General features: G+C 40.4%; 1 long non-coding RNA gene across 3 annotated transcripts; it reads right to left on the bottom strand.

Annotated features, from left to right (window-relative positions):
- Nucleotides 1–14,845: 14,845 nt before the first annotated feature.
- Nucleotides 14,846–52,533, bottom strand: LOC130152828 (uncharacterized). 3 transcript variants are annotated; one of them, XR_008823116.1, is made up of 6 exons: nucleotides 51,827–52,533; nucleotides 49,666–49,766; nucleotides 31,300–31,361; nucleotides 26,773–26,976; nucleotides 21,731–21,829; nucleotides 14,846–15,301 (listed from the first exon to the last, which is right to left on the bottom strand). It is a non-coding gene; the product is annotated as an uncharacterized LOC130152828 (long non-coding RNA). The 3 variants fall into 3 exon arrangements; XR_008823115.1 differs by lacking the exon at nucleotides 26,773–26,976 and adding an exon at nucleotides 19,983–20,083 and having other exon boundaries at nucleotides 51,827–52,528; XR_008823114.1 differs by lacking the exon at nucleotides 26,773–26,976 and having other exon boundaries at nucleotides 51,827–52,177.
- Between the last annotated feature and the right edge of the window lie 15,371 nt (nucleotides 52,534–67,904).

Raw genomic sequence — 67,904 nt, 5'->3', positions numbered from 1 at the left:
GCAGCAAGTTGCCCACGAGCCAGCAGTGAGCCCTGGTGGCCAAGAAGGCCAGTGGGACCCTGGGGGGCATTAGGGGGACCGTGGCCAGCAGGTCGAGGGAGGTGATCCTGCCCCTCTGCTCTGCCCTGGGGAGGTGCATCTGGAGTGCTGTGTGTCCAGTGCTGGGCTCCCCAGTTCAACAGGGACAGGGAGCTGCTGGGGAGGGTCCAGCAGAGGCTACAGAGATGCTGAGGGGACTGGAGCATCTCCCTGATGAGGAAAGGCTGGGAGAGCTGGGCCTGTTCAGCCTGGAGAAGACGGAGAGGGGATCTTGTCACTGCCTACCAATATCTTAAGGGCGAGGGCCAAGAGGATGGAGCCAGGCTGGTTTCAGTGGTGCCCAGTGATGGACAAGGGGCAACGGGCACAAACTGCAACTCAGGAGGTTCCATCTGAATATGAGGAAAAGCTTCTCTGAGGGTGACTGTGCCCCGGGACAGGCTGCCCAGAGAGGCTGTGGGGTCTCCTTCTCTGGGGACATTCAAAACCTGCTTGGATGTGATTCCGTGCAGCCTGCTCTGGGTGCACCTGCTTTAGCAGGGGCTGGGCTAGATGATCACCAGAGGTGCCTTCCAACCCTGACCATGCTGTGCAACCCATCTCAAGCCTCCTTAAGTGCTGGAATTTCCTCAGGCATGTGAATTTTCTTCAGTGGTTTTCATTTTCTTTCCTTCTGTCTCATATGAATGATTTGAAAATGAATCAAAGCCTTGCAGGCCTGACAGAGGAAGGTGTCTGCCTTGTTCAGAAGTAACATGTTTTGTGGAGATGGTTACTTCCCTGCTGCCACATGCTTACCACCTACTATGAGCACAGCAATGGAAATCCATTGCCAAAGTTATGAGTTGTTAATTAGAGCAGAAACTGTGCCTCAGATGTGATTTAAAATTCACTTTGTATAGATGTTGCATTCAGAATCATTAGGAGTCCTGTTTTATTGTGTCCTGTTTTTTCTCCAAAAGTTAGAGGTGAGCATTGTGCTCAAGTGGTAAGAAAAGATGTTCATGTTCATCGTGGATGTGACTTCAACCATATTTTGATTTAATTACATTTTTTGAAAGAAATAAAAATAACTTAATGAGCCCTCTAAGAATTAATGAAACGGCGTAATAATGTGTCCTGTACTGTTGTGAATACCAAAACAGCCTCCTTTCTTGCTTGCAAGGTCCATTCATGTAGCTCAGAAAAAGTAAAGGAAATTATTTATGTGTACCTTAAAACCTAAGTTTTCTGCTTCCCGCGAAATGAGACTTTAACATTGCCTACAGCTGGTCTGAATAGTAAAAGAAACAGGAAACAAAAAAGTCCTTTGGAACTCGGTTCAAGGGGGTCTGACACACTACAAGAGATCCACATGACATCTGCACATTTTTCTGTACGTTAGCGCTGGAAAGAGGATAGAATTACCAGGAAATGTTGCCCTGTGATTTCTGTATTGAAGTGGCTGCATCTGTGCCACCTGTTGATGACATGATTGGAGCATTAGTTCTTGCTCTGCCTTAGCACTATTGATAACTCTGCTTAACATCACCACAGGGGAGGCTTTGTTGGAGGCTGCAGTCACTTCGCCTGAGCAATGGTGTACATTGGCTCCTACATTCAACTCTTTTTTTCTGACATTAGCGCATTTGAATGGGCCACCAGTGAAGCCATTCAGTGAGAACATGCAGCAGGGCTCCTGGGTGGCCCGGCGCTGAGCTGAGAACCCCCGTTAATGGACTGCCAGCCGCGGCCCATTGAGCTCCATGAACTCGGTGACCAAAGAAAAGTGAGACAAAGATGTCCCCCAGCGCAGCGCGTAGGTCAGCGCCGGACAAAGGCAGACAGGGACCAATCAAACCTGGTTCATTACTCCGCTGAAAGGGGACGCCTACCGCGACGGGAGCAAGGCTGCCGCCGGGCTGCGCCACTCCTGCGCTGCGCCCTGAGCCCTGCGCTGCGCCCGGCGCTGCGCTCCTCCCTACGTTGCGCGCCGAGCCCTGTGCTGCACCCTGATCTCTGCGCACCTCCCTGCGCTGCACCCTGATCTCTGCGCACCTCCCTGCGCTGCACCCTGCCCGGGGGTCCTCCCTGCGCCGCGCTCTGCACCCACCACCTGGGCTTCGGGAGCGCGCCGGCCCTAGGACTTGGCCCTCGCCCTAATCCTGGTGGGATCTGCATTCCCTTTAAGCTTGCAATCGGTGTAATTATCGCTGCAGGCTGCTTATAAAGCTGTGTGTAACCCTCTGGTAGAGTGTTCACCTATATAACGCACACGTATTTGTGCACAGACATTTTCACTTAGTTGCAGCTAAGCTAATTAAGCGCAGAATTAAATTTCTCTCATCTGGCTGTTCGTGCCTATTATTCTGATAAAGGTAACAATCTTTTTCAAACACTGACCAAAGACTGGTGAGTGCAAGACAGAAAGTGGCGGATACTATGTTGTGTCACTTTTCTAAATAACAAATATATTCAATACTAAAATCCCCTTCTGTTGAAAGAGGGTTTTAATTGCATTTGGTCAGTGATCCTAAAATACATGTTTCAATTTTTGTTTTGTTTTGCTTCTAACTTACACCTGCTGGAACTAGCAGCTGCTCTTTGCAATCATTAAAACTACTCTGTTGAGACACTTGGACGCCAGGTAGTGCGAGCTTTTTGTTTCACAGGTAAGGATAAAAGGGGCTGTGTGTATATGATTATGTGTGCTGTCTGCTCCAGCTTTTTGGCTAGGCTACAGCTAAGGTGGGCTCATTTGGATCAGTGGCTTGAAAGCTGTTGGTTGGCTTGGAACAGGAACAGCATAGAAGGCTACCCCTGTCCTTGCATCTTTCTTTGCTCTCCCTGAAGTCCTTTGGGGAAGAGATTATGGTTTTCCAAGAAGACTAGCAGAAGAGCTTTGAGAAACATCCTGAACCCCAATTTGGTGCTGTGAGCTCAGTTGTTGAATTTGCTCATTTGATGAACTGATAGGGTTATGCCTCTACTATTTATCTGTGTGGATCTTTGCTTTCAACCTTGTGGAAATATCCCTCAAAAATCTGTATGGTTGATAAAGTCCCTGCAGCTAGGGGGAACCATGTACGTGCGACTGTATTATTTCCTCATTCCTCACTTCCTTCAGGAAAACCCCTTGGGACTGAGCTGTCTGGCACTCAAAAGATGTGAACTTGCTTTACAATCAACCCCCCAAAGAGCTAACCCTGCCTTTTCTAGATCAATTCTCCTGTCTTCAAGATGCATGTGAGCTTTCTGCAGCAGAAGACAATATGACAAGCTCTCAGCTTCTTGTAAATAACAAATTTCCATTTTGATTGAAGATGAAGGAGGGAAATGAATAATTTTCTTTCCTTGGCATTTTCATACCTTACAGCAAATACTCTGTACCATGGTTTTTGTTTAGGTTTGTGTTTTTAACAACATTAAGACACAGTGGACCTAGCCTCAGAGACCTCAGAGAGAAAACAGGAGGTATGTGGATGTAGAGGTGGGGAGAGGATGCTAAAGCAGTAAGAGTGGAAAAGTACTGTGGGCTTCTCAACTCCACACTTTATTAATTTTGAATAGACTGTGCTTTCAGGATTGTGAAGCATACAGTTGAAATCGACATTATGAGGAGAGAATTCTAAGAAGAAAAGACATGAAGCAGAAGGAAGTCATTTGGGAATGCTCGGGTTGGTTAAAAAGACAAGGGGAAAAGGGGAGCAAAATAAAGAAAGAGGGAGCCAGGTAAAACAGAGGACCAGGAAGGAGGAGATACTTGAGACTGATATGCTCAGAGAAGGTTAGAGAGAGCTCATGAAAAACCAAATCTGTGTAGAGTGGCAGGCATGACTGAGCCAGCAAGTCAGCTGTCAGTGTTTGAGCCCAGAGGTCTTACTTCCCAAGGCTTGTTTTTTTAATGATAAAACTGATATTCCCTCCATTACACAATCATCCATGGCTTTGTATAGCTTTTGGTGCCATTGCAGTTGTGATATTTTACAGCTGTTCCAAGACAAAACAAGAACTCGGGTAGCTAGACAGGCTTTGGAAGGATGAGTGGGAATCTGTCCTCACCTTGGTACGTTTTGATGGCTGCTAAGCAGGTAAGATAAGATGCAGTCAAATCTCTCATGTTATTTTCTTAAACACAAAGAAGCAGTATGTGGGGACATGCGATTCTGTATGAGCAAACAGTAAATATCCAAATTTATACTGCAGGTCAAGGAGAACCTCCAGATGCACAATAATGGAAAGCATAAGACACTGCACCTACCTATTGCCTTTAGAATCAGAGTTCAGCTGATTCAGTTCGTTTCCCTCACATGGCTACTGAAGCCTACAACAGCTCAGAACTGACTGCATCGGAGCTGTTTGGACCTCGGGCAAAGCGAGGACGCAGGAATTTACTGCTAATATTAAGAGTGTTAAGAGAAGCAATCAGTGCAGTCTCTGGGGGGCAGCACACCACCACCTCCTGTGCCTGGATGTAACAGCCACTTCACATATCACCTTAGAAGAATAATTGCTGCTACTGCTAAGTCTTCAGAAAACTTGGGTTTGATTTCACCAGGCTGCTTACAATAGGTACCTTGCATTTATTTTTATACACTGATTGTAGGACTACGTTACTTAAAATCTTGCAACTTTGCAAATATTCCCAGCTTTGCGTGTGCTCGGTAGTATCAGTTTAATTCTGTTATGCTCTTCTCTCCTGTGGTTACCCTCTGGTATAAAATTTGCTAAAATTACCTTGACCAAAAATGGTTCTGGTCATTTCTCCACTGCTCCTGCCAGATCGTTTCCATCACAGTAAAGGGTCCTGACATATGGAAAAGCAGTCTTTTAGAAAGGATGTTCTTTTTTTTGCTTTTTGCCAAGTGATTTCTGTATTGGGTGTTATAGGATCTCTTGTGCACACCTTACTGGAATCCCAGAGGGGCAGCTTATCTGCTTGACACCCCATAAACCCAGTTAGACTCAAATGGGTCTATGGGATTCCCAGCATGTATTTCTTCCTATGGTATTATCAATATTCTAGAACCATGCAATGAATGTGGAAGAATCCAAGGGCTAACTTAAGTCATAATTTTTTTTGGTTATTAACTGTCTTCAAACATGTGCACTGTAACTGAAAATGAAAGGACAGTAAGGAAAATTTCCCTTTGTCCTTCCATAGCTTCTATGGTAAAACATCCTGCTACAAAGTAGTAAGCATGACACTCTTTTTACCTGGCACGTGTTTCTTCAATTATTAATTGTGGTTCTCAAAACTGAAAATGAACACATGTGAGTGCCCTCTTTGCCTGATTGATACCTCATATGCCCAATAGGATAGTTTTTTTTCAGGAGACAGTTTCAAGAGAAAGGAAAAACTTTGCAAATTCCAGCAGAATTTGAGAAATTGGTTTTGATTGAATACAAAAAAAAAGGTGTTAGGGAGCATCCACAGGAAAAGCAAGGAGAACTCCTGGATCTGTTTGTAATCGGTAACCAAGACTGCCACCAAGAATGTATAAAAGTACATTCAGGTCTCCTTGTTTTTTTATGCAGTAAAGAGGTTGCAACACAGGTGTCCTGCATCCCAGTAGAATACTTTAACAAGGAGGCTGGGAATGTGTGTTTTAGAATAGAAATCTGTGCCCTATGCCCTGCTTAATCTTGGGGTTTTTGTGTGTTATGAAGTATTTTAGATACCTGTTGGGCACAGAAGAGATTGGCAGTTCAACCACAATGCTGGGAGACCTGTGTTTCAGTCTCTGTTCTTGAATATTGAGGTTTTTATTTTTTAATATGAAGCAAGGTAGCTCCAGCTGGAATGTCCAGAGCATCAGATGGGTTCTTTGAGAACTTCTTTAAGGGACTGCTTTTGTGAAACAGGTAAATCTTAGTTCTAAAGTTGTGCTCTGGATCACATAGGGAAAAACTGAATCCTGTGTGTGACTGTCCTTGTCAGTGCTGGAGCACTACCATGGTCTCCTTTTCAGGTTTCTGGAACGTTCTGAAATGTTGGCGTTAATCCAACACATGCATACAAATTTAAAAGTGTGTGCAAGTACCAAGTGATAGGTATACAAATAGCAGCTTAATTTTTCAAACTGATACGGAATGAACTGTTTGCTTACTCTTACTGGCGACTGTGGTGTGGTCTAAACTACATATTAAAAAAAAAAAATCCAAACAAAATGGAAGAGGAATTGCTGAAACTTGATTCATCATTTCTAGACTCAGAGGGATGCTGTGAACTTCCTTGGGATGCTGGAAAGCCTTGATGGCTTTTGTAAGTTTGCGAAGGGCACACCACTTATTAACTGCTGTTGTCAGAAAGTGAGAAAGATAGAGAGATGCAAGACACCATCATTGTGAACAAATGGAAGACAATAATTCTTTGCATAATGCTTTATTAGAACTCTGGAGGTCAAGAGAACAGCATCTATTTTAGGTGTGTGTGACATGGTTGAGTAAGGCCTTACTTTTCAAGCCCTTCATTTCTGCAAGCTCAGACAATACTGACGGGGTTAATTTACAAGCATAATCTGGGAAAACAGACAACAGATCATGTTAACTAACAGTTAAGATGGAAAGACTGTTAGTGCCACTAACTAAGATAGCTTCTGCATAATACTTAGGCCTTCTGCTAGCCAGTACTGCAAGTCTCAGGAGTGCCCCCACACTTATTCTTCAAATCTGTTATTTTCGGTAGGGAAATCTTTCTCTTTAAACATCTGCAGCACCCACCTCCCTGGCTTCCTGGACACATCATTGTGTCTCTCTAGTCCGTAATAAGTTCTTCTAAGTCATCTTTCACGTCAAATTGTGAAATTCTTTCCAAGGTTAACACTTGAATGCTGGAAATCACCCAATATCAATATATTAAAGTATTTGCACACACAGCTCAGATGTTGAATATGGTTGCCTAGAATTGCACCTATCCTTACCATTTTTGTATGAGACAAGAACAATGTCTAGGATATGTATCTTCAGCATAACCATTTAATATGCTGTACTGCACTGAACACGGTGTTCTGGTTTGTGCAAGAGGAAAAGTCCCTCTGATACATGAAAGCTACAGAAATATTCTTCAGAAAAGGTGATGGACTCAGAATTATTATTTTCTTTTAAAAAATAGTGCATTTCAATGTGAAAAAGTAATTTGGAAATAATTAAAAAATGGGTCATGTAAAAAGCTTCTACATCTTTTCATTAGCTGCAAATGACTGTAAGAACATCCTTTCTGTCATGAGGTCAAGAAAACATAAAAAATGAAGTATGCTTTTGAAAGTGGATCTTACCTGGGAGTACAAGCACTAAAATCCTCCATCATCTAAAAGCCCTTTTTCAGTTGTGGAATTTTTCAGTTCCTCATGGTCTGCTATAGCACCTATTACTGTATTTTTAAGAACAAATTCTCTAAAGGCTATGCTAAAACTGTAAGCTTCAATACAGCTCCATGGAACAGCTGCAGGTCTCTTAACTTGGCCTCAACAACCGTATTTGCCTAATCAGAATCTCATGATTATTAGCTCATGTTATTCCAGGCCAGTAGGTAAGAGCTTTGAATGTGGAAAAAAAAAAAAAGGCAAAAAAGTGCATATAACGATACCCTAGATATCTTCATATATTTGGATTTATTTCAAGTGTGACTTACCCTGATTTTCCAAGGGTTTACAAAGCCTGAATTTTTGAATGGTTGCAATTCAGCCCTGTAATGGTTTTACCCCAAGTCATCGCTGCATGCATCTTAACTTCAGCTCCATCTTTCTGTAGTTTTTATCTGACAATAAGCACTGATCTCTGTTTCGGAAGGAAGTCCAATGCATGTAGGTTCACTTATAATTTGTAGTGTGAAATCCTGTGTTTAAACACAACAGTGAAGTGGGGACATATGCGGTAAAAATAAGGCTTTTATAAATCTAGACTATGACATCTCTTTGTTGCTCAGAACCAATCTTGAGTACAGAACTGTTTTTATCCAGGAGTAATTTGTACATGTATGTCTATGGTTACAAACCAAGCCTTCATCTTTAAGAGCACGTTAAAAGGGGACTTAGAATTGTGAAAGCAGACATACGGTGAAGAAGATGTTTGTAGGACATGCCAGAGAAGAGAAGAAGGATGTATAAGGGATCAAAAGTTAGACTAGCAGTGTGAGGGAAGCATGAAAATGGGGCTAGAGAGGGTTTGAGAGGAGAGACAGGCAGCTGAGAACCCAGGGGCGACAAGCGACATTTGTACAGCAGGTAATCCGCAGGGGGTAGGTAGGTATCTCTCCTGGGAAGGAGTTTATGATGCCAGGTTCAGTTGCAGTGGAAATCAGAGCAAGCAGGGTAAACCAAAGGTAGTAATCTTGGTTAAAGAAGGAAGGTGACAAATACATTTGGTACTGAATTAGCAGCTTTTCAAATACTAAATGCCACTATACATGAAACAAAAATTCTTCTGAATGCTAAATAGCCAATAAAGGTAATTATTTTTTGCAAACAAACCCACAAAACAAGATTTCTGATCACCTCAAACTGCTGTTTTGTGTAATCCACAAAAGCTGGTTTGAATAAGGGGCCTGCCAGCAGGGAGAGCCCCAGGAAATGGGTGTAAAAGACACAGGCAGGTACACGTGGTAGCTGCAAGGGTTTTTCCAACTCAAGGCTTTGCTAACCTGGCTAGTTGGGGTTCCAGCTCGGCTCCGGCTCACAGCCACAGCTTGGCCCGGGTTTGGGGGGTGCAAATCATTAAAAACTGCATAGGATATTTTGGGGCGTCTGCCTATGTACCATCTATTAATTGTATTTAGTATTGCATGCCTTGTATCAGACTAAGACCTTTATTTTAATCAGGGGGTTGGTTGCTTTCCCTGCCTTGCTGACATGTCTCCTGCTGAGAAGATACTGCTGGAAGCCCCCCACCCGACAGGATTCCTGCGAAGGACAGCCGACAAAAGAAACCATTGGCAAAACGTAAGCCCAGGGTGCCCACAGCTTTGAGCTCTGGGAAAGGTGTGCTAAACCAGTGAGGAGGGTCTAGAAGGAACTGGTGCTTCGTGTTTCAATGGAGAGATAAGCGTCTTTGTGTCCGGTGTAACCCATGCCTGAATTCAACATTACCAGTCAGTCATAACCAATACACAGCCAAAATCTGGGGTCTGCCGCGGACTGGAGATGAGCTTCCAAGAGAAGGCTTAAGGAGAATTTTGCTTTGGGTGCCCTTGGTGCCAGCAGTACATCTATGTGCGGTGCGGCTGAGTGCAGCACTCCTGCCCTGGCAGTGTCGCATGTGTCGTTTCTTGTTGCTAAATCCTTCAGAAAAAGACTGTGACATCAAATGCCATGAAGGCAGACAGCTTGGGTTCCAGGCAACACGGTTTGCCCTCTTGTTTCTCCTGGTTTCTTATAAGCAACGAAGCCATATCCTAAAGACTCTTTCTACGGACTGTTTTTGTGGGTCACACAAAAAGTTCCCAGCAAGGAACTTCCAGCAGGCTTTGTGGCACTTTCATCACGTAAGGAAAGAAGGTTAATGTATTTTTTTCACAAACTCTTCTGTGGTAATACTTCCTCATGTGCCTGCCTGTGGGTGTAAAAAAGGAGAAAGACCAGTGCTTCTCTGAGAAGCCCGAGTTCAGAGCTCTCCAGTCCCTCTGACAGCCTCTTTTGGAAAGCAATGGCTGAAAGGGGCTGCTGGGTTAGGGAAAAGCAACCTGCCCCTCTTGGCAGCTTCTGAAGTTTTCAAGGGACATAAAATAAAGCTGTAAAACCAGGGAGAACAGAACTGTTGTAATTAAGTTGGGAAAAGCTCAAACAGCCTAGCTGTTTCCTGGGATGGGGGAGCCACCATAATCAAATTCTGCTGTTCAGGCTTTGAGCAGGGGAGAAAAAAAAAGAGGAGTCAAAGCTCCTTTGGGACAAAGGCTCTGGGTGGATGTGGCGTGTCACCGCCCCAGCGGCAGAGCAGCACCAGCAGACCGGGTCCTCTGGAGGAGCATGGGATCAGGAGTGCCTGGAGGAGGACAGGGTCAGGACAATTGCTAGGTACCCTGCCAGGCTGGTGGTGTTGCTTGTGGCAAATGTTTGGCATATGGTTTTTCTTTTCCTTCTTTTCCAGTTAAGCAAAGATTGTTTAAGCCTGTGTGTCCCGCTCCCTCCCTGATAGCGGAGGTGGATGGTCCAGAATCCAAACGGTCCAGGTCAGGATGATATTTGACGCATATTCCTTTGTTTCCTCAGCTGCACTCTGCTCCTACAGTCGTTTTAGCAACTCTTTGTGGGTTGGTAAATCCAGTGAGATTTGGAAACTAAAGAAGGGTTTTGTGAGCTGAAGGACAGCTATATTCTTGAGCCTGGCCCCAGCAGACTTGCACCAGTGCAGCGGCGTAGGAGGGGGTCCACCTGGCGCGCGCTGCTCCTCTCTCTTGAGCAGTGGCCTTCTTGTGCCAGATTTCTGCAGAAAGGAGTGTGAGGTGGGCTTGTTTAAAGCGTTTCAGTGATTTAGCGGTTGAATCTGGCCCTTGCGCTTGCCAGGCAGTGGTGCCAGAAGGATTACGCGGGACACTGAATCACCCCATGGATCACCTCCTGCCAGGCTGTGGTCCTCCTGCCAGTGCGGTGGGAGCGAGGCTGCCAGTGTCTGCCCTAAACCCAGCACGGGAGGTGTTTCTTCCAACTGCGTGGTGCTTTGAGGGTGAAAAGTCTGGGCTTCCTCACTGATTTACTGCTCTGCAGTAGTGATGGGGGATGTTTTGCCCGTGTTACCCTCCTTGAGCTGTTCTGAGTCATTTAGTGCTGCCTGCTGAATCACCAGTATAAATTTCTTTTTTATGACTGTAACCCTAAATTTTTCCATCTAACTCTTTATTTGATTTAACTTGTTGAACCATTATTGAATTTGTACTGTGTAAACATCTATCTGTGGGACAGAAGAGAAATCAATTAGGGTAGGAACAAAAACCATACTTGAGAAGTCTTGAAGGACACTCAACTATATTTAATATCCATTGTGGGCATGGAAGCTTCTATAAGGTGACTGTTCCCTGACATTGGGAGTGTATTTACCATTAAATCATAATTGGAATACGAGATTGCATTTTATTATCCAGAACTGTTAAAATGTAAAAAAGGTTTTATTTCTACTGCAGGTCGGAAAGGTGTGAGAGTAGGTTGTACACATTTGAAAATTTATATCTTGAAAACAGTAGATAACGAGTATATCTTAAATGCTTTTTTCTGAATAATATATTGAAGCCAAACAGTACTATACTAGGTTCATCTGTATTCACAAAAGGGCTGTATGTTTACTTGAAGCTTTGAATTTGCATGGCATATATCCTACGCAGTCTTATAGAAGAAATATTTCCATTTTAGAATTCAACTTTTGTAACCTTTGGCAACATGTAGTATCAATGGCTCTTTGTTGTTTAAAAAAAGTGAAACTGTAAGCTATCCACAAGGATATGCAGGGCATTGCTATAGCAACACAGCCTCCCTTCCAGCACCAAGAGAGAAGTCATGAATAAAAGATGGGGTTCTAAAGACAACAAAATAGAAAACGTTGTTTCAACCCTTCTAATACCTGACATTTGCAGTTATTTTGTTAAATGCAAACCAAAAAAAAAAAAAAAATGTTGGGAAAGGGCATGCCTTTGCTGAAAGTATGCATTTATATATTGGGAAGGTCACCAAGCAGATATACACTTTTTGCATTTGCATTTATCAGCTTACAGAAGGGGAATAAAAATCAATAGCAGGAGCTGACAGCATGCAATTTCTTAAAATGTGTATATATACATAAAAGAAATAATCATCTTAAATATCTATCTGACCCAAAAAAATAGTTGCTGCCTGAATTAACATAATGAAAATGTAATGTTGGAAAAGCACCACCCATTTTCTGGTCTATACTTGAATTTAAAAAAAAAATTGAGATGGAAATTTTCTTTCAGAAAAGGAAAGATTCTCAGACTCAACAAATTCATATTTTCCTTTATCTGTAGAAAGATTATAATGACTGTCAAGCTCAATCTCATTTTCCTCCGTGCTGTACTCCACTTTCTGGCCCTTAGTATTTTTCGTGGAAACGCCTTAATTAATGAATTAACTGTGAGGCATAAGAACAGCAGTATGGTTTGAAAGGTTCCTTTTAAAAATGCATGTTATTTGTTACTGCATTTGAATTCAGATTAAATCCAGGGAGGACTACCGGACCATTTCCTGGCTACGATCTTGTTTACTAAAAGATTGTTCTAAAAAGTACTGTTAGTTTAGAGAAAACTGTGTTATTTGTAAAGCACTGTATTTGAAAAGGGAGGAACATGCACATATGATAATCTTGTCTCATTGACTCTTTGGAATAATTTGCTGTGTGTATCTACACTTGGACTTATTCTATTTGAAACTAAAACATCGTGATAGATGACTGTCAGTTATGCTGGCAAATTTTCACTGAGTAACTGTAAATGTGATGTAGGAAGCAATGTGAACCAGCAGTGGTGTCAAAACCCCCTTGTCTGTCAGTCTATAACTTGGCTTCAAAGCTGGGAAACTCCCTTCTTTCAGATCGTAAGTTTTGGTTGCTCTGGGGACACATTTTGCTTATAATTACATCTTTGTCTCCAGTGAGCTGCACAAGAATGAAGAAAGATTGTAGAACAGCATTGCTCCTCACCATCAGAAAACCCAATTAATTGTTCTTTTTTTTTTTCTGCTCATTCTAATCCAGTCACTTTCCTGTGTACTTTGAGGTACAGCAAGCAGACGAGATCTCATCCCAGAGAATCCTAAGAAATACGTTGAGCAATTTTATAGCCTTAAATGTGGTGTGAATTGTCCTTGGGTTTGCAAAAAAAGAAATAACTTTTTTTGGGGGAGGGGGGCTTGTTACTTTGCTGCGGTAAGTCCCCTTTCGAATTTGAGCTGCTGCAGGGCGGCTGGTCATTGCCATTGCTCACGATCCTCTTTATTCTGCCTGGCAGTTCTGCAGTGCGTCACACACATTGGCACCTTCCCTTGGGAAGACTCATGGCTCTTTCACAGCCCTGGACACAGGAGGGCTGAGGCTGTTCTTGAAGACTCACAACTTAGTGGTGATGAGCAATGGTGTTAAGCTTTTCAGGTGAAGTTTTGAGAGGCAGGGTTCTCCTTACTGACTTCAGTTGTTACATTAGAGTCATCAAAGCGATGAGCGGTGCTTAGATCATGCATTAGTCAACTGCCACTACACAGCCCGCTTCCCTACAACAGATGCCTTGTCTGAAATCTCATTGACTTTTGTTTCCTGCTGTTTTGACATTTCCTGACCCTGGTCACTGATTGGAGTTTTAGTTCATTTATCAGTGTCCACAGGAAACAGATAACACGAGCAGAATTCAGTTTTCTGTCTCCCTGCAGAATTCTGGTTTGCTGCAAGAGATCTGCTGTAAGGCAATCTGGAACAGAAAAAGCATGCATCTGTATTTAATAATTTTGGAAAAATCCAGCCAATAAATTTGTTTCTGTTTTGACATCGCAGGATATTTCCTGTTATCATAAAACTTCTAAAAGCTGTGTTTTTCCAAAGAAATATCTCACTGTCTTCTATCACAGTTAGCCTTCACTTTGGCTATTGAAGTTTTTCTAAATGAAGAGAGCTACCTCCCATCCAGCTCTGTTCAGCAATACTGTTATGTGACAGTATTACCCTGCAAGATGAGGGGAACAGGAAAGGCAAAATATCACTGACAGGGTTGGGAGGGAAATTAAATTCTGCAATTGTTAGCATAATATTATTCTGATCAGCAAAATTGTAGAGTACCACTGCCATAACATGTTCCTATGTCAGTTGTTATGGGTATTTTAATACCCTTGGTAGTGTAATTTCATAATGATTCTTTTTTCCAGTCCTTCAGGTGACAAGCATGCTCAGGCAAAGAGCAACCATTTCATGTTGTCTTGGCCACTTTGAGCAAAGTAGTATTTAACTGTAGTTATTTAACCCCACTGTGCCATGTTAGAAGAACTCTTTGGTTTCTGGACAGCAACTTTAAGTTCCCCACAAAGATAATTCCTTGCTATAAATGTCAAAATTAGCCCATTTTGACTATGCTGTCAAGATTTAGGTTTGTTTCAGGCAGTTGTCTGTCTAACACACATCAAAAATGATCTGTTAATTTGTTTTTTTCTGTGGCGATAATGAGAATGTTTTTGTGCTGATCTGTTGTTCCATTATAACTGCAACTAAAGTTGCCCATGCCTTTTTTATGACTTGTTATAAAGGAGATATATCTTTTTCGCTTGCTATCTCCTTCCTTCTGTCCTGCCAACTCAAGCTCACTTTACCATTAGAATGGCCACTGCTCTGGTCCTGCTGTCGGTGTACCTGAACACTAGGAAAAGACAAAACAAACTACCTGTAGGCATTGAGGTGGTCTGACTGATCCTCTAGATTGCTCTTGCAACTCTCTTTGTGGGAGGAATGGTTAATATTCATTAAACCACTCTTCGCTGCTACTGAGCAAGCTGTTTTTGTATGTTCCAGTAGAGCTCCTTAGCCCCTGGATCCCTCTCCTGTTTTTCAGTAGCCTGCTATTGAAGGCCCTTATAGGATGCTCTACAATTTACCTTTGTCTTATTCCTCATGCTCTCTCATTTAACACTGAGCCGCCTCTTCACGCAGTGCATGGAGAAGCCGCCTCCTGCCCTGGGTAGCAGAGCTGTGTGTGCCCTGGCATCCATGACCAGGACAACTTTCTTCCTGCCTCCAGATGGACTTCCAGGTACACCATTGCTTTATTAGCCGGTTGGATGCAATAAGCACATAGCCATCCAAATCTGCTTGCATACAGGTAATAATACGCTAAAGAAATTAAAGATTTTGTCATAAAAGTTTTATTAGTGTCTCGGAAATTGTGTTGCCATATTCCATGGGTAGCTTCTGCTTTCAAGGCCTAATAATTTTCATTTTAAACATGAAACACAAAATAAATCTAGAATTAAAGTCTCTGTAGGAAGCATGATGTGCTTTTTTTTTTTTTTCCTTTATGGTGCCAGACTGCATCTGAACAGAGGATGGTCACTGTTTCTTTGTCATGGCACGTGGCTCTACTTGAAGACTCTGCACAGAGAACATGCTGTTGTAAGTAGCAGAGTAGCCAAAAATACTGCAACTCAAATTTGCAAATAGACCACATTTGATGTTCAGGCTAGGTGGAATGATGAGGTATAACATGCAATGTGGCAAATATGTACAGATGCATATTGCAAAGGTAAATGTGGTGGGATTGTTTTCTTCTGTGTCAGGAGGACAGTTCTTTACCCAAAGCATTCCAGAATATCTGCAAAAAAGCATCCTGTCAACATGAAAATGAAACTGTTTTGACAACTTAACATGGGCTCTAAAAAGAAACACTGTGATTGTTTAATCAATTAGTAAAGCACTTTACTGCTTTATAAATAAAAGGTAATAAAGGCCGTGCAGTGCATAGCATTGCCTTAACTCCTAATGGCAAGGAGATTACGGTCTAAACAGGCTGGATAAATGTGCAGGGAAGGCTGAAGAGAGAACCTGCTTGGCCACAAAAACCCATCGAGAAGGGAATCAGTGGCAAGCTAACACTTTAACCAAAAAATAGGCATAGAAAAGGAAGAAATCTATTCAAGGAGAGTATCCACACATCCCTCAAATGTCTAGCAACCAATATTGTTATGGCTTTTGCTGTTTAGGATTCAGTTATAACTTTGATATTTAGGAAGGTTACAATTCTATTAACAAATTAATGGGCCAGTTATTCTATTTTTATGGATGCATTGGATGGCTCAATTTAATAGTAAATGACAAGCAATTCCCAGCAGAATTCACTGTCATTTTTGTTATTCAATAAAATATTTCTGAAGAAGAAATCCCTTTTTTACAGTAATTTCATTTTAGTCTTTCACTTTCAGGAATTTAATTTATTCCTTTGAAAAAATTATTAAAACCTATATAAACTGGCAGCAGTACTATTCTGTTAATTTCAGGGGGGAAAAGACCAAAAGGTACATTTTAATGTGTTTCTTGATCCAGGGATTTTTTTTCTCCTTTTCGGCCAAGAGGAACATTTTTGCCTAAATGTGGGCAAATCCAGAGTTTCTCAAGCTCATGTACTTCTGGGATACAGGACTTGTCACAAGCTAAGGCAGACTTTTTTTCAAGAGCATGTTGGTAAAAGCATTGGCAGAGTATGATACAGAAGGCTTAATGAATTCCTTGCTAGCCCTCTGTTAGAAAAACCTCCTCTCCTTACTGATACGTTTTAATATGTGGAGATTAAACATATCTAAAATGCAGAAAATGCAGCAAATACTTGTTAGCTTCTGTGAGTAGACATATATTCAGCAACAAAAACTTTCATTCTAATGTTTTATAGCCAGACAAGTCTCTTCAGAGCTTCTCAGCTACGCATCCTGTTGATTAAACTCTGAGTTAATTACATGCAAGAGTACTGGGGCAGAGTGTTGTCCTTGAAAACCTCACGAGGCTGGCAAGAAAAGATGTGCAGGTGATTGTCTGATACCTGGAGAACTTATCTGGCTTCTGTCTCAACTGAAACCTGTGCCTGTGCCAAGCACTCTGAGGATTCTGTTTTCAAGCATTACACTGATATTAACATGGCTTAATATTCATCAGAGGACTTATTTTTATAGCTCTTTCCATGAACTCCATGAAACCACAAATAAAGTTCAGTGGTGAAATTGTAAAACAGGGTTTGCAAGATAAATAATATTTCCACTCTTCCTTCCTGGCCCCGTGTTTCCCTGGTGGTTGTGTATGGCAAGTGCCTCTGTTAGGGATGAATGGTCCAGCACAGCAGAGATGGGAGGAGGAGGTAAGAAGTATCACTTGGAGAAAAAAGACACCTGGTTTTATTTTCTTTTTTAGCAACATGCTGTTGAACAACAAAAAAGCAAAACCAGAGAAGAAAACAGCTGGCACAGTAAGATCTCTGCTGTTTTTTCTGAACTGCAAACAGGCGTAAAGATCCGTAAGCCACTAAGTTTTCTATTCATATTATTTTTAGACCACAGTGTGACAAGACTGTGCTTGGATGTAACGGACACTGAGGTACCAGGGAAAAAGGCATTTTATGCCCTGAGTACCCTCTTATGAAAGCAATGGGTGTAAACTAGCTGAGGTTGGTTTAGACAGAGGCAATGTCCCAGGCAGCATCGCTATTTGAATGCAAAGAAGTAAATCAAGAGGGGATAGAAAAAGGAGGGAAGTCAAGTAGATGAATAAAAAAATACACATGGAAATGGAGGAAGACTAATAAGAATCTAAAAATGGCAGTAAAAAATCAGCAGGGCAAGGTATAGAGGGAAGGAGAAAACGTACTAATTTTAAAAAGGGCAGAGGAAAAGAGTTTTGTGTTTTTTTTAAATTAAAAGTTTGTTACAAAAATATATTTACGTGTAGTTGAAATTAAATTATTTTCAGTGTTGTGTGTGCATAGATTTGTGGATGCTTGCCTGTACCTTAGACTGTCTAAATTTGATTTCTCTAGAGTTCTTGCATGAGATGGTTGTGTGCAATATTTTATTATATTTTAAGTGTATTTGAAAGAAAAATATTGCTTTTCCAGCGTGAAGTGCATAGAAGGGGGCTTTGGTTGCAATCCATGTAATTACAGGATGGAAAATTCCTCTTGGCAGTGGCGCTGCCATTCTTCAGTTCCTATCATTTAAATTTCAGGTGGTCTTGGAAATTGTTGCTAGTTTCATACTCACTTAAGAAAGTAAGAGCCCCAAACATAGTCTTTAGTCACCTTTATTCATCCTTGAATTCTGTTCAAAATTTGCTTCACAGCACAGTTTTTTTAGACCACTCAATACACTTTCATGTATATGAACCTCTCCTCCTACCCGCTGTTTCTCGCTGTGCCGGGGTGGCCTTAGTGAATTTATCTCTGGGTAAAATGGACAAGGCTTGTCTTCATTCTGTTCTTATTTTGGGGGAGCTCACTGAGCTGGGGGAAAAAATGGTTGCAGGTGAAAAAAGAGGTAGAGAAAAAATTATGAAGTGCTATCCATGTCCCTGAACCAATTTAATTGTGATCCGGGTGATCTGATGACTGTCTCTGCTGAGCTGAGTCATTTGCTGACATTGACTCTTGCTGCAGCAACTCTCAGTAATTTGAAATGTGAAAAAATACAAGTCAGTATTTATATAAAATTGAGATTTTTACACTTTTGACCCTCTTTCACTTTTTTAAAAAAACACACTGCATTGAAACACATCTTGTTAAAATACTAATTTTGAATCAGTTTTTGTCTGTAGCCTTTGTTTTGCTCCAAATCCAAAGTGTCTTTTGTTGTGCTCATGCATAGGGCAGTGTTTTCAAATAACTCGAGGTCTGCCACACTCATTGGTAAAGCATGAACAGAGAAGATTGATGCTGTTTAGCACTTTATATAGATAAAAATTTGTTATGATCAACCGAAAATAAGCTTCAATTGAGTATCATTATGGCCAGTACAATGTGGCAATTACTGTCACACAGAAGAAACATTTGTTCACTAATTCATTTTTTGGGGTATTTTTCCTTTTGATATACTTAAAAATGAGAATGCAAAGGTATTTCTGACAAAAAAGTACTGAATTTTCCACTCTATGTGCAAATAATAAGAACAAGTTGCTGACATTGAAATAATTTCTGTGAGGTCGCTCATTTTGATAGCCACAGGTATCAAAATTGGTTTAGTACGAATTTCTTCTAAGCTCTTAACTGGAAAACTGCATTTATCTTTTTTTTTTTTTTTCTTTTCCTTTTCATCTTTAGTGGTACAAATAGCAATGAACTCTGCTTTTTTTTTCATTTCAATAATCTGGAAGACAGAGATTGCTGAAATGATAACAAGGATCTCTTTTGCTTGCAAGATTCTGTATCTTCACGTTGAATGATAAAATGCAATGTTTAATCTTTAGCCCAGGTGAAAAGTTCTGCTATTTCATTAAAAAGGCAGGATTAGTCATATTCTCAAAATAAATAAATGCTGTTTTAGCAGCAACAAAAAGGCTAGCATCATAGATTAAGACAATCATAATGTAATATTTCACAAATAATCCCAGACTCCATATGTTTTGTTCCACTTTCTTATTTAAAGGCAGTGATTTAAATAAGGTTTTGATGTTAACCATGTGCCATACAGTGCATATATGCATCAGTGGTTACGAGTCTTAAGGCTGTTATTTTAATCCAGCAACAGATTATTAGAAATTCGTAATGAAAATAAAATCCATTTTATCCTTGCAATTCTTTCCTAAAATCATAATGAAGATCTGCCCTGCAATACTAGACACAGCCTTCTCAAATTCAGTATCACCAAAGGTAGAAAACCCAGAACTTCTTGCCCATCTCCCTGCCATAATATAATTTACAACAAGAAAGTACATACAAATGAAGAACTTTTCTCAAAAGAAATTAAGAGAAGCAGCCCAAAGGGGAACATCCTTGTAGGATACTGTTTAAAGCTACCAGAGACATCTTCTGTTGTGGAACTTCTCTCCAAATGAGAAAACAGAAACCCCTGGCAAGGCAATGCAAAACTGTTATGAAACTGTCCAAAAATGTTTTTGAGCCTTGACTTGCTAAAAGCATTAGCACAAGTAATAACAGCATTTAAAATGCATAAGTAAAAAACCTGACCCTGTAGTTCTGATAGAGTGTAAAAGAAGCATTCAAGAAATACAAGATTTTAGCAAAAAACCCACTTGACCCTAAATTAATTATTTCTATTGTTTTTTACCGGGAAAGAGCAAAAAAAGTTGAGTTTTTTTCATCATGGAGCCCTTCTGTATGGAGACCAAACTAAGGACCTCTGAGTTAGCTGTCATTAAAAAGGTTTAGGACAAATTGATATACGTATAGTAGCAAACCAACAGAAATAAATTGTGTTCATCTAAGAACTCTAGCAGAAATCAAACCTAAAGTGCTGAACTACTCCCTGTAATGGATAACTCTGACTTACATCAGCCCATACCTGAGGAGCAGAAAGTGATAGTTGTGAAGCCAGGCTTTTTAAAGAACCTGTAGGGTGTGAGACTGAAGTTCATTAGTGAGTCTGGGGAGCAAGCAAATTATCTGAAATTATAAAAAAGACCAGAATTAGTACGCTACAGTGTTTTAATGTGTTGTAATGGCAAAGAATTGGCACAACTTGGATATTTAATGTGTCTCACCAAAGGTAGCGAAAATTACCTGATATGGGATGTGGAATAAGTTTATTCCTGAATCAGCAATAGGTTAAAAAAAAAAAAAAAAGGTGTGTGTGGGGGGGGGGTGGGGTGGGGAGGGGAAGGAATAGGATAGATAATCTTTTTCCACAGGATTCAGTAGAGGAATGAATGGGGCTGTCTGCTATTCAACATATTCTTAACTGATCTAGAAAAGGGAATGAATGAAGAGTTTTTAGCTGATATGAAATTACTCAAGATGGCCAAAGCTTAATGTAAAGAGTTGTGGAAGGATTTTACTGTGTTGAATGATTGCGTGAGAAAAGGCCAAATTAATGCAAAGTAATCCTCCTGAGGATAAAACAGTTTTAATAATGAAGCTCTCAGTGGTGGGCTCTAAATTAGCATAGAAGATCTTGAAGCTCTTCTGATTAATTCCTTAAAAACAACAGCCCAATTCTCAGCAGCCATCAGAAGACAAACAGAGTATTAGGAAATATTGGGAAAAGAATAATAAAAAAAAAGAAACAGAAAGCTTGATTATGCACATATTGATGAGATAGGCACATAATGAATGATTTGTGGAAGTTTGTGGAAGGATATAGAACCTAGAAAGGGCAAGGAGAACAGCAGAGGGGAAGATCAGAGGTATGGAACAGCTTCTGTGTAAGAGATATAACTGTACCTGTACTCTTCAGCTTGGCAAAGAGACAACGAAAGGCGGGTGTGATAGAGGAATATAGAATTATGAATGACATGAAGAAACTGAATAGGGAATGATTACTCACTGCAGGGTACCCAGGGAAACTATTAGGCAGCAGGTTTAAAACAAACAAAAGAAAGCCCTTTCCTGCATAACAATATTACATTTTAAGATTCATTTTCATGGGATGCCAAAATTACAAAAAAGTTCAAAAAGTGATTAAGCAATTTATAAAGGAAAGACCATGAAGAGCTATTAAACATGAGATGGATGATTTTAAACAGGAGTACCTAGCAGCTACTCTCTTTCATATGTTCTTTTTTCTAAACATCAGCTGCTGGCCACTGGCTGAGAAAAATCTTTTAGTTTGATCTAGCATGTCTGTTTTTATGGAAAACAGCACAGAAAATACGGCTTATTCAATACTAAATATGTAAGCTCTGATTCTGCTATCCTTTCTACTGGCCTATTTTCAGTATAAAAGCTAACCAGGTTTCATAAGGGTTGCATGATCAAATGTCATATAACTGAGCACTTCAGAATTGTTAATCTTTCAATAATAATCCAATGAAAAACTTCCATCAAACTATTATTTTTAGACATTTATCATATATCTAATAGCATACAAATATTTACGATATAGCTAAGAATAAGGAATAAAATAGAATATACAGCTTGAGACTCAAAGCAGTAAGTATAGTGTGGGTTAAGGACAAATGAGAGATATGTGTCTCCCCAGTCTAGCAAGGGATGCTAAATCTGTTTTGCTACAGTCTTGCTTTAGTGAAGCAAAAATAAGGAAGGAAGGAATGGTTCAGTATTTTCAACATCTTTGTGTTTATAAAATAGTACCAGTAGAACAGTAGTCCAGGTGTTCATCGTCCTTTATTGCAGTATGAATGCCGAGACTTCCATTCATTTCAAGGGCTGCCCCCACTAAATATGTGGTTTCTGTGGGAACAGAAAACAGCTTGGTCAGAGAATGTGGGTGTCTTCATGGGCCTGCAAAGCTGATATGACAATGATGCTTTCTGTCTCAAGGCTCAACGTGAACAAAAATGCAACTCTGGTATCGGCACGTGGAAGGTCTGCAAAATGTTAGCAGGGTTTTCCTCCCCCCTTTTCTGAGGAGAGAAAATGAGATTCTCCTGGCTGCAAAGCTGAGCAAGTTATAGTTTAAATTTGCTCTGCTAAGTGAAAGCATTGTGCAAAAAAAGCCCTAAATATTTGAGGCAGAATCAAACCCTCAGAGTTTGTGAAATGTGAGTAATGACAGAAAATGGAAAGGCTGGCTGTTAATGTTGCCATCAGCAACTGAAACGCTGAGATGAACTGTCAAGAATCAAGTGTTCTCCTATTTATTTAAAATTTATAGACAGGTACTATTGTATTACCTGGAATATTCACTTCTCAAAGCCGAAGAATGAAAAAACCTGTTTGAACGGGCACCCTGCTACTCAGGTGGCTTCCTAATGGGGCTGGGACTTGTGCTGCCGTTTGTTTCCAGCACAAGAGCTCTGGCCGTGCTACACCGGGCACTAGCCCCGTGAGAGGATGCGTGTGCCACACTGGGCTCGGAGAGGCGCCCAGCTGGGCTCCAGCTGTAGGGCTAGCATGGCTGGTGCGGCAGGTTGGGCCAGCTGGAGATACCGTGTGGAGGTGCATTTATTCAGTGTTGGACATACTGCACAATGCAATGGGCTGAACGGTCCTGTTGAGTGCAGTGTAAGAAGAAGCACTGTCTTGGGCACCGTATCGACATCCTGACCTTCGGGACTCGGACACTCTCTAAGAAGCCTTTCACTTTGTCCCTGAGCAGGGCTTGGGTGTCGTTGCATGTGCTTCAGCATCCACGTGTAGGTGCTTTGAGGAATTTGTGTAAAAAATTGAGATGCAAATTGAATGCAGGTATCCATGAGGATTAGATTTCCAAACTACCGTCTTGAACTTTTGCATTTAAGTTCTCATCTGCTCTGGTATGCTTGATGCATCGTGGTCACTGCCAATTGCTTTCTGATTACATTTGATGTATGTTTGCAGCTGGTGGAACCAAGTAGCTATTTGCAGAAACGTTCTGAACTCACTTCTTGAACTCCTGGAATGACAGTTCGATGAAACCAGAATAGAAATGGGATTTGCATTTATGCCGAAGTAGGAACACTCAAAATGGAAAATTCCTAGCGTGTGGTCTGGATCAGCCAGTATCAATGTTGATTCGCTTTCTATGAGCTATGGAGAGACAGTGTTGGGTGAAAAAAGCAGGATGCAGCTCCTGCTGTTATTCTGCAGTTTTGAATAGAACATCCGAGACTCTATAGGCTTTGTTTCTTCATGCTGTTAAAACGCAGGTAGTAAACCTTGGCCATATTTGTAAATGATTTTGTATTTAATGTTGATGATATAATTTGGAAATTATTTTAACAAAGAAAATGAATATGAATATGAACATGATGTTCAGGACAAAAAGTTTCCTCGAAAAATTTTGAGCATGGTGTAAAAGAAACCTATAATCTTGGTGACCATTATCTCTAAAATTTTGCTTTGGACACCAGAACTGAAGCTGGTATTTGGCTTGTACACGGTCATACAAACGCTGGCCCACTGATATGAAACTGATATAAATAAGGTATGAATAATGGTTCCTCTCCTCCTAAGATATATAATACTGATAAAATTGTTGTCAATTCTTTTAACAATATGCAGATTATAATCCCTGAAAATATCTGATCACTTTCTCTTAACCATACAGTTTCTGCTGTCAAAGTTAAGATTGTCAAACAGGCAGAGTTGATAGACTTTTCTTTGGTAGTATCCATCCAAAACTAATGCTTTGGACAACACATTTGTTCCTTGTGTTTATCTGTAAAACTTAGTTCAGCAATTTAGTATATAATACAGAATCTAGTGCTGTTGTACTGCTTGCATGCAGTTATACTAGTGATAACTAATAACTGGGTGGAGGATGGGGGGAGCAGGCATATTTCTGTTCATTTTCTAGAATAAAAATGATGGAGATAAAGTGCAAAATATTCTTCATGTTAAGGCTAATTATTGCATTTTTTTGTCCCAAAGTTTTTCATGTATGGACCACATTTTAAGATGCATTATCCTCTGTAAATTGCATGACATTTCTATGGGGAGGTAGAGCAATAAGGGTGTTGGAGAATGTGACAGGGCATGGTGCATATTTTTTTTTTTTATATCCCCCAGTGCTAGCTGGCAAGGTCACTCTCTGAATGGCTTGTCTGCTTATAACCTTTTGTGTTGTACAAATTAGAGCTTTTCTGATGCAGTTCTCAGAAATTATTAAAAACTTAAATTAAATATTCTAAATTTGAACACAGATTTTGTAGCTTTCCTTTTGCATTAGCATTTTGGGTAGTCCCCAGATTTGTTTCTTGATTTGAAAACGTGCTTTCTGCTATATCCTCTGTCTGGTCGCATGTGGTAGTATTATGTTTTCCTGAAGCTGTTGTTGTTTGTGATGAACAGGAACTACTGGAATAATCTGTAACGACGCTAATTCACATTCACTTGTAGTGCTGCTGCCTAGATACATAGTAATTGTTCCAGGAGCCTCCGTTCTGATAAGGACAAATATTCATGATGAAGACATCACTGATTTTTAACTCATTTGTTCTTTAAGCTCAGAACACTGTTTGTTCCTAATGAAGAGAAGCAAAAGGGTAGGTGTATGATAGAGGTTTTGAGGGTGTGTATATATATGACTTTGGTAATCCTAATGTACTCTGACATGTTGGGTGAATACATATGATGTATATTGTTTATAGATTTAGTCTTGTTATGTCGCAATGTATTTAAAGTATGAATGTCTTGGATATTTCAATGTTAATGTCTTCCCTATTTTGCAGCCCTCTCCGTCCATCACTAGTATTAAGGCACTGTTGTATAAGAAGGAGGAATTTTCCCTGAAGATGAAATGAGGAGCATTCCTCAATCAGCTCTTGGTTTTGTGTGGTAGTAGTGCACGATGTTAGGATGCACAGAACTACACCAGGCTGGGCACCTGTAGGCTGTCATTAAGTTTAAAATTACTTAGTTGCAATCCACTCTGCTGTGTTTTCAGCCTTTAAAAACCCAAAGATAACTTTTTTATTTATTCCAGAATGGTTTAGTGTATGGCATTGAAATAGTTTTAATTTAAAAAAAAATATATATAGAAGAAACTAATCATTTAGGGTGTTTTGCTTGCTTGCACGGTATGGGCACGCTAACTATGCAGCTGTCAATTGCAAATGCAGTTGTCTGTAGCCAAGTGTTTTTGCAATAGTTTTCGAGATCAGATTCAGAAACATTATTCTTGAGTGTTCACTTGAAGTCGGGATATCTGATAGAAGACAGCGGTAGAAAGAGATACAGGTAGAAAAAAGCGTGTAGAAAAAGCCATTGAGACAATATCAGCAACTTTGAAGTGACCATTTTTAACCATGAAGGTGAGGTGGTGGAATCAATACTGCCTGGCATTTAAAAATCAAAATAGCTTACCTTGCTTAAAGTCTCTGAATGCATAAAATAATCGACCCCATTTGTGTCATAACATTCTGTTGGGCTCTGACTTAATGCGGAGTTTTCTTCAGCTGCGGAGCTGCAGGCTTTGCTTTCAGAGCACTCCCCTCTGAGTTTTATCTCCAGCACTGCTGCTCAGCTCTGAGTGGCCATGGTGTTCATGAGACTGACAACCAGCAAATCTCAGAAAGTGAGAGGACTGCCTTGGTGTATTCATAATACCATATTTTGTTTATTTTACTGTATTGGAGTTTGATAAGCTGGGTATTTGTTTGGCTTTTGCTCTTCACGAGCAATTTGACATATGTTTTATCTCGTTTAACTTCCCAGCTTCAATCTTCTTGCTTTAGCTGGCAACTGTTAATTTGAACCAAACTGAGAAAATGCTGGAGAGCTTCTTTTGTAATGGCAGTTTGCTAATCTGACTTCTTTGTCCATAGAGAAGCCAGGGAATTGGCTCTCAGAATAGCTTCTCTTTGTTCTATCTATAGTACCCTTAAAGGCCTTTTAAAAATGGTGATTGGGAATTATCATATATAAAGTACAGAGAATCTATATGGGAGAAGGGAATGTAAGAGAAAATAAATTTGCATTCCAGAAAAATTGTATTCCAGAACAGAGTGGGAAACCAAGAAAAACTGGTTTTCTTTTCATCTTCTAAGACAGAATTTTATGATCTTTTACATGGCTTTGCTCCTAGGGAAATGAATACTTGAGGTTTGGATGAAGATCAATTAAAATCAAACTAAATATATATTTATTTACAGAGTATATCGATTTTAGAGGGCTTATTGATACCTGTTAGAATTTAATATAACATGTTCATTTAAGGATTACTGGTGTATGCTTTACTGGCTACCACTTCTCCATTTTAGTATTTAAATTATTTAATAAGAGGGGAACTTGGTAAACAATAAATAAGCAGTTTACCTGTTCTTCCATCAGCAATTGTGGACTGACTGCTTGTTTTTCTAACTTATACGGACTGTTACTGTTTACTGGCATTCTTCTGTTAGAAACTCATTTATAAAATACACTTCTCTACAGTTTAGGGCTTTACAGTGGTATCTCTTGGCAAAGAACACTTCTATGAGTTGTGTATCTAAGAAAACAAACACAGCTTTTCCAACTTAAAAACTAGTTATTTATTTCCACCTTACCCATATTGACTCCATTCCTTTCAGTAACTAGCATCAATAAGTTTTGCCTTTTAAAGTGCTGATGTTTCCTTGCAGTATCCTTTATTAAAGCATATTAACAAAATGCTGAGAAGCAATTGCTTTTGGATTTCCCAGAAGGTCCAGAGCCCATGTGCAGACAGACATCGTCTCGTTTGGGGAGATCAGCTGATGGAGTTATCAACTTACACAAAGATTGTAGATGGAGTAACTGCAGAATCTTTCCAAATGGGTAAGTTGTGCTTTCCTAAGTTATTCTCAGATTTGACTTGGTTCTGTGCTGACTTTACTCAACTTTTTCTGGAGACCGTGCGTGAGAACTAAGCAGCAGCCCACTTCAGGAGATCTACAATGCAGGCAATATTCTCACCAAGATAATTACCAGATAATACCCTGTTAAAAGTTTCAAGCATAAAGAACATAAAGATAGAAAAAAAGAGGCCATACTGCCAGTGAGGGAAAATAACCATGTTATGTGTTGTGCAAGGCAACAGCAGGTCCCTGACATGTACCAGCAGAGGCAGCTGTGGCCGTGCAGCCAAGCAGTCCCCACCCTGACTGCTCCCTGAATCCCCACACTGACAACTCCAGCGATTTCCACACAGTGGACCCACCCCCAATTCTTTGCACATTTGGCTTCCACATCCATTTGCCACAGGACTTGGCCTATTTCTGGCTGCACAAAGCTGACAAAATGTGTCGTGACTTTTTCTTTCTTCTCCTCTTTGCCCTTCCCTCTGTTCTCCGAGGCTAGTGAGCCTTCTGTCCTACTTTGTGCCCTACCTGATGACCACATGAGTGCTCTCCTCCAACATTGTCCATAACTTCACACTTTCCTCACAATAAACAGCACGTTTTATATCCCTGTTCTAAAATTATGAGACCTTTCTGCCCACCTACTTCTTCCTTCCTGTTCATCTCACAGATGTCTGATCTCAGAGATGCTCTGTTACCAAACTCTGCTTCAGTTTCTGTCTTCCAATTCTACCCTTGATTCTCTTCATCTGGTTTTAGGATCTACATTTGACTGATATTTCTTTCTGTCACTACAGCTTCTTTTTAGACAAATTTAGTAAACAAGTATTCTAACCATATCCTTTGGACTTGTTGGCCAAGTGTGACTGTGACATGTTTATTTCCGCTCAACCCTTCATTTGCTCAGATCCTGTCCTCTTCTGACTCTCCTACTCCTGTCTGCTCCAGGAAGGATTTCCTTGGAGAAGCTGTCTGATTCACCTTTCTTACAAGTTTTGTAGTGGTTCTGTATGGACTGTGTCTATTTTCCTTAACTGTATCTCTGGATATCTGCCTGTGAAAACATGAATTTGACAACCTTTTCTAGGCTGTTGCCTCACAAACCTGTTTCTCTACTCCAGTGTTGGCTTATTTTGTCCAAATTAAAATCTTAGACCAACTTCCTTGTATGTCCTCAAAGAGGCCTGTGAAGTCAAGTTCAGTTTGGAGACAGCTACCAACCTTTGACTCTAATTGCAGCCTACAGTTTCATTTTCCTGAGTCTGAACACTGCTAGGCTTGTCAGCAAGGCACGTAGCGTGGATTTGCTCAGTAGGTTATTTCTCTCATTCAGACTGTCTTGATGATTCCTGCTGCAATATTCCAAATGTTTCCTGTCTTTCTGTCCCTGTAGCAGAAGTTGGCACTATCTTGTACCTCAGTTACTATGACGTACTTTTTATCTTCTGTTGTAATTCTGTTCCTCTGTCAATTTTTCTTATTGCTGCAAAGATCGTCCTTGCATTTAATTCCCTTGCTTTGCAAAATCCACTCCCCTTCGCTTGCCTCACTACAGCTGAGTTGTTGATTCATTCTCAAGGCTTTTTGCAACCTCTTGCACCATACTTAGTACCTTATCTTCAAGACCGAGGGTGACCGCCAACCCCCAGTTAGCCCACAAGCCCAGCCTTCTCCATCTACCTGTTGAAGTTCCATGCAGATACATTTGTTTTTTTCCCCATAGTATTCTATACCTCCCCCTAAGCTGGGCAAGGGGAATGGCCCTATGAGCAGCCCCAAACTATTTTATTATCTTCCAAATCCCTGCTTAATATTCTTCTTAACTATGACTAATACATGAGACAGCATGAGAACAGTCTCCCAAGATCAAGCTGAGCCATGCTGCTTGCTTTATTTCCCCCAATGATCTCTCTGCATTAATTTCCTCGGTACTTGCAACATAAGTCATCTGGGGCAGACACAAGTACCATAAACAACTTCAAAGTGATAGAGTTGATAGGTCATGATTTTGGAAGGCTGGCTGGCACCTCTAGGAGATTTTGGAGTGGTGGCCGATGGTGTGTGAATGCTGCAGAACATGTGCTTCCAGCTGAAGACTGAGAAGGTGTTATAGGATTTGCTTTCCATTTCCTTACTTTGGTGAAAGGTTGATTTTATTTTATAGAAAACTGTATTGTTTATCAATTAAGATGTTTGTATATTAATGGTATCTATGGATAGCACAGGATGATAAATATTGAAGTGGGATGTGGAAGTGATTCATGTTTCATGAACTCTGGTCCTGACCTTCTTACAATTACCAGAACAAATTACATTAATTACACTAAATTATATGACAGGTGGAGGAACTTGTCATTAGTATCCATTACATACAGCAATATAGAAAGAAATTCTCTGATTTTCTGTAGTAATTGACTGTGAACATGACCAGTTTTACGCAACAGCAGTGCATACTCAGGAGGTGATGTTAGTTCTGCTTTTGCAGTTTTCATGTAAAAACAGCTTACTTATTGCAGAATAAAAAGATTGTTCCTGAGTGATGAAGTCAATGAAGCCTGGATTCCTATAGGTTAGGCCCCCCAGGGACCACTATTGCAGCGGCATTTATGCCTCCCTCCATGTCCTCTGTAGCATCCTTGACTGGCCAAAGGCAAGCAATGATGCGGGTGCCTGGGGTGAGGTACACTGACCTCCTGCCACTGCCTGTGTCTCAGCTGCAGAGGCTGTCTGTCCGTCCCTCAAGCAGCCAGGAGTTCCTGTCCTTCCCTCCCCATTGCTAACTGCAGGTCTTCAGGAAACCTGTAGGAGTGCAGCCATCTATAGGACTTGTAGTACCTTTTAAATTTGGGTTAATAATGGTTCTGTGTGTGACGTTAGATGAGAGATGGATACTGTGGTAACATAAACCTTTTTTTTCCTAGGCAAAGAAAAAGGCAAAAATATTATTTTTTTTTTTTAATATGAAGATCAGCATCTGAAAATACAAACCTGAGAGCCGCCTAATGGGGTCAGGCAGTGTGACCCATGTGTCAGGCTGCAGTAGCACGACATTATGCTCCACCAGGAGCCCCACCAGCCCCTACCACACTGTGGGCATCACAATTGCTTTTCCTTTCTAGACACAGTGCAATGTTTCTGAAGTGAAAGACCATAATGAAAAAGGGACATATTCTGATATGTATAAGTTTTCTTAATGCCTGCTATAGCTGAATTGTTTACTAGACAGATTGGAAATTCACATTTTACCAAAAATAAATTTTCCTTCATTTTTTTCTATGGGAGAAAGAAGCTGAAAGGCACAGATAAGGTTTTGTTTCTCCTTCACTTTGTTTTCCAAAGCCTTTCGCTTTGTTCTTCCCTGTAGAGCTTGTAGTGCATGCTTTGCTTTTTGCTTTTTGCTTTTTTTCCTTGTTCTGTTATATATCCTTAAAAATGTTTTGTCCCTGATGTTGGATTCTGTTAAAAGAAGTAATTTTGGTTTAAATCTTTTAAGGTATTATTAAAAAAATATATAGAAAAATATAGGAAAAAGAACTGAACAACTTCCTTTTAATAGATTAAAAAAAAAATATCTCTGATTGTGAAGGGTTTAGAGAATATGACTCTAATAATATATTCTAGAGACTGGTTTATTCCATGGTCTGTTATCTATATTATTCCATTTGTTTTGTAGACTGTTTTTAATCAGCAGAAAGGTTCAAGCAGCGTAGAAAAAGTGGAGACATCTTCCTTTTCTGGATGTCTGAGCAGAGCATACTTTGACCTTGGATACAATTTATACATTAATACATTTATACATTATACATTTTAGTAGGGCCTGTAGCAACAGGACAAGAGGTAATGGTCTTAAACTAAAAGAGGGTAGATTTACTTTAGATGTTATGAAGAAATTCTTTACAGTGAGGGTGGTGAGACACCGGCACAGGTTGCCCAGAGCAGCTGTGGGTTCCCCATCCCTGACAGTCTCCAAGGCCAGGCTGGATGGGGCTGTGAGCAACCTGCTCTTGTGGAAGGTGTCCCTGCCCATGGCAGGGGGTTGGAACTGAATGATCTTTATAGTCCCTTCAAACTCCAACCATTCTATGGATCTGTGATTAACTTTTAAAATACTGGCACAGCTTTTCTTTAAAATGCATAGCAAGATTTTTCATTGAGCACTTGAGCTGAGGGGCACCAGATCTCTAAATATCTCCAAGGGCTGGGGCCTGGGACCCTGCTAAAGTAACTGACCCTTGGTACACTGCTGTGCTGAGATCCAGTCCCATGAACAGCTTCATGAAGGACCATGCGCAAAAATAACATGTACAGGTATTTGCTTGCACATACGTACATTTTTCATGCTGTAGGCATAATAAGAACAAATCAAACTGCTTCTACAAAATCCAGTTTGTTTCCTAGGTAGGCAAATGTACAATTTGGTATACGTAAAAAACCCAGCTATTAATAACAAATCGTTCTTACCTTAAAAAATGCAATGAGTCTCCTATTTGAGTGATGAAGCAGTCATCATTTCCACGTAAGGTCTGTGGTTTCAAGAATGTAATAAAACCCCATCAGCTAAGTTAGGAGCATGAGAAATCAATAAATATGTCTCAGATCTTTACAAAAAAGACAACAGAACCTGTCAGAGGAGAGGAAAGGTGTGAACGAAGGCTTAAAAAAAGAGAAAAAGCTAAAGTAGTCCTTTAAAATATGGTAAATGCACCACAGTACCTGATGCAGCAGCATTGGAGGCAGTGATGTGGTTAGCACGGGTGTCTGTGACCTTCCGGCCCACCTGGGGCAGCTCGTGGTGGCCTCTGGCTTCAGTCCAGGACCAGCCATCAACCAGCGATCCCACAGAAGGGACACTGTAACAATTCTGTGATCATTATCTAGAGGGTGCCTTTAAACAATTCAAAGTTACTGTATGACCAAATAACTTTTCCTCCTGTTGTTCAAAATACTTTAGATTGATACTTTGTGGAATAAATAATGTATTTCTGCTATAGGCGCACTTTGTCACCAAGATGAAGAATGCTAAGAGAGCCCTGAGGCTGGGGACAGTTTTATTGTGTATAATGAGATTTCTGCAATAGCTAAATGTTGTAGAGATCACAGGGGTGGAAATCCTGGAGAAAAGAATAAGGTTTGTGCTTTGCCTTGCACAGACTGAAGCATGTATTTGCTGGATCTGTGCAGAAAAAGCTTTTCTTTTTGAGCTGCCTGACACAATAGAAGAACTTGCCTTACACATGAAATCAGAATTTAGAAAGCTTTTTGTATTATAACAAATACACAACCTATTAAACTACAGTGTTGTAATCCAGGCCTTCAGCAGCTTAGTCTGAAATGTCATCTGCACATGCCAGCCCAAGATGCAGAAAGAGTGGAATATACGGTGCACAGGATTTAACCCTTTCACAGTAAATTAAATAGGGCTTCTGACACCTTTTGAAACTGTGTTTATGAAATTTTGTGATTCTTAGCTTGCTATATAAATGTTAAGCCCTGATGCCCCTTTCCTGGGAAATGATGACACTAAAAGAAAATTTACTTGTTTGGTATGTTATTACCATTTTTCTTCAAGCCAGCATTGAGCTTTAGTACTTAGTACCATTTAACACTGTATAATCATTGAAATCCACTTTAATGACTTTTGTAATATAAATGTTTTAAGTATAATAACAATTATTTTAACAAGTGTTTCCTGATTCCAGGCATGTGTGAAGAAGATGGGGTATGTAATATGTCTGACCAGATAACTGCTTTTACAAATTATATTCATTCTTCTTTATTTAGCTGCAAAATTAAGAGAGTTCAGTCTAGTTCAAGGAAAGCATTGTGGTAAACAGACAGCTTAAATGTGAGCAGTGTAAAGAGCAGCAGCTTGCAGAAATATTGCTATAGATACTAAGACCGTATCCTGCCTCGCTATGGACCACACATAATTGAATCATGTTCAATAGAAGGCCATTACAAAACAGAGCTGATTTGCAATGCTAATGTGGTGAAGACAGCTGTCACTGGGAATTAAATATGATCATTCAAAGCCTGAATAAATGAGGTGCCCATTATCTTCTGGCTCTGCTGCAGCCTGCTTAAAGAACACAAATAAATGATACTGTCTCAATAACCAGCTCAGTTTTGTCTTCTAGCCATAGAAATATGAAGAAGACAGAGGGAAGAGGGAGGGCACACAACAACATCAACAACAAAAAGCAGAGTCAATTTACAAAGACATGCAGAGAACCAGTGCCCTAGGACTCCATTTTCAACAGAACAGTATTTGTGGAAAAATGGAGAAAAAGCTCCTTAACCAAGCTAACATGTTTTAGTGTGGAGCAGGCATACTTATTTATAAAGAAACGGCGAAAAAAAGAAGGTGTCTAAAAATCCCAGCCAGCGGTTTTCCAAAGAAATCAGTCAGAGAATCCAAAATGCCAGATGAACTGGCACAGAGTCTGCCAAGAGTGGTGAAGGATAGGTTAAGGTAAATTTCTTTTCCTTCTGCTACTCAGTGCCGTGTATGTTGTAAAGTACTTTGATTTTAATGTGAACCATAATCTATACACAAGGAAGATGCTGATAAAGGTGGAATAAATTTGCATTTGTCTGAAGAGGAAATTTTTGGGAAGTTTGTGTCGTTTCACAGACCACATGGAAACCAACAGTAGTAAGCAGAGGGAAAAAGAAAAGTTAATATAAAAATGAAGGGTATTTCTACTTCAGGTAAGGCTGTCGCAGACAAGTTACTAGTCCCTCATGTAGCTAATTTGGTCCTAAGTGGAATCCTCCCAGTTTAAGCTGCAGCTGGGCAGTGCAGGGAAAAGGCTGAACCCAAGGGAGAGCTGCGTGGTGCCGGGGACCTGCATTCCGGAGGTGGACATCCTTGGCTGGCAGGCTCCGTGTCCCAGCCGAGCGGCACCGGGATGCTGGCAGCGGGGAGCGCTGACAGCTGCGGTGACAAGCACTGTCTTAGTTGGTATGTAATTACCAACTCATGCCTATGGAAAATACTGTGTGGAATCTGGACTTTAAAGAAGAGAGGAGACAGAAGTAACTTGCAGAAATCGTATTGATAGCATGTATGCACGTGTATGAGTGCTTCTTTAGACCTGTGATATCCCCAGAGGATAACCCTATATGAAGGACTATAGAGATGCTTTTCTTCCATCAAAGTATTTGCCCACCCACTGCCTCTTCACAAGGTTTTACATTTTGCACTAGGAAAATCAGCTGGCAGAGCCTGGAGATGGTCAATATTGGCTGGGCAAAGCGGGAGGAAAGGAGCTGAAGGCCCCTATGAGAGCTATGACCCAGGCCCCTATCTTTTGTAACCCCAGGTCCCAGGGCAAGTGACCGGTCAGAGCCCCGTGGCAGCCCTGTGTAAGTATGTGACAGGCAACAAGTTTCACAGTGGAGCTGGCTGTGCCCATGAGGAAATCAGCTAGTCTAGACCAGTGAGCTAACCGCAAAGAAAATTGAGGTATGAGCAAGAGATTAACACACACACTGCACAAGAGCAGGCAAAAAAAAAAAAGGCTTAGAAGATATATGACTGTGAAAAATTGCATCTGACAAAATATTAAATACCAGCAAGTGTAAGGTCATATATATGGCACAGGAAAGCAAATCAATAGGATGGATAGAAATCGGGGATTAGCTCTTTAGAAGTTAGCAATTTTAGGAATAGGTGGAGTTTTAGTGATAGCAAAAATAAATGTGAAGTTGCAGACGGAAGTGCAGGCTGGTTTTGATGGAATGTATTGTGAGTCGGTGCACAAATGAAAAGCAACAGCATTTGCAAGACACCTGGCGTTAATGCACCTGCACTTGAAACGCTGTTTACTTATGTCCTCACATGTACTGACATGCTTATGAAGATGAAAAGAAGGACAATTTAATACAGGGGAAAAACATAATACAGAGCACATGCAGAATGACCAACAGCACCCGTTTCTCTCTTCTTTAGAATTCAGAGGATTTGGGGACACATGTAAGTCAAGCTATACCTGAAGAAATGGAAGTATTTATATTCTGAAAGAAATCATGGATGTAAGAGACACCAGAGTAATGCAGGTGTGAGGGTTTCAAGGCCAGAATTCTTTGCTAGCTAAACATTTTGTAGGTAAACTTCTCTTGTGAAATAAAATAGAGCAACTCCAAAGAAATACAGATTTGAAATTACTATTTTAAGTTCCTTCATCTATTGCTTACTTGATAACTATGCAGTTTGCAAACCCCTTAGCTGTGAGCCACTAAATAGAAGGCCTATTGTGTCCTACTGTTGAGAATACCTTTAATGGATTCCCTGTTTTCACAGTTTCACTTGGATTTTAGTATTTTTCCTGTTTTAAAACCCAGGGAGGGAAAACATTATATTCACTGTTTTGAAACTCTGTGGGCGCACTATAGCACCTGTACATTTAATATCAAAGTCTAATTATGTTTAGCCAAGGGGGTTCTTCTTCCCTGCCCTATTCCTTCCAGTGTCTACTGCATGCCCTGTAGAATTATGCATTTTACCACTTCAAGAATTTCAAAATACATTTTAATTGCTAGGTAGCTTTGTCTGGAAGGCTCTGGTTGATGCAGGTTAGTTCAGTGTTTGTAAGGGGACTGGCAATGCCCCGGGCGATACATAGCCAGAGAAGGAAGCAGGGCACAGGAAAATGGTCGCACACTGCATGATGCTGCAGCTCCGTGCCTGTGGGTACAACACCTCTCACAAACAATGGGAACATGCATGGCAAGGCCTTCCAAACCCCCTCCTCTGGCTCTCATCCTTTTTTTGATGAGACTTGCTACAGATTTCTTCTCAGACGTCTTCATTCCTCCCATCTTGCAGCCCCCCCGGCCACGGCATTATCTTTTCCTTCTTCTCCTTTTTGTTAGATGTTTTTACTACCAGACAGATTGTTACGTCCATGTGATCAGCACTTTTATCGCCAATATTATTGCATTTTTTTAATGCAGGGGCTACTGTGTTTACTTCACAGAAGGAAACACAAGTCTCATTTGACAGCCTTCTCAGGAAAGCCTTTCATGCATCACTGGATGAGAATGGACAATCCTACTGCTTTGCAAAGGAAAACCAGGATAATTCAACATTTCTCCACTTTTAATAAAGCACTCAGTGTTTTCATGCATTGTAATTGTAACATTTAAAACTGTGGACATGGCAAATAGGAGCAATTCGTATCTTTACCAAATGGAAGTATGGCTCATCAACAAGGTACCCTGCTAGCAGTGTGAAAGCAAACTGCAGTGTTACTTAATAAATTACTGTTCTGTTAATAAATGAATGTCCTATGACCTGCCTAGTGGATGAGGAAAAGGCTGTCTTATCTGGACTTCAGTAAAGCCTTTTTGACATCATTTCCCACAGCATCCTCCTGGAGAAACTGGCTGCTCATGGCTTGGACAAGCATGCTCTACACTGGGTACAAAGTTGGCTGGCTGGCCAGGCCCAGCACGTGGTGATGGATTCAGTTACACCCAGCTGCTGGCCAGCCACAAGTGGTGTTCCCCAAGGCTCAGTACTGGAGCCAGTTCTGTTTAATGTTTTTCCTGGTGATCTGGATGAGGGGATCGAGTCCACCCTCAGTAAGTTTGTAGATGACACCAAGTTGGGCAGTGAGTGTTGATTTTGAGGGTCAGAAGGCACTCCAGAGGGATCTGGACAGTCTGGACAGATGGGCTGAGGCCAACTGGATGAGGTTCAACAGGGAGAAGTGCTGGGACCTGCACCTGTGTCACAACAACCCCTCACAATGCCACAGGCTTCGGGAAGAGTGGCTGGAAAGCTGCCTGGTGGGAAAGGACCTGGGGGTGCTGGTCAACAGCCAGTTGAATATGAGTTGACAATGTGCCCAGGTGGCCAAGAAGACCAACAGCATCCTGGCTTATATCCAAACCAGCATGGCCAGCAGGGCAAGAGCAGTGATTGTCCCCCTGTGCTCCACGCTGGAGAGGCCGCACCTCAAATCCGGTGTTCAGTGCTGGGCCCCTCACTGCAAGACAGACATGGAGGTGCTGGAGTGTGTTCCAAGAAGAGCAACAAAGCTAGTGAAGAGTCTGCAGAACAAGCCCTTTGAGGAGAGGCTGGGAAAACTGGGGTTGTGTAGCCTGGAGAAAAGGAAGCTTGGGGAGACTTTATCACTCTCTACAACTACCTGAAAGGAGGTTGTAGCAAGGTGGGTGTTGGTCTCTTCTCTGAAATAACAAGCAATAGGACAAGAGGAAATAGCCTCAAGTTGTGCCGAGGAGGTTTACATTGGATATTAGGAAACATTTCTTCACCAGAAGGGTTATTAAGCATTGGAATAGTCTGCTCAGGGAGGTGGTTGAGTCACCATCCCTGGAGGTACTTAAAAGACATGTAGATGTGGCACTGAGGGACATGGTTTAGTGGTGGACTTGGCAGTGCGGGGTTAATGGCTGGACTCAATGTTCTCAAGGGTCTTTTCCAACCTAAATGATTCCAAATACCCTCTTGTGGTTAATTTGTCAATTTAGGGTGATGCTGTCTCAGCATAGAGAGAAATAAGGAATCACAAAGCACTTTTTTAGAGAAAGTAAACTTAAATTGGCTCTGCCAGGTATGAGGACTCAAGCATATAAGGTGCTCGGAATGAAATGGAGCAATCGTCATTGTAATTGTAAGATATATATTTGATTTGTACCAGGGGAGCTACAAGAAAAATAAAACTATGCATAATGCATGCGAAAAATACAAAACCAGGAAGCTACATGTACATGTCCTACAGCAGGTGAGGACCTACCCATCTGCCTCCTTTTTGACACTAACAGAGCTAGTGAAGCCTCATTTCTCAAATTTTTGGCCTTATGCTTGAACTGCAATATACCCAGCTCTCCCCGTTCCCCTTGTACTTCCCTACCATGCTGGAAAAAAAGGGACAAAGCGTGTATCTACACAGTATGTACCATTTGACTTAAAATCAAAGCACTTGCAACTAAAGACCAGGGGGAAGGGGAGAGGAATGGAGCAATGGGTGGTGCTAGCGTCAGTAGCTGGAGCATGTTTTGCATATTTCAGTTCTAAGCTAAGGTGAACCCTCTCACGTTCTTGCTGCTAGTCCTCTTTATTTCATATTCCTCTTGAATCTTGGTGAAATCCATGGAAAAATTCCTGTTCATTTCCAAGTGTTGACTGCATTTATTTTCCTGTGTTGTGGTATTTAAGTACCAGAGTCCAAATTTTCTAAAATATACTCTTCTTCATGATGACTGGGTCTTGTTTCATTTCCTATTTTATCTAGGTATCCAGAACACTTAAGAGAGAAGAGTGCAGATAATGATGGCATTGCTTCCAGATAGGAACGGGGTAAAACTCCATTTAGATTAATCTTCTTAACACAGTTAGGGAACGCAGCTTGAGTCTAAGATAGAAACATGGTGGGTTTTGATGGTTTATTTTTTCAGACTTGCATAATTCTCAGATTAAATCAGCATTTACCACAGTAAATAGTAAGTCATTGATGGAGGCTCATTGCAGTATCTCATAAACAATGATTGTTGTTAAATATTGAACTTTATTGCTTACTTTTTGTATAGCACTGCAGAACTTTTTGAGGTTTCACTTTTTATAAGACAAGCTTCACTGTTTCCTAAATTCCTGAATGCATAATGCCTCATAGCTCCACATTAGGGCTTTGGGTATTGTCCAGCTCTTATCATGGTGTACGAGAGATGCAGTGCAAAGTGAGTGGAACTTCACAAAATCCTTGAAAGCTTCACGTCAGAGACATACATGCTTAGATACCTACATATTATAGCAATTGTTGTTGTTTTCCTGCTATGTATAGATAGCTACAATTGGGATAGTTAAAACCCAGCATCAAAACATTGAGTAGGTTTAATGTATTTGTTTGAACTTCTGTTACTAATCTTGTGCATAAGCTGTAATTTATTTCCTTTTCTCATTATGCATTAGATTGAATAGAAGTAAGTGTTGTGCTAAAGTGTTTGTGTCGTGTTGATAAGGCTGGGTACATAGCTATGAGGCTGTTGCACAGCAACAAAGTCTATTATCTTTACATTACGAGACCACTGTAATTTTTGCATCTTATACTCAGAATATGAAAATAAACTGTAGTAGAAGGTCTTCAGAAGAGCTTTGTTCTCAGCCTGCATTTTTTCAGTCATTTTGTCTTTCCCAAATGATCTAAACGGTATTACATTTCCTGTCAAATTTAATTTAAAAAAACAAACCAACTTCACACTAATTAGCTAATTAGGGGGCATAAAATGTTCTTTCTGTCCGTCTCTATTTTTATTCTTGTTTATTTCTGAAGTGTGAATGGGGTGGAAAATCCATCCACTAAAAGGGAGATGGAGATAATTGAACTCTTTTTATACAGTCCCAGGTAGAAATCAAATCCAAGACCCAGAGGTGAAAGGTGGGTTCTGTAACTACTATACCAAACTATTCTTGGTAATTATCAGCATGAGCGTAATTATTAAAATTTCAATTATACTCACAGTATTACATCTCTCCAAGGGGTTTAACTCCACTGATTTTCAACTTGTCTTGTTTTTTTGGTAGACATCCAGTTGGAACAAAGTTGCTGGATAATATTTTTGACACAAAAGGGTAACACACTTTTCAGAATACGTGATCTATATGTTTTGTCCTCAATGACACTTGTGTGCTTCCAGATTTTGATTGCTTGGTAACACTACTTGGCATAGCGAGGTATCTACTTCAATAGATTTAAATTACTTATTACACAAGAAACAAAAAACTGCATCCAGACTTTTCTCTCTTAAAATCTAAAGTTTGAAATTGCTATCTAGATTAACAATACTGCACCTTTTGATTTTAAAATAATGTGCACTCTTTGTCTGCTAATAACTTTTTACATATCTGTTTCCTAAAATTTAATTAGCTAATGTATGAAGCCAAATAATTTATCTATTTTAAAATATTTTGTTTATATATCTTGTTAACTGTTTCTGAGTATTCAAACCTAAAATGCCTAATAAAATAAGGATTTATGATCAGTGGGAACCACATGAAATAATTCTGTTTCTTTATTGATTTTGTATTATCATATTTGTTGCTTACACATTATGTTTGAGTTCGAGTTACTTGGTGTTTGAGCAGCTCTGAGTAAAAGTGCCATATTATTCTGTATTTACAGGAGTGATACTTTCAGTAAATGCTTATGAGAGAGACCATTCTGTCTAGAAGAGGTATGGAGACTTCAACTTGAAGACTGAATATGAAGGCAAAAGTGACTTACATCCTGAAGATGTGTGAACTCAGCACAAAACAAATTAAACAAAACAATGTTAAACAGCAGCAAAGGTATCCTATATTCCTGCTGCTCATCATATGGGCGTGAAAGAGACCTTGTTTAACAACTGTAAGATCCTTAAATCTTCATGGGAAAATGGAAAACATCCACAAGAACTGGAGGAAAGAAGACTACGGTAAGCCTGGAAGAGTACTAAAAAAATCACTTGAACTAGATGATCATTGCATACCCCTTCCAACTGATACATTCTACTCTATTTTAAAAATATTCTATTCTATTCTATTTCTATTCTATTCTGTTCTATTATTCTATTCTATTCTATTCTATTCTATTCTATTCTAAGCTATGCTATTCTATGCTATTCTATGCTATTCTATGCTATGCTATGCTATGCTATGCTATTCTATGCTATTTTTTTTGGGGGTGGTGGTGGTGTTACTGTTCTTGTGTTCTTTGATGGGCATCTGCTTCTGGCCACAGGATGCTGCATTAGATGAACATTTAGACTGATACTGTATGGCCAATTTTAATGTTTTTCTGTAAGAACTATCCTTTTAACAGTTACAAGGTAAGGCTGCAATGTGGCCTGAGAACATCTGTTATACCAGCAGGATGTTGAATTTAGTGACAGGGTTTATGTGTAATCAAGAATCTAGAGAAACAATAGATGGGTGTATTGCCAGCTTGCACAAACTCTTGATTCACAATTAGCGCATTTTGAAGAGTGGACCAATTCATTGTACTTTTGTAATGTAGGGACCTAATGGAAGGTTTCAAGATCAAACACAAACTGTACCCAGTGTTACAGATATGTGCCTTGTTAGTACAACCATAAGGGGGAAACAGAAAACAAAGCACCATTAGTACAAGGGTACTTTACAGTACAAGTACTGATGCATAGAAAACCATGCAATAGCTTTGGAGGACCCTCCCTGACTCCCCCACCCAAAAGTAGAATGTTTTTAGGTACTATAATTTTTTTTTTTACTTTTATGAGAAGATAAATCTTTGTCAAAAGGCAAGGGGTGAAATAAACCCATGATTTTAAGGATTATAGTAGGGACCTGAGCTATTTTGCGTGTACTAGTGCCATGCAAAACTTTGAAAACAACCATATGGTGCAGCTCAGAACAGGAAAACAAAGGCCAACAGATAAGCTCGGCATCTATAAACATGTAAGGCTACAACAATGTCATCGGCTCTTTGGAAGAAAAGTAATCAAAAACAACCCAATTGCAGTTGTACAATGGAGGGTTGAAGTATCACCAGGAGGAGTGTAAATTGTATTTACAATGTCAGGTAAATTTTTCAGCCTGAAATGATCATATAGGTATCAGAACTCGAAAGAATTTATTATTTTAACTAAATGGCTTTGTATAAAAATGAAATACAAGCCAAAACCATATAAAAAAATGATTAGGTACTGTGAATATACTCCAACAATTAATATAAATTTGCCAAGATGTAGTTAAGGGACAGAAATGTCTTCTGGGCACATTGCACCCAGAAAAACACTGAGCATTTCTGCAAAGTAAAACTATCTGCTAAGTAGTTTTACTATTTGCAAATATTTACTATTTGCTATCTCCAAAAATAGTTTTACTAGCAAAAATAAGTGGAAAAAAAACCCCTAGTGAAAATTAATGTAAGAATTATGTAAATTGAAAATGACTGTTTAACCGGCCGTGTGATATTGCCAGCATGTTTGGTTAACGGTGTCTTGCCAAAATCTAGCTCTGCCCCATAAACACTGGCAATGGGCTGATGGGCTGGTTCTCATTCTCTATGCAAGTAAAAAAGATTCCTTTATAACAAATGCCTCTGGCACTAGTTTGTCATGTTACCTGTCCTTCCACTTTGTCAGGGCTTCCCACCCTTGCAGCTGAGGACAATCATGCTCTGAATCCCAGCTGCTGTAGCCGACACATGAACACGGCCTGTGCTCTCTACCACCTCCGCTGTGTGAGCAGTAGCTTCCTACATAAACTGGAGGCTGCACATATGTTTATAGTAAACTTATGATTACACATATGGTTATAGTAAAGCTGGTCCTTCTCTGCCTTGGAAAGTCCTTTTGAATGAAAGCAAAAGTCTCTGGTATGTTTAGATCAACACTTTTGGTTTGTTTGGTGTACTCTGGTCTGGGGTCTAAGCCTGGATCTGGAAAGAGAGACATCTGATTTGTGAGATACAGTGGTACTTTGGTACAAGGAAACTTTGAATATACCATAAAGACCTCCTTCCTGGACACTCACTAAGTTAAAATGAATCCAGAGTCCTGGTAAACAAGCAGAGAACATTTGGGCTGCTCTGTATCCACTGCCTGCAGGTACCGGGATGCCATAAACCAGAGGGCACTGCTAGGAATATGGAAAAGGAGAGGGAAAGGTCAGAGAGATAAATGCCAACAGTCACAACAGAGACAGATGCTGTGGGGTTAGTTGTAGTACAGAAAATGTCTTATTTTTTAAATGGGAGATGAAACTGATAATTGCAGTGTTCCTGATGTTACTGAATAGGGACTACGCCAGAATATGTTACTTTACCTTATATTACAGATGCAGATGCTGAAGGAAGACCTGGTGAATGAGATGCAGACATTTTTGTACCTCACCAGCAAACAGGTGATTCCATGGTCAAATGCTCCAAACCTTCAAGTGATAAATCCATCTCCAAACCCTAGTAATTGTTACTACAAGCACATCTCTAAATGAGATTTTTGACTTATCTATAAATACATTATTTGCCAGCTGAGTAAGCTTTATAACAGCTGAAGGCAGTAAAGGCCACAGATAAATCTGGTACTTTATCAGCGCAGCTAAAAAAACTGAGAAAGCCTTTTGTCCCTCCCCAAAACCCTGTGAAGCAACGCTGTCTTCTCTCAGATAAAACTCAGCTGGTGTAAGCCAGAAATACTTCTGAATGCATTTTGCAGGACACTATCTTCTTGTTTATCAGTACAAGATAGTTGATGTCACATTTTCCTGGCCTCTCTACCATTCTAGTAAACTAGGTGAACTTTTATTGAAAAACATTAAGATGATAATTTTTACCAATCATTAAAAAAATAAGATAAATGAAAGAAAAGTTGTGTGAGTAACCAGGAAAGATTAGCAAGTCTGTGAGAATGGGTTTAGAATATTTTATATAGGCAAATGAACATTAACACATGCAAAGCTGTTGAGCTGTTGCATCTACCAAAAACACAGGTCAACTCACAGAAGAGTTCCTGATCACTGCAACAGAAAATTGGAACTTGGAGCAAAGTAAGCATATATGTTTTTCTGTAAGTTTAAAAAAAAAAAAAATGTGCTAGCCCTAATTTCCCTGAAATAGCTTTATTAGAAAATACTGCACCTAGGGAAGTGATTATGTATCTTGAATTTATTGTCCTTTGTCATCTACAAGTCTATTGCCTGCCAGCAAGTGGCACAGTTAGGGGTAGGGAGCGAAGCAGATGGCAGACCTGTGCAGTCTCAGGTATTTGGTGCTCCTGCCCGTTCTCAGCCTAGCTACCTGCGGAAAACGGTGTACAAAATTGCAGTTAAAATAGTGGCTGCCACAGATTGCCTGTTGTGTTTATGTCTGATTAAATTACAGCATGTTAGCACTACAGCAGCAGTGGATTCACCCTGAACCTGGTGGTAACAGGAAACATGAGCTGCAGAACCGATGGTGGCTTTGCCATGAAATCTGGGCAGATACATACATCGTACGAGCTCACGTTTGTGGCTGTATCCATTTTTTGCCTCTTCCCAGTAAATGCATGCTCACTCCCTGAGCCACCATCCATGTGTGAGCATAATGCTGCAAATCTCTGTGGTGCCCACACCTAGGAGGATGTTGTAGAGTTGCTGTACTCCAGATGGAGAAGCTGCACTGTCCCCAAGACCAACTAATGTGATGAAGGTTAGCAAGGACCTGCTTTTTTTGCCAGAGAAAGCCTCAGGTAAATGATAGCTGCCTAAAACATAGGAAGCAGAGCAAATGGTCTGACCATCTCTTAATAGTACTGGTGTTTGACGGGAAGGGTTTGGATGTCGGGTATCCACACAAGGCACCGCACAAAGCACTTCAAAGGCTATCCTGAAAGTTGTTAAGAAATTAACTTGATAGTATAGGTGGCTTAAGGATATATCCATATCTTTTTCTCTAAATGCTTTGTGGAGGTTTAGAAGGGAAGTTGTGACACTGGGAACTTAACTGCAATGTCCACAATTATTGAGGGTAAATGTTGCTGTGGAAATCTATTTAGTTACAGCTCACTAGAAATGGTCAAAGAATAAATCAGCTCTTTTGCAAGATGTGTATTAAGAGACATGACTGGCTAGCACAGGAGGAGCTGGAGACAAGCTGTTACATGGCCAAGAGCAGGAGTTTGGATTTTGGCAAAGGGTCAGAGGGATGGAGTGAATGGCACAGGAGGAATGCTGCCTTAGCTGCTGGCAGTTGGGCAGCACGTAGAGGGGGGAGCCAAGAGTAAGGCATATTAGAAGGGAAGTTGCTATATTAGAGGAAAACAAAATCATGAAATGGGGCTGCAATGGTAACAGGAACAGTGGTTTCATTTTCTTCATGCAGTGTGGAAATGGATGAAATATGAATAAGGTCAGTGTCGAATGTATTGCCGTGAATGAGAATCTAATGAAAATGAGGAGTCTAATCCCAGGAACAGGCAGTGTAAGTGAAGTACAGATGCTTTTATAGTGTACAGGATGGTGGATCTCTCAATCCTCCATAATCATACTTCTGACCTTAAGTGATGTATATGCATGGGCAAGCCTATGTGTACAAATGCACATGCGCAGTAGGGATGTGCATTGTCATAACTACTTGTTACAAAGCAAAAATTGCCATCCGATCATTTCGCACAACAGAATCTCCTGTGTCAATGGTAGCTCCTATGGATTTAATCGAGTCAGCAGGTTCTGCCTGTATTGCCCAAGGCATGATGGCAGCACCTGCCAGCAAAGCACCCCAGTGTCATTGCTCCTCGCACCCTCTCTTGTATCTGACCCTGGAACCTTTGATTTTGAAAGGACACTGTTTTCTGCCAGACTTGAGAAATTAGGATTGTACCACTTGCATGCTCCACCTTCCCTACAAATCCATTTTTTTCTTTTAGAATAGTTTGTTTTCAACTCTTTTTTGTCTAATGTTTACAGACATGGTGTGAGTATCTAACCGAGGATGCAGAGCTACATCATTATACTCCACTGTATCCAGCAAAACCAGTTCCCAATGCAACTTGGAAACCTGAAAAAAACAAACTGCTTTCCCTACCATACCCCAAGCTTCCAATGGTATGTCAAAAAATTCCAAACACTCAAACCTATCCGACATAAGACTGTGTAACTCTACTGCCTTAAGTCAAGCATATTTTAAAGTATATGATGACCTTGTGCTAGGACTCATAGCCTGAGCATGTAAGGACATCTGCCTCAACCAGATAAATATCAATGTTTTCAGTGGGTTTTGCACTGGTGGTAGCTCTAAAAATCTGCCTGTTGGTAAGCTGTCATAAAGAAATTCAGTATTTGCCCTGGTTCTTCAGTTACTTTGTTTAAAACCAGCCAACCAATCCCCAAACCAATGACCAAAAAAAGCTGTCTCCCTTGATATGTTATTTTTTAATCCACATTTTGATTACATTATATCATTTTTCCTGCACAGAAAAAAATAGTGTAGGGAAGTTTTAGAACACCTGTGCTGATGTTAGCTAGACACGTAGGTATGTCTGTACCTGCTGCTCTAGATGGTTTGGCTCTATGTCTGTGTGCAACATGGGCTTTGACAGTATTTCTGTATTTATGTGTTATATTTGATCATGAGGCAGTAATTTATTAAGCAATGACAACAAGGGATATACCTGTATAAATAAAAGGATGAAAACAGAATCCCTAGATGACTGCAGAAACATACAGAGATACTCCAAGCTCTCTGCTCTTCCCATTGTCACTGACAGGAGATGGTGCTATGCTGGGGATTTGTTCTTAACCACAAAACCATAAAAAGAGTTACTAGACTTGTCATATAATCATTATATTGGATAAAAACATACAGGTAAATTCAATAAATAACAGCCATCTTCATTTTTTTTCAGTTTCCACTAATTCTTCTGTACAAATAGGTATTTAAATAACATAGGCTATAAAGCAGCAGCAACCAGCCAGAGTGTATGTGTATAGAAACTCTCCAATATAAATTAGTGCCTTTTAAAAATCACTGTAAACTCTGTTTTCTGTAATTATAACAAACACTAGAGTTTTACACATGTAATAGTAATTTTTTAGTGTCTTCACCGTTATTTTCCTTTTGATTTATTTAACTAATCTAACTTGAGCAAACAATGTTAAGTGGGGAAACAGATGTGGTTAAATAGCCCATAATTATGCCTTTAGTCATCTGTTACCATCACAAGGCTCCTCCTGCTACTCTGACCAGAAAAAGTGACCTAACTGATTTCACCAGCAGCCTTGCCAGTGCCTGATGCAGAATAGATGGCCTTATTAAGCAATCAGAAAAAAAAAAATAAATAAAAATCAACCATTACAGTGGAATAGTAATCAGCAGTGTTTATACTAGCCCCACAATGCACAATCAGAACCATGAATTCTGCTAATTGGGTACCTTCTGCATCCAGAGGTGCCTGCAATAGGAAACAAAAGGGACTTGAAAATTAGTGTTTGTAGCAATTAGTTTCTGCCTAAAGGCTTAGCCCAGTTCATGGAAGCCATGATTCAAACAGGGATTATTATAGTAACTATGGTATTTAAATGTCCTCTGTCATTATTTAGCATCAAATTTAGCATAGCAAGACTAATTTGGATTTACTCTTTAAGACTAATTTGGATTTACTCTTTAAAATATGATTGTTGGGAATTTTTAAAGTCCCAAACTGCAAACCATTTATTTTATGCTTTTTTACATTTCCCACATCAGTTGTTTTCTTTTAAAGATTATGAGCCTGTTTCAGACTAACTGTAGAGGTGATTAAATGTGTTTGCTATTGAATGGCTGAGATTTAACAAATGGTATATTGGAGACTGTTGGACTATTGTTTTTCACAGAATGATCTGTGCTATATTGGCACGTTGAGGGATTTCATACTTCATATAAATGTAAAGACTGCAAGTTTATTGTTTATAAACACAGCCACAAATTCACACCAGTGAGTAGCAGTATACAAATGTCTAAGAAGAGAAATTTAGGTATGCAATTTTCTGAGTAAACTGCTAGTGCATTTACAGATGGGCCTCGGTGAAAGCTCAGTGGATTATATTAAATTGGTTACAAAAAGCCTTTTGCCCTTTTCTTTCCTTTGAATCTTTAGCATTTCTGACGTAATAATCTGATAGACAAATGTCCGTGCTTCAGTTCTTACCATTATAGACTCCCTGCTGTAGGTGCTTAAAGGACAAATTAACAGTAGCACAATTCGAGTAACCTCTTCACCTTTTCTATCAAAGCATCAGCTGCATGTTCTTGCTTTGCTAAAGCTCTCCATATGGTTACAGCAGGACTGTGACAATAGTATACAAAAAAACCTTAGAATTCAGGGGGGAAAAAAACAACTCGGGAAGAAATAGGAAAAGGGAGGCAAAAAGTCTTTAAGTCAACCCTTAGTCTTAGCTCTGCTCTTTAAAGGTTACACTGAATAACAGAAATGTAGCATCTACAATTTATTAATAAGTTGCCATCCTCATTAGTTAACTGCTGTTTAATCAGTATGTGATTAACTGTGTGACCTTAAAAAGATTGTTATTAATACAAAACATTACATTACGAAACCATTAAGTTATAGGAAAATATTGGTACTTTGAAGACAATCAGAATGATAAGTGTGATAGTTTTTAGAGATACTGTACCAACATTTCCTCTGACTGATTGCATTACATATTGATATTAGCAAGTATCAGTATGTAGTGCAATCAGTCAGTGGAAAATGAGTGAAATGTGAACTAATGAGAGCTAATTGTCTCATATAATAGCAAGGACACAGAATTCTATCAATTAAATTAGTCTGAGTTGGAACAACTATCAGTGTAATAATGTTGATAATATCAACCAAATTAGATGTAATGAAATAAATGGTATGCTAAAGATCAAGGATACCCATCGGCCTCGACCCCCACCTCCTGCTAACTCGTGAGCAAGCCTCCTGACTTTGGGCTCAGTTTGCTCCGAGTTCTGCCTGACGCACAGCCTGAAACGTGCAGTTCTGCGTTGGGAGCACAGGTACAGCAGGCAGTTTTACAATTCTTGCAATTTGCATCTGGCAAATGGGGGAACCCCTCTGGGAAGGCGAGGCAGTGAGCAACAAGCAGTAGAGTTATGCCATTAAAGACTATTTCTAGCTTCGGCACAGCTCTTGGTGAAACCAGGGGATGTGTTGGGTGAGAAATGCTGGCTTGAGCACACCGGGTGTGGAGGCTTTTGTTTTTCCCTTTGGGAATTACAACCGAACATCTGCATTGCGTGACCAGTAATGACTCATGGTGATCAGCACCGTTTTCTCTCTCCTTGCTTAGTCCCATTCCTTCCAGTTGCTGTTGGGCAAGGCTACTGAAGGTGTTCCACAGCTGTTCACAAACAGGTCCCAGACTCTAAATGCACACAGGACACTGAATGGCCATTTTCAGAGATGCTGAGCATACAGCAGCTCCCACTGAGGCAGAGGGAAGAACTGGGGCCATCAGTCTTTCAAGTCTTGGTATTCAGGAGTTCAAATGGACCTAGAAGCCTGACTTCACCAGCTTCTGAGGTTCCAGCCTCTGAAATTTCTGTTTATTGTGTATTTAAGCACTGTATACTGCTCTGTTTCACCCCCCCCACTGTCAGTCTTTCTAATTCTGTGATCACTATGACCAAGAGATGCACGTTGAAAGACCAAGTAATCTATCAGTCGCTCCTGTAACAGGGCTTGGGATTATTAACAACATGAATTCGCAAAAGGAATAGAGAACATTGATCTGGGTTTATGAAATGAGACAGAAAGACATTTAATTGATTTTAACAGTCCTAATCACCTGTTAACTGCAAATCCCTCCTCAGTTAACACCCTAGAAATGTATCCTGATAAAATAAAAAACAACTAAGGCCAGAAATTGGATATTCAATGGTCAGAGACATTTTCAAGTTTAAGATAAAGACCAGACCACCAGTTTTTGACTCACATAAAATTAGTTTCAAATTGTTATAACAGAGTCACAGCTTCTGGACTTTCTCAGAAACATGTGAAACAACTTGATGTCCAGACTGAGTGTGAGCACCATGAAGGGTTAAAAGGTGAAAATCCCAAATGAACTTTGTGTTGCAGTGAAAAATTATCTGTAAAGCCCACTTGCTGCTGCAAGGCCTTTGGACCACGCTATCATGCAAGTATTTGAGCTGGTGAGATATGGTTAAAAGTAACTCACATATAAAGAGCAGATACAGGACAGGGACCATAGAAGCAAGTGAGCTGGTAAAGGTTGGCAAAATAGGACAGAGAAAATGCATGCAACTTGTGAAGCGAAAAAGGGAGAAATAATAATAAAAAGGTCTGTGAGTTTAGACTTACCACAGCCTTTTTTTCTGGCTGAATATCGTAAAAGGTGAACGCTGGCACTGTTGCAGAATTCACTTTGCCAATCTGCATTCCTTCCTGGAGCTACTCTCAGTCTAGGATGGCAGAAACACGGAAAAAAGTCAGGGCCACACAGGCAATCAGTTCTACCAGGGATGTGATGCGTGCTTATCTGAAATTGCAGCTTGGGAAAGCATGATAGAGAGAGAATGCCCTAGCAAAATTGCAAGGTTTGTCCAATGACTGTTATGTTATCCTTTAAAAAACCTGCAGCTGTGTAGGAATGTTTAAAAATCAGCCATACAACTGGATGAAGGGAATTTTTCTAGCCATATCAAATGAAGTGGACGTAAGAGTGTTACAACTGAGCCATCTCACTGATATCCCTTTGAGGTAAAATTCACCTCCCTGTATTACAGGATCACAGGAGGCAAATGCTGGAAATGTCACCGTGCTACAGAAAGCTTGTGTCAGAGAAGGGTAAGGCACCTAATCCATGCGTGGTGCTGAAACCACATCACTGAAAAACATGACTGCCCACTAGCTGCATGTTTTATTTATTATTTATTATTTAGAAAGCATTTGACACCTTTCTACCTCAAAGGCTTAGAGGGATGCTGGCAGCTGTCAAGATTCAACAACACACCACTGAACTCACCACAGACCTCTGCTGTCAGTACCAAATCCCAGTGTGAAGAGCAACAGGTGAGACTGGATTGCTTCCATTGGGCTGGGCATAAACCCCCCACCATCTCAACAGGAATACTGAATTTATTTGGAAACTGCTGTGAAAGGATTTTGACATATAGAAGGAGCAGAAGTTTCCATTGGTGGGACTGTCCTAACTGATCTCTGACACACTAACAGCGTGATGACTGTACCACAGTGACTGAACAGACGTGAACTGTCCTGAATATGTTGAAAAGATCAAGCACATACACTGACATAAGTTGTAAAGATACAATGCTTTTTAGTAGTAGAAATACGGTTAGAGAAAAAGGGACTCTGCCAAAAACTAGCTGATAATCTTACTTAAACTTTGTGTGGATGGGAAAAAAAATCAGGAAAGGAATTACAGAAGCACTAAGGGTGGAAAGGCCTAGGGAAGGCTAGCCGACATGAAGATCAGATAGATGATGGATGGACCGGTGAGGCCACAAGGATACCAGTCTGACTAGAGAAGTACCTGGAAACTCTGCTACAATATCATCACAGGTCATGCGTGAACACACAGATGTATTTGTTGAAGTTATAACAATCAGTGAGTGAATAAATTTGTCAGCTAATTCTCTTAATACATAAGGATAAGTGAAATATTTAATGTAGAGTCTTACATGTGATTACCAATGGTTATTTTCAGTGGACCTTCCAGGTCCTTATTGTTCCTTCTACTTTTCATTTAGGAAGACTATTATCTCATCCATTTTTGAGTTGCCATTAATTTCACCCCCCTCATCTGTTAATGGACTTTCTTTCTCTTTTGTATTTACTTCCCTAGCCATAAAAGCCTTTTTAATCCTCCCGAGCCCCTTTTTATTCATTCTGGGATTGATTGTAATGCTACGCTGTGCCCTGGGTAAGTAGCTACATTGCCCCAGGAGCAGGCCAGAGAATTAACTAGGGCTTGGAGCTCTGGTCTCTCCCTGCGCTCTGCTCCTGAAGGCAGGGCTGGGTTGTGGCTATGCAACTTCCAATCTAACCAGTAACTTCGGCTGGCAAACCAGAGGGAAAAGCATTTTGCAGATACAGTGCCTTCTTTTGCTTGCAGGCGATGGGTCCTGCTCTCCATGCCAAACCTCTTGCTGCACAAGAGAGCAACACGCAGCCGGTAATGTAACACTTTTCTGTCTCTGTTAGTCTCAGCTTCAACATTTTAATTTTTCATACCCTTGAGCTAGACAAAGAAGTTGCGATGCTGTGCTGGTCAGCAGGCACACAGGTACTATTAAAAAGCCACAGTTGGGAACCTAGGTAGGGAAACAGCATCATGTCCTGGTGCATCGTTGGTGGGTAACGCCTCAAATAGTTCACCTTCTGCTTTTTGGCTCCCCATGTCAACTTTCTCTATTTAAGTCTGGATGTTTTAGATTGGTTTGCTAAATGGACCTTCTAGGATTTGACTGCATGTGTGTGTGTGCAATGTCTGTCTGCCTACCTTTTAGATATTCCTGTTCTCCCTTTCTCTCCTTCCCTCTCCTCTGTAGTTTGCCAGCCTTTCTTGCAAATCCATTCACACAGGAATCGAGAATCCAAAGGTGTTAGGGACACAGGTGATCAGGCCAGGACAAGAAATCCTGTGAATGCCATCTCTGAGGGAAGTGCTGCAGCCAGTGCTTCATTAGGCATGAGGGAATCCACTGCTTGGTGAAGTTCTACCTCCTGTATGGGTTGTCTGGTATCTAATCAAGGGAAACTTCTGTTTGAAGCTTTTCCCGTGGCTGGGCTGCCAGTAAGGGCTTGTGTATGTGCCTTCTCTAACGTCAAGTAAGCTCATGCTGTATGTTAACATTAACTCTGTCAAAAGAGCAGTTGGCCACAACACAAAAATCCATCAGCTTCATTAGTTTAGTTTAACTGTGGGCTGAACAACTGCTTTCTTTTCTACTTTTACAACTCTTTATAATCTCAGGTATATCAGCAATACTTCACAAAGGCAGTGTTTAGGTTTCATTTCCCCCTGCCCCCAATTTTCTTTTTCACAGGAGCTATCTGTGGTACATACATTAATTCAAACTTAATATTCACCTTTTTTGAGGGCTCCCTTGCCATCTTTAGTACGTTTGTTTTTATGAAATCAGATAGCTTTTAATTTATGTCTTACTGGTATGTTTTCAGATCGCTTCCGATGGCTGTTTCTTTTTCTCTAGGAATTAACGTGGTTTCTTGTTCTGGGTAATAAAAGTTTGTAACTTGAGAACCTCCTTAATACATGTGTGATTGTATTTGTTATCCAACAGAGAGATGGGAGGTCAGGATTTCTCCATAATGGTTTTTACAGGCTGGAGAAATAATTATCCTTCCTTGGCTCCGTGTGCTTTGTAGTAGGAGCTGTTCTTCCCTCCAGGTTTGCTCAGTGTGTGTCATTCCCCATGCTCAGTGGGGTAGGAGGGTTGCCATATGTGGCCACTAGTCTGCCTTGTATAAAATCCAGCCTGTTGCACTGCATTGCCATAAAAACCTGAAACGTTGTCTGTATAACTGCATGCAACTTGCAGGGGAAAACCAGTGGGACTAGTTAATCTGTAGAATGAAAGAGGAGAAACTGGTTGGGTATTTTCTCCGTAGTTATTAACGATCAAAAATGATGGTATGGAAATGTGTCACAATATTTATGAAAATGAAGGATAAAATTGCAGATAATCTTTACTTGGCTCTTTCTACATTTCTGCCTTTAGCCTTCTGTCCCGAATACTCTTGTGAAATACACAGCAGTTATGACATCTGAACATGATGGATTTAATGACCAAAAAAATATGCTATTGTTCACAACTGTAACTGCTTTCAAGTAACCTTCACATTTGGCTGCTGCTATGTTTTATCATGTATATTGTGAGTCTTTTTTTTCTCCCTTTGCTTTTGTATTGCTTTAAAAAGACAACAGAACATGCTGTGAGTTAATGTTTCACTTGTAAAAGGTTATGGATTAAGCTCAGCTGGTTTCTCAGGCTGACACAGGGTTCATGATTAGAAGAATGAAAACAAACATGAATTGAAAATGTCACTAACCTTTATTGGGCCCTGAAAATCCCTGAGCCTGCATGACAGGAGGCTTTCCTGTTTTCAACAGGATAAAGAAGATTGAAACAAAACAGCACGGATCTTGGCTATTTACATCTTTTAATGAATGCTCTTCACGTTTGGGTCCCTTTGTCAATCTCCCAGTTTTCAAGGGTTTAGCTGTGAAAAGTGCGGATGGTATCACATACTCTTATAAACCATGGAGTAGACATCTGTCTAGGATGCTTTTTCCTCCAAATTATGCTTAGTGTAAAGGACCACGTTTTAAGCTTCATTTACGACTATGCATGTATAAGGTAGCCAATTATCCAGTCTGAGTGTTCAATAGCAGAAAGGCTGAATAAAACCATCTTTAAATAATGCAGTGAATTTTATTTTATTAAATTAAACCAGAAAAAAAAAAAGTATGAATTCTAGGTAGTAGTGCATTTCAAACTTTAAAACAGTTTGATGAAAAGAATACCCTTTCACTTAAAAAAACGAATCGGTCTTGCTCTAGCTGCTGTGGAAGAACTTGCCCTGCCTTAGCCAAGGTGGGAGGAACTCAAAGCCAACTCAAACTGGCCATAGTGGCATCCGAAAATGCCACTGACCTGGGGTGCTGTGTTTTATCAAGAGCACAGATTCTGGCCCAATGTCTTAGACCTGCAAACTGAAGGAGCCTATTGCACAGTATGACCGCCCTTCCCATGCATTAGGGAAGAATTAAGCATCACCCTTGGCCTTACAGACCCAGATATTCCCTGCTTCTTTATTACCTTACACTGCTCAGCTGACTTTTTTCCCAGTCAAATTACTGAAAACAAAAGAATTGTCAAGTGTTTTTTTCATCTAAGCTGTGAAGAAACAAAGTGTACATTTTTATTTGTTTTAAAATTTTTAGCTGCATGTTTTAGTAACAGCTGTGCCATTGCTTCACTGATTTCATAGGTAACCTGAGAAAATGCTTTATGGAGGAAGAACACCAGGGGATCCTGCAGCCAAATCTGTTTCCTTCTCCTGATCTATAAATGTCTGGTGGATATGGAATTTTTGCCTCACAAAATCACATTTACCTTTTTCACAAAGTGAAGTGAGGCAATATAGACCCACACTTAGTACATAATTATTTAACATATCCCACTATTTCATGGTGCAACTCTGACCTGTAACTGAGATTTAATGAAGTGCTTTGGCAAAGAATTAATATTAGGGGGAACATAAACCTGCAATTTTTTAGTCTCACTTCATCCAATTATAGTTTGTTCTTGCATTACATAATCTATTTTAGTTTTTGGTGTAGGGGCAGAGTGAGATCTTACAATACTTTAATGAGGACTAAGTTTTTTTATCTCTAGCTATTTCAGTCTTTTGCAAATATTGAGGAATGTCTTATCTGATAAAATTTCCTATGGTTTCTTAATGATATAGGACCCTAAACTACAGCTTCAAAATCAGCCCAGGCCTCAGTCTCTAAAGGTATGTGGACATGTGAGTCCTGTTTATTGAAAGTGATAAGCCAGATTGATTGAGTTAACTGAAAATTAAGGAAATGGCTATCAGGTGCTCAAAACCTAGGCTGTTAGCTCCTTAAATGGGCTTAGGTTGACAAAGGAGGTTTTGCAAGGCAACATCCAACTTTTAGGTGTCTTGCTATGCAGTGAACTCGCATCTATAACTTTGTGTTTTTTAAATATGTGGAGAAAGTAGGGAGCACAGCAGAGAGCTACCCAAATTACCTGTGGGAAGAAATACCAGCAAGTACTAAGGATGTGACTGCATCTTATGCTGCCGGGTGAGTACAATGCCTTGCCACCGACTGAATTTCCTCTCTTTCACCTCTTCAAAGTCAGCTTGGAGAGAAGGAGCGTGAGCCTCTTCTTTGTAACCCTGTAAATCCTGAATTGTGTATGAAGGGTGAGGTGTGCCTCTGACAGGCTTCTAGAGAACAGGACAGCTTGCTGCAGTTTGACAGTTAAGATGCTCACATGGAGAACAGGATTTTAAAGGGGTTTGACCCTGCATCCCAAGGAAACGCTTCTGATGGTACCAATGACTGGAATGAGATGGGTTGGAATGAAGGAATGGACGGCTTCTCCCCCTGGCTGTGTTTTGTCAGAGGCTAGACGTCCTCAGCATGTATCTGATGCGTCAGCTCTTGAAGATAAAGCAAGTGGTAGAAAGTCTTGTCTGGGAGCATCAGTGGGTTTAGGTGTGGGATAGACACCAAATTGCCAAGTGCTTTCAGGACCCAAGCACTTCTGCTTGTTCCTCATGCAGAAACTTAATCTCCTTGGAGATTTCTCTTGCAGAAACTTGAGAAAGTTTTGAGGGTCTGAATTTTTGATTTGGGTGCCTAAAGTGGTGTTAAGATGCTTGCGTTCTCCTCTTGAATCTAATTCATGGAGGCAACTTTTTTTAAAGATACACAGTGCGTAAAAGTACATGGAAGTGCTTTATTTTGATTTGTCAAAGGTGCATGGGCAATTCTCTTTAATTTTGGTGCTATTTGTCTGGAACACATGGGGATTTTCAGTAGAAATCAGAACTAGACGCTTGGGCCCTTCAGTATCCTTATCTCTCTATGTGCCTTAGTATATGTATAGGCACTGTATACATTTGTGAAATTAGCCATAAAAGCCCAATGGGCCAAGGCTCCAAAGGCACTTATGTGCCTTTGGAAAAAAATTTTATGGCATTTTACTGCTGCATTATCTGTTCTGTGGTAACATAAGATGCAGAAAAGAAAAGAGTAAGTGCTGGCTTTTTCATTTTGTCTCCAGCTATAATAGTTAAAATCATATGTTACTTCTCTGGGGAAAAAAGAAAAGAACCACGCTGAGAGCACTTGGAGCAATGTAAGATTGTTTAGTTTAATTTGCTAAGCTCTTGAGAGCAGTTTCACTTAATATATGGTGCTATATAATGTCTTGGCTTAGCTTGGACTGTGTGAGAGTGAAGCATGAACTCGGACATAACTCGGTAACTGTTGTTTTTAGTTTTGAAAATACATGGGCACACCTGATTTATAATCAAAGTGAAGAGCTGGTGATACTTGGCATGTGGAAATTGCCATTTAGCTTGCTGCCAGTTTCTGCTAAACTCTCCAATGTACTTTTGTCTTGGCCCCAGTACTTCTGACTGTTCAAGCAGAAAGGTTCCCTTCAGTGGAGAGCTCAGCCAACTGTTTAAAGGGTGTTTTTTTCCCTAATAAAACTTTACAGCATTTTTATGTGAATTTAGTGTTTGTGAAAGACTCTGCACTGACAGCCCAGGGAACAGAGGCCCTAAGTTCACTCGCGGACCATGCGCAGTGCAGGCAGGGGTGCCAGCAATGCTCCTGCCCTGCCATACTCACGTGCCCTTCGCAGCCCAAACACTATTGCCTGTGGTGGGTAAAAGGTTGATTTGGTCTCTGATGCTCTTCAGCCATCTGATTTTCAGCTGAGACTGTCACAGGGCTGCAGTCTGATTCCAACTGTGGAGAGGTTTTGTGGTGGGAACGTTTCCACGTTACCTTCCTCTTCACAAGGTGAACAATAGCTTTTACCGGGTAGTATTTTTTTTATTTTTTTTTTCCTTTAATACTGAAACCAGCTGCATTTGTACCAATTATTTGTAGTAAGTGGAACATCTTTCATTTAATAGTCCAGCTCTTTAGCTCAGTTGAAATGTGACAATTAAAACAGTGGAGGAAATGTCCTTATGCACTAGAATTAAAATAAAAATACTTATGTAGGCATCAGCAGTGCTGGTTCTAACACACAGTCTAGGGGTAAACTTGTATTAAAATGTATTGAAATCAGTATGCACCTCAGAAGCTGCTTTTGATGTATTCAAAGGCTATAACTCAAGCCAGCAAAGATGCTAGAGGCAAGGAGCCCTATCAGGTTTAGTTGGACTGCACATACACTGAAGCTTTGTTTGATGTACATATCCCCTTGCTTTAGCTGGACAGGCTGCCCCACTAAAGCCCCATTCTGATCCAAGGAGGTCACATCACTGCCTTCCTCTAAAATGAGAGGAGGATGCCTGCTGTTCATCGAGAGCCTGGCACTGGGAGTGATGCTCAGGAACTGGGGGAGAAAGGCGTTGCCACCACCACCGGTGTGGGAGGCATTGGGGACCGAGTGGAGCCTTGAGCATCTCAGGCAGGAAAATCAGTATGCAGGTGGTTCAGCAGAGGCATGGTACTTTTAGGTATCAGAAATGGTATGGCTCTGGGTATCTAGGGCACTTTTGCAGATACCTTGAAGCTTTATGCGTTGAGTACTGATGCAAATGATGGGTGAGTTTTGTGGACTGCTCTTAGGAAGTTAAGCAGAGAAATTGTGCCATTTCAGGCTTTGTTCTGTCTTCTCTTTGAGCAATTTTGAAATTACCCAAATTATGGTCTGTGAAACAGTTATGGTGAGGTAATTAATGTTTTCACCGGGGCTTTAAAATGTAGGAGGAATGAAACACTTAAGAATGGAAAATGCAGTTCTCCTGGTCTGGCATGGGCATTTACTGGAGCTCACAGGAATACTTTCTAAGGGGGTGTGGGATATATATAAAAAAAATCTTGTTCTTTGAGGGGGTGATATCACGATGACTGGTTCTCTTGGGGAACTATCTCATAGTGATCTGAGATTAAATGCCTCACTTCATGTTTCCCTGGCGAGTCAGCTCTGTGTCTTCATTAATAATTTCCCTTAAAGAATAATTAAAAACTATTAAAACTCAATTGATTTGAGGCTGAATTCAGTACAAGTGATTATTTAGAATTAAATGCAACAATACAAAGAACTTCTCTCACAACAGCGTTGCATTTTGTGATGATATTATTTCAGAGTATACACAAAAATATGGCTGATTATTTCCTTATTTTTTTCTATGCTATGTTTGTACTTCTCAAAGGCCTACTGGAATTGTATTAATTTTTATGCTTATTTTTGCATATATTGAGAGAAGCAGAAGAATTTGATAGAATTAATGTTATGTACCTCATTCAGCTGTCCACCAAAATCCCACCAATGAAGCATGCTTCCTAAATGGCACTGAAATCTCTGTGTTTCCAAGCTGCAGCTTGTCTTAGACAAGCTTATTTCATTGCATTTCATTTCATGGTTCCCTCCAAATGCCTTGTACATAGTACTCCTATATGTTTTCTCATTTAGAAAGACTTGCCAGAGAAGTTAAGATATTTCAAGTAATTCTGTTCGTGATCCACAGCAGGATTATTATAGATTGATGCGTGACGGTATCTTGGATTCCTAATGGAACAACGTCCTTAGGATATGAACCTGCATACGCACATAATACTGAGAGGCTAATTGTATTTGGTTTAACAACACTAATTTATTGAAACAGGCTTATTATCTGCCCTATAATTTACAACCTAAGTTTAATGAGTCCTTTTCTCTTTTATTTCTCTTTTCCCTCTCTCCTTTCTTTCCCTCTACCTCGCTCCCCCATTTTATTTCTCTCTCATCCCCTTGCCCCTGCCCTCTGTCTCCCCCTAAAAGCATGGACAAGCAGTAGAACCCTGAGCCACCATCATCCCTAGTCTGAAAGATGAGCCTGTGCAGATAACAGTCCCTTAAAGTTGTGTAGCATCATCAGTGGCTTTTGGAACCTCATTGTCCTTGGGACACTTCACTGAGATGACTGAGAACTCCTATAAATCTGGGCCACCTAAAAATAGGGCAGCTACTTGGTGACTAAGTGCTCACTGTGCTTTGCTGCCCATAAGGGGCGAGGCTTAAGTGCATTAAGGCCAGCAAAAAGTCCCTGTGCACTATTTACCAACCTCAAAATAGAGCTCACACTGCACGTAAGTGGTTCCAAAGAGTTATCCTGGTCCTCTGTACTGGAATGACTGTCGTGCAGCACGTGTGCAGTGACTGCCTCCTGATGAGGAGTGCTGTCATCTGATGCTAAATGACAAGGGAGCAAACCGAACACAGGAAGGTCTTAGCTTGCTGCAACAGCTGCTTCTGCTGCTAATTGATGCTGTGTATCTGTGGCATCATCCCAGTGCCTATTTTAGGTTGTTTCCAGCTGTGAAGGTTTTTGTCTCACAGCTAGTGGTATCTCTGCAGCTGGCAGAGCAAGGTAAAAATAAACACAACTAATTCAGCAAAGCAATGAGGAAAATGTACAAAGAAATGTAAAAATAATATAAGCCAAGGTTATTTGGGAGAGAGATCTGAGTTTGTGTGAGGAAAGGCTGATGTGGCATGGAAAAGGGCTGATCACCTGCCAGTAACTACCAAGAAAAGGGAAATATTTTAGTGTGAATGTTGGGCTTATGAAGTGTGTTGGGTGCTGAAATTTTCTGGAGACCAAGGTCTGATGGCACTGTTGGCAGTTCCTCTACGATGTCCTATACATATATTTACTGAGAGGGAGGCGTTTTGAAGAATAGGAGTATAGTTATTAATTTGTCATTTTCTATAAACTCCCTGCCTCTTTCCTGAGCAATAGTTAACTACCACTAGTTAGAGGGCTTTCTGTTCCCTCTTAGTTTGAATGTTTCTCTTTCAGAAATGAAACTTGTACCACCAAACTCACCTTGGTTTCCTCGCATTTCTTCCAGTAGTGCCCACAAAACCCTGCTTAAATTCCTAACAGCTTTAGGGATGGCTGTACAGATATAAGGTAGCACCATCCCCGCTGAGACCCTAACCACGAGCTTCCCCTATCTACAAGGGAAGACAAAACCAACTGGCTTTGTTCTACGGTTTAATATATAACCTGTTTGAATCCAGCTCCTGTGAGGGTGATTTTAGATAAAAAAAGATCAAAGTGGATTTCCGACTAATCCTTCATAATATTTAGAGTTCCTAGCTGTTGTAAGAACTTTGACTTTGGAAAATTCTCTGAAAAGAGGAAATCTGAGACACAAATAACCTATGCCTCGGGTACTGTGTTTAGGTACTCTTAAGTGTCTTATCCATTGGTCAAAAAGCTATAAATACATGTAACCAGAATAATTTTAGACTTCATTAGACATTTTAATGTAGGCACTTCTGGCAATTTGTCTTGAATTTTAGTGACAAGAAGCATAAATCATTATAAATATTAAAAATAAATATATTCCAACAGTACCTGCCCTGGTGTAGGTCTCAGTTAAATCTAGGAAGTTTTCCTCTTTAAAATATGATTTGATCTATTTTATTTTGGTAAGTTTTCTCCAGACGTATTTGCATTTATTTGAAATACTTATAGTTGGCTACAGTTTTGTGAAAACTTGTGTAGGTCATGTGTGTGTTAATGCCAAAACCACCATGTCCTTTCTATAACTTAGGAAATTAATTTTAGGTTTTCCAAAGGAAAATTCTGACTACAACCCAAAATATTTTTAATTCTCTGGCTGAAGATCTGTTTTTTTCTTCCTTTGCTTCCATGTTTCTAAATATTTACTCCTACTGTTTTGCCTTGGTGTTTTGGATACAACATCATGAGCTGTGTATCTGTACTGTGGGTGGGGGGGACCCTACTGGAATGGTGCCACATTCTAGCCTGGAAATTCTAACCCCTGCTCATTTTTTAAAATCTAATAAATTTCTTCCTGCCTGAACTTGGGGAACTGGCATTCATGAGTCAGTCACATTACCTAGAATGCAAATATATTCTACTTGTAGTAGTGAGGCATGAACTAACAGAAAGTTAAAATAAATGAACCTTACTTGCTTTTATCAAGTTAGCTTGCTCAACTATTCTGTTTACAATGCAGTTAAGTGTTTCGTAATATGTTCTGAACTGTTCCGTTTCATAAGGACAAATGGTACCTAGAAACACAGAAACAAACATTGCAACAGAAATGAAGCAAGTTTGTAAAATAATATTTGGTTAATCTGCAAATATAGAGCAATTCCTACTTTGTCTCTGTTTCAGGATATCCATTTCTGAAAGTTTCCTGTAAATCTGGATCTTACTAGAGAGCCATATTAATACTGTTGAGCTATATTAAAGTTGTTACATGTCAGTAGAATATGTAATGAAGTCATATCTATTTATGTAAGCTGCAAATTGAAGCAGCCTGTCCATCGTCACCATGTTTGGTGAATTTTAGTATACAATACAATTTTTAAAATTTGCTAAAAATCAGTGAGTTTAATATTCTACCACAGTGTCCACTTTGAAATAGTATTGAGTAGGAAGGAAATTTGTCACATTTCACTCAAAAGAATATCTTAATGTTCTCATTTAGGAACAGCTCAGTTGTAGGTGTGTGAGTAAATAAGTAGAAGCTATATAGTCACTCTTATTTCACATTCAAACATCTTCGGTTTAAGAAAAAACAAAGTCCTTTCTTACTTTTACAGAAAAGTATATGAGTAAAGCTGACTGTAAATGGATTTACACTGAATGAGCCCCAAACTGGTAAATGGGACTTTGTCTCTTGGGGAAACTGCGTGCAGTGGTTAAGCTTTCAAAAAACACTATTAAAATCATTACGTTGCTCTGGAATCTTTTTTTTTTTCAGTGCATGTTTTGTAATGCGTCCATTTCTTAAACCTGGACAATGTTCTTCCTCTTAGTGAAGCTTTCAAGAATACTTGTTTGCATAGCTGGAGGACAGATGACATCTCTGCCTCAAGGGGAGGTTTTGTCATTAGCTCCATCAAGACGAGTGTTTTATTCAGTGAGTTTGCATTTTGCTGGAGGCTGGGAGTGTTGAGTTGAGGGCTCACATAACGATGCAGCTCCTGTAAAAGTCACTTGCTGCCTGCCAGGCTGCCGTTTTGTAGCCAGAGAGAAACACCATGGTCGATAGGAACAGAAAAGCATCAAAGTGTAATCTACATCACTCCTTAAATTCTGACTTCTGTTCTACAGTGCTTTCCAAATCCTGTATCTGATGGGGCTGTATCTCACCTGCTTGTGCCACGCCGCCAAAAGGCAGCAGAGAGATATCCACAGCCTTTTCTCACAAGCCTGAAATTGCTGCAGTGGAATCCTGCTGAATGAGAGGTCTCCCCATCGCTAAAACACTATCCTTAATGCAACCTGTCTCAAATAAATCACTTGGGAAGATTTCCATGGATGTCCTACCTAAAGGAACAGTGACCCAAGGGGGGAAAAAAAGCCTGATTGTTGGGGAGATGAAAAACTTTCTAGGATAAATAAGAAACAATGTGGGGTTTTTTATTTTTTTATTTTTCTTAAAGCATCCCATTCCTTTTATCAAGCCACCTACGTAGATTCTTGAATCCACCTCCTGGAAAGGAGGCATAAACCTGCTGCCTGAGCTGTCTTAAGAGCTTGAACAAGCAGTGAGTTAAGTGTCTTTTACTACAAAGAAACTACAAGGTCAGAAGGGGAAAAAGTACTGACGAGATGATGATTATGAGCATTAATCATAATAATATCAAGGTCTTATATAGCACTTTTCATCAGGAGATTTTAAAGCGCTGTACAAGAGAGATGAGCCTCATTATCTTCATATTTTAGATCTAAAATGTGACCTCCAATGCCTTAAGGCTTGCTCTCTGGGGGGGGGGGGGGGGAAGACTTCTGGAATCAACAATACTTATTCTCTGTTAAATTTCTAATCACCACAATGACAATTTTTTAAATCTACTTGTTCTGTGGGCTCTGTAATGGAATTTTAATTGCTTTACTAGCAGCTTGAGATATAATGAATGAATAAATGTAATTCTTATCAGGACGCTGCCATCAGCTGATTGAAGCAGTACATTGGCGTTTGCAGGGCATATTCAGACAATTACGTTAGCATGTTCAATTATGTTGCTGGTTCTTGCCTCATTTGTTGGGGAATGGTAATTGAATTTACAGCTGTTACAATGCACATTAAAATGGATCAGCTTAAACTACCTTCAGAATGGGTTTAAGACAGTCCTTCTCCTTTGCCTTTGCAAACAACTGATGCATAGATCTTTCAGAGCATCCTAAGATCTTGCAACTAACTAGCAACCCAGAGGTGTTTTTTTAATTAAAACAGGCTAGCGCTACCACAAACAGCTAACTATGCCCTGAATGCCCCACTAAATAGTTAATGCTGTGCAAAACAATTTTGTTCCTCTCTGGGGCCAAGAGTGAGTCTTAATGAGAAGAGAAATTTTTCAGGGTTGTGGGGAGTTTTATGTATCAGGAAGGAAAGTCAGACAAATAAAATTTGTCTGTGTTCAGACAAATGGCACTAGTGAGGCAGTATTTGGGAAGGTTTAAAAGCCACCCCATGGAAAATGCAGTTTTGAGACCTTTGCTCCTTAGCAATGTCATTTCACAAAATAGTTTCTTTTAAGAAAGTCAGTTTTGAACAATGATGTGCACATGGGCTGTTAAAGCTGCTGCTTCTGATATAGGGCTTGTGCCATTTTCGTTTAAGCAAAGAAGATTTGAGATGTGAAGTACATGCGGAAGAAAAACTGCTGGGATATGCTACATTTCAGGGGATTACCTATCTTCTCCAAAGGGTGAGACCTTTTGTCTAGGAACTGAAACATTTGTATCTAATAGCGAGCTATCATGTATTCTCCTTTTGGCTAAAAATAACACTAATGACAGACACAAGGCCTGAAGTACCATCTGCTCATTTTTATTTAGAATTTCTCTTTTCATTTGGATGACTTTTGTTTGCAAGAATAAGGAATAAATAAGACTGATCACTTAAAGCTGTGTTCATCAGACTTGTCAGCTCTGTTGGAGCTGGTGATGGACCTTACAGATCCTGCACTGTGGCGAGGGTGGAAGGACAGAATGCAAGAAACAAGAATCAAAAATGGTGGGGCAAGTGCGGTGTTTTGTTAGCAAGAGTCATGGTTTAATCTGGCAGGTAACTAAATACCACACACCTGCTTGCTTACTTGGTACATCAAGTGGGGTAGGGAAAAGAAATGCAGTGGAGGAGGAATTGAAATTCATGGGATGAGATAAAGACAGTTTAATAGGAAAGAAATAAGAGGAATAATAATAAAAGAATTAGAATATACAAAACAAGTGATGCACAATGCAGTCACTGACCTATGCCCAGCCAGTCCCCGAGCAGCTTTCCCCCTGGCTTACATCCTGAGCATGATGGCATATGGTATGGAATATCCCTTTGGCCAGTTTGGGTCAGCAGCCCTGGCTGTGTCTTCTCCTAACTTCTTGTGCCCTTCAGCCTACTCACTGGTGGGGTGGTGAGAGAAGCTGTATAAATACAGCTTAGCACCAACTGAAACATCAGTGTGTTATCAACATTGTTCTCATCCTAAATCCAAAACACAGCACTGCACTGTACCAGTTACTAGGAAGAAAATTAAATCTGTCCTAGCCAAAACCAGGATAGCAAGGCAAATGGAGTGTTAATGGTTCAACATTTTTTGTTTTGGTTAATAAAATAGGTAAGGACTGTATTACTGGTGGAAACTGGGAAATCACACACAGAATCGTGCAGAATGGTCAGGGTTGGAAGGCACCTCTGGTGATCATCTAGCCCAGCCCCTGCTAAAGCAGGTGCACCCAGAGCAGGCTGCACGGAATCACATCCCAGCAGGTTTTGAATGTCCCCAGAGAAGGAGACCCCACAGCCTCTCTGGGCAGCCTGTCCCAGGGCTCGGTCACCCTCAGAGAAGTTTTTCCTCATATTCAGATGGAACCTCCTGAGTTGCAGTTTGTGCCCGTTGCCCCTTGTCCATCACTGGGCACCACTGAAACCAGCCTGGCTCCATCCTCTTGGCCCTTGCCCTTAAGATATTGGTAGGCAGTGACAAGATCCCCTCTCCATCTTCTCCAGGCTGAACAGGCCCAGCTCTCCCAGCCTTTCCTCATCAGGGAGATGCTCCAGTCCCCTCAGCATCTCCGTAGCCTCTGCTGGACCCTTCCAGTAGTTCCCTGTCCCTGTAGAACTGGGGAGCCCAGCACTGGGCCCAGCACTCCAGATGCACCTCCCCAGGGCAGAGCAGAGCAGAGGGGCAGGATCACCTCCCTCGACCTGCTGGCCACGGTCCTGCTAATGCCCCCCAGGGACCCGCTGGCCTTCTTGGCCACCAGGGCACACTGCTGGCTCGTGGGCAACTTGCTGCCCACCAGAGCTCCCAGGTCCTTCTCTGCAGAGGTGCCCCCCAGCAGGTTCCCCCCCAGCTTGTACTGGTGCATGGGGTTGTTTTCCAGGTGGGCAAGTCAGAAATTACTTAGCTGCAATTCTTGTTTTGGAAGCTGTTTGTTTAAGAAACCATGAAAACAAACCCTGAACATCCACATAGAGCAGAAATTTTGGTTTTCAGAGGACAAGGAAGAAAACACTGATTTCATTAGGAGCCCATGGCCCACAGATTTCGTGCTGTTATTGTCCCTTGAGGGCCAGGGTGCCACATCCCATGGCAGTGAAGTGACTCTGGAGAGGAATGAATCACAGCCTGTCACACCACAGGGTGACGAATGACATCAGACACCCTGTGCTGACTTAAGTGGACAGCACCAAGTGGAGCTGCCAGCTGTAACCGCTGAGGGTTTTACTGTCGATGGAGGCTGGCACTTTCCTGCTGAAGCTAAAGCCCAGCCTCTTTGAGCACTCCTTGGAGGATGACAGATAGTGTCTCTCATTTCGTATTACCTGTAGCTTGCTCTTTACCACCTCTCAGAGAGCACAATCCCTCTTGAGCAGCCTCTCAACTATTCCTTCTCCTGGTTGTCTCTTTGGAAAGCAGGTTTTGGGGACATCTGCTGTTTCCTCCTCCTATTATTATTCCATCTCTTTGCAGAGTCTTACAATGCACCATTAGTTACAGTTCATAAGTGAATACATACGAAAACATTATATCTATCCTGGGAGGTCTCCATGCTGTTTATTTAAGCACAGTCAGTATTGACTTTGACCTTATTTCAATATGATATTATATCTCACTCAACCTGTGAGAATTTGCAGCTGTGAATATTTAACAACCGATTTTCCAAGCTGGTGATGTTGGTCATCAGGTCAGGATGCCATGGTGTCTTGATTAGTTTAGTGTGTCTCCCCTTTCTTTGTTTGATCTGAATGATGATTGCAGGGTAAGTACCCTGTTTTGTCACTGTCCCAGTACAGCAAATTATGTTCTTGTTATTTGTCATATTGCTAATTTTTGTGAATGGATGGCATTGATGAAAAACTACTTAGCGAACAAGACTTAATTTGTGAATGTAATAAGCTTATTCTGGAAGAAATCTACTTTTTTTCCCCCTGCTCATTGGATAAAATATGCTAAACAAAATTAATTCTGCTGTGGTGCAATACTTTGACAAATGCTGAACTCCTTATATCTAAGACAAAGGTACAGCTAGATTTGGACAAGTGAAATAAAAATGAACATGTGCTCAGAGAATTAGGTCTTAAGGCCAGATTATTCACCTTCTAGACTCGCATTCTTTTTGTTCAACCTATTTAATTACAGATTTAAAACACTGAACAGATGTGCAGTGCACATGCACCCCAGGTCAGACTCAACTCGTTAATAACTCTGAAAAAAATTAAATTTAGCTCTATATCTTCAAGGCTGAAAATGAAAGTTGGGCTCTTTTAGACCAGTGGTTTTGGATCTCTCTCACACATCCCCACAGGAATTCCTCCGTGGTTTGTTGTGCACCCAAAGACCTCTAGACCTGGTCAAGACTAGACATACTAGGCTGAAGATGTTAAGGAGAGGTATTGAAGCAATTGTAAATAATACAGCAACAGGTTGTGAGTAAAAAAGTAAAAAAAATTAGAAATCGTTAGTGCATGTGTTGGAATCTCCTGAGTTGAAGTTTGAATTTCTGTTTCACAACAGCTTTTAAGTGGCTGGAATAGTTGGATGAAGTTTAGAAAAAAACCAAAACAAAACAAAAACAAAAAAAACCACATCACACCACTTTAAGAGAAACTTGGTCTAAGTTTCCTGCAGCATCCAAAATGGCTTTTCTACTATTTTTCTCTTTCTTTGTCAGGAAACCTGATGAACAATTAGGGCCATGTTTTCTTCCAAAAGTGTTTTGGAAAATTAGTTTTTTAAGACAAAATTTATGAGTTAAGTATATTTCTTGATACCGTACTAGTGCACATAAAAGATTTTTCTGGGTTTTTTCCTCCTGTTTCTGTGCTTTCCATGGTTCCCATCTCTCTTAGCAGGCAACAGACCGCTAAAACATCTGATTGCTTTGCTACTTTTGGGAAAATCAGGTAGATTGCTTTTCTGTGTGCTGAAGAAACGCAATGCAAGTTTTCACACCACTAAAACTCCTTCTGTGAGTCAATCCATTTCTTGAGAGTGTACCTGAGCATGCTGGTTAATTCACTCCAATTGCTACTACTCGCATTTTCCCTTTCTAGGTCTTCTCTCCAATTGTAATCAGCTGCTCTGAGATAATTTGTATCAAAGTGAAATGGATGTAGCATGATTTTTTCTCTTTTTTTTATTACTATTTATTTATTTATTTGTCCCTGTGTGTTACCATTCCAAACACCAGCAAAAAGCATGCCAGGGTCACAGAGACATTTTGGCAGTTCTTGGAAGGCAGAAGGAAGATACTAGGCTTTAGAAAATACGTTACGATAAGCCTTGCTAAAG

Source organism: Falco biarmicus, chromosome 7, assembly GCF_023638135.1.
Source record: "Falco biarmicus isolate bFalBia1 chromosome 7, bFalBia1.pri, whole genome shotgun sequence".
NCBI lineage: Eukaryota > Metazoa > Chordata > Aves > Falconiformes > Falconidae > Falco > Falco biarmicus.
Note: the sequence above shows the minus strand (reverse complement) of the source record. Positions and strands in the feature narration are given on the sequence as shown.